Here is a 72,089-nt window from a genome sequence, read left to right as displayed (position 1 = left end):
GGGATTTGCACGCAAAAAAAGGTAAGCACTATCTGGGCACCCGTCCCGCTTCATCATGAATATTCATCATCTACATGTATCCGTAATACCGTGGAAATACATAATTTTTTCATTTCCCGGCAGCGTTTTTACATTTCTCGGCAAAACTGAACATTATTCCATCTCCCTGCGAGACTTTTTAACATTCCCCGTTGATGCAATTTTTCGAGATTTTCACATTTCCCGGCGATACGTTTTACACGTATCCAGCGTTCTGCCATTTACTAGCACAGTATCTTACTGCCTGATGAATATTCATGATGAAGCGGGACGGGTGCCCAAATAGTGCTTACCGCAAAAAAAGTTCCGCTAAGCAAAATGGCGGACGTCACGTGACAATGAGTCGAGCGACGGCGACAACGGGTGGCGAGTAATTCTTCTATGTGTAAGAGTTCTGTGAGGGTATTCCCCGTTCAAATATTTGGGTGTCTATGGAGTGCGATAAATCAGATTGGGATTGGTACAGTGGGAAATTTGGTAGGTAATATTAGGTCATATTTTAAGAAAAATTTGTATCTATTCTGCATTTGCTTACAAAATAAATATAAACTTTTATAGAATTATGACTGAATACTACAAAGCAAATTTCCCACAGTATTACTCCATATTGTGACTTATCGCGCTCCATAAGCACTGTTTTAGGCGGTAAGCACTATTTGGGCATGGGCACCCGTCCCGCTTCATCATGAATATTCATCAGGCAGTAAGATTCTAGTACATTGTACTGTATGGCAGAACGCTGGATACGTGCAAAACGTATCGCCGGGAAATGTAAAAATCTCGAAAAATCGCATCAATGGGGAATGTTAAAACGTCTCGCCGAGAGATGGAAAAATGTTCAGTTTTGCCGAGAAATGTAAAAACGCTGCCGGGAAATGATAAAAATATGTATTTCAACGGTATTACGGATACATGTAGATGATGAATATTCATGATGAAGCGGGACGGGTGCCCAGATAGTGCTTACCGTTTTAGGCGGTAAGCGGTAAGCACTATTTGGGCACCCGTCCCGCTTCCTCATGAATATTCATCGGGTAGAAAGATACTGTACTATAGTAAATGGCAGAATGTTGGATATGTGCCGTTGATATGAATGTAAAAACGTATCGCCGGGAAATGTAAAATTCTCGAAAATTATATCAACGGGGAATGTAAAAACATCTCGCCGGGAGATGGTAAAATGTTCAGTTTTGCCGTGAAACTTAAAAAACGCTGCCGGGAAATGTAAAAATTATGTATTTCCACGGGTATTACGGATACCCGTAGATGATGAATATTCATGATGAAGCGGGACGGGTGCTCAAATAGTGCTTACCGCGCTAAGCACGGTAAGCATGGTAAGCACTATTGGGCACCCGTCCCGCTTCATCATGAATATTCATCAGGCAGTAAGATACTGTACTAGTTGATGGCAGAAGGCTGATATGTGCCATATGAATGCAAAAACGTATCGCCGGGAAATGTAAGATTCTCGAACATTGCATCAAGGAGGAATGTAAGAATGTCTCGCCGGGAGATGGAAAAATGTTCAGTTTTGCCGAGAAACTTAAAAACGCTGCCGGGAAATGTAAGAATTATGTATTTCCACGGCTACCTGTAGATGATGAATATTCATGATGAAGCGGGACGGATGCCCAAATAGTGCTTACCCTTGTCTGGGCGCCCATCCCGTTTCATCATGAATATTCATCATCTACATGTATCCTCCTAGCTAGTCGCTGTACGGTCGGGCTAGTATCCTCCGTAACGTGGAAATACGTTTTTACATTTCCTAACAGCGTTTTTACATTTCCTAGCAAAACTTAACATTTTCCATCTCCCGGCGAGACGTTTTTACATTCCCCGTTGATGCAATTTTTCGAAATTTTTACATCACCAATCCAGCGTTTAGGGCACTTATTACATGTAGTACATTTCGTACTGCCTGATGAATATTCACGATGAAGGAGGACGGGTACCCAAATAGTGCTTACCTGTTTGGGCACCCGTCCCGCTTCATCATGAATGTTGTTGTTGTTTTAGGTTTAATGGCAATCAGTCATAATTTTGACTACTTTTGCCAGACTATATAACATCTATATTTCCCTATAATGTAATTATTAATATTTATTAACAATTTCAAATTCTATCATAATACACATATTTCTTTTATTTCCAACCTTATAATTTTTTTTAATTACACATATTTATTGCTATCTTCGCTTAGTCAAAATGGCCACGTTGCCACCCTCAAATCTGTCTTACCAACCCGGCGAAGTGCGTTTCGCAGGCTTCTCAGGCGTATTGTATTGCAATATATATTGCAATATATGTACAGTTTGACCTCGATTGTCCGGTCTCCTTTTATCCGGACGCGTTCACGCAGTGAAGGACTTTTTCCCCCCATCTAAATATTGAGAAAAAACAGTGACTGTAACATCTTTTCATGGATCTATTTCACTAATTTCATAAGAAATGCATGATAGGTTTCCCAATTCCTGATGAGGTAAAACATATTTTCACTTAAAGATATACTTTATTTTTGTGAAAATAGGGACTACAATCTACGGAAGCTAGCCCATTCGTGCCACGCAAGGACATAAAACTTTCAGTGGATCGATGGAGCTATCTGGCGGCCGCCACGGGTGCATGGTCCCCGTGTTTTAGTCAAATGCGTACGCGGGCGCACGGCGCAAGTTTCCTATAGAGACCTACGCTGTCGACTTCTCTTTGGCGCTTACGCTTTGGCCCACTTTCCCGAGTCCGAAGAAGTCCGATTCACTGTAGTCAGTGGTCCGATCACAGTTCGGCTCATGATTCGGCTGAGTGGGATGACAGCTTTAGCAAACTTCTTTTGTGATGTCATAATAATAAGCACATATGCACGCACCCTGGCATTACTACAGACTGCGCGATGCGCAGAGAAGACAACAAAGGCAACGTTACTTAGCAACACCTACGCACTTTCCTCTTGATGACAGTTCTACTTCGGTAATCTTCGTATCAATGCTAACGGTGATCGGCAGTATCATCAACAGCGCCATCTACACTACCGGGACTATGCCCCTTTAAATATCTGGCGGCCGCCACATAATTATCGATATCGATATCGCTAAACGATAATTCATGAGAAATGTCGATATCGATAATTATGTGGCGGCCGCCAGATAATTAAGTGGCGGCCGCCAGTTAGCTCCACTGAAAGTTTTATCCTACGTGGCACGAATGGCTTCCGTAACAATTTTGTGCAGGCTAGCATAGATATTACTTAAGTACACCACCATTGCGGGGTCCGCTACCTGCCTATATAGCTGCCAGTGCACTGGGACGGCAGCTTGGACAGCAGCTATAGCCTATATAACATTGTGTCTCCCATATCTGGCCAATTCGCTTATCCGGATAATCGAGGTCGAACTGTAGGAATTCTGCTGTAGTGCAGAATGTTGAAGGCCCGAACGCCATACTAAAAGGAAAAATTCCAGTGGGGCAAAACAGTAAAATTGACATAATAGCTTGACCTATGCAAATCATTACATGCAGGTATACATCCATGATGATAATAAGCAATTTCTTATGTAGCGCTATATGTACCATACAAATTAGCACCTCTATAGGCCTATCAGGCTTATGAGAGAAAATTCATAAATCCTGCTTCCCATTATCCAATTTATTATTTTGAAAGATTTAAATTAGATGTATATAATGTATATTTTCTAGATCATGAACACAATGGATGCTGTCTCGAATTAGTCATTAAAATCATATAATATAATACAGGGCTCGACACTAACGGTGGCCCGGTGGCCGGGGGCCACCAAAAACGCGCATCGGGCCACCAAAATTTCAGAAATGAAGATTTTGGTGGCCCAATTGGGCCGCCAAAAAGTCGGATAATTGCCTTTACTTTTGTAGATGGACTGCGGTAACAATCGGCTCCGTAAGATGCTAAAATAAATGTCAGATGTTTGCTTTTTATTTTGGAAATGAATAACGGTAATATTCGACTCCGTATGATACTAAAATAAGTGTCGGATGTTTGATTTTGCGTTCGGAAATGAATAAGGATAACATTCGGCTTCAGAAGATGATGAAATAAATGTGGAATGTTAGCTTTGACGTTCGGAAATGAATACTATACTAATAACATTCAACTCCGTACGATGAGAAAATAAATGCCGGATGTTTGCTTTTTATTTTGGAAATGAATAACGGTAATATTCGGCTCCGTATGATACTAAAAGAAATGTCGGATGTTTGGTTTTGCGTTCGGAAATGAATAAGGATAACATTCGGCTCCAGAAGATGATGAAATAAATGTGGAATGTTAGCTTTGACGTTCGGAAATGAATACTAATAATATTCAACTCCGTACGATGAGAAAATAAATGCCGGATGTTTGCTTTTACGTTGGAAAGTAAATAACAACAACTTTCAGCTCCAGAAGATGCTAAAGTAAGTGTCGAATGATCCCTTTGACGTTTGGAAATGAATAAACATGATATTCAACTCCATATAGATAGTAAAATAAATACCGGATGTTCACGTTCAGGTGAATGATAAGAATAATGTCTCATGTTTGCTTTTATGTTCGAATGTATATAGCAACAACATTCATCTCCGGAAGATGCTAAAATAGATGTCGGATATTAATTCTGCTCTGACGTTCGGAAATGAACAACAATAATATTCAACTCCATATAGATAGTAAAATAAATACCGGATGTTAACGTTCAGGTTTGAAGTAAATAGCAATAACAGATCAGCTGCGGAAGATGCTAAAATAAATGTCGAATGATCCCTTGCCCTTTGACGTTCGGAAATGAATAACAATGATATTGAACCCCGAATGATGATCAAATAAATGTCGGATGTTTGCTTTTACTTTCGAAAGTAAATAGCAATAACATTCGGCTAAGGAAGATGCTAAAATAAATGTCAGATGATTGCTTTTACGTTCGGAAGTGAATAGCAGTAATATTCTGCTCCATACGATGCTAAAATGAATGTCGGATATTTGCTATTACATTTCGAAATGAATAACAGTAACTTTCAGTTGCGTTTGATGGTAAAATATTTAATGTCTGATGTCTGCCTTGACGTTCAAAAATGAAAAACAGTAAAATTCGGCTCCGTACAATGCTAAATTGTCAGATAATTCATTTCACTTTCGGAAGTGGACAGCAGTAACATTCGGCTCCGTACGATAATAAAACAAATGTTGGATGTTTGCTTTTTAAATTTTAAAATGAATAACGGTAATATTCTGCTCCGTACGATGCTAAAATGAATAACAGATTATTGCTTTTACATTTGGAAATGATTAACGGTATCAATCGGCTCAGTTAGATGCTGAAATAAATTGGGGATGTTTGCTTTCAAATTCAGAAATGAATAAGGATAACATTCAGCTCCGTAAGATGCTAAAATGAATGTCAGTTCTTTGCTTTTACATTTGAAAAAAAAAATAATAGAAACATTCGGCTCCGTAATGTACGGTGTTAAAATACTAGTAAATGTTGGATAATTGCTTTTACAATCAGAAATGAATAACGGTAACTTCCAGCTCTTTATAATGCCAAAACAGATGTCGGATGTTCACAAATGTCTGCAAATGCTCCCTCTCTATCGTTTCAAACGTGAGTTTTGACCACCTAAATAGGCATCAACTTTTACAATAATCTATAAGCCTATTTGCTAAATCTTAGAACTCAGAATAACGGTAAGATGATTTAATTCTCTCTTCATTTATTTTAGACATGGGTACATGTATCACTTCAGTAATACTTAATATTTCATTTTCTATGTTCAGTAGGACCGACTTAGTATTTCTTATGTTTTTCTTGATTTTTTCGGGCCATCAGATTTTACTTTCGGGCCACCAAAAAATAGAAATTAATGATTTTGGTGGCCCGATCGGGCCACCAAAAATAAAAGTTAGTGTCGAGTCCTGTATAAAGTCATGTTTATGAATTTAGCCTTAGCATTTGAAGAAAAGATCACAAATAAAATGGGGATAAAGGAGATTGTGTTTACGGTTTACCATGTTGTAAGTCGTGAAAAGGACTGTTGGAAGAGAAGATAGTAGATGAGTGAAGAGGGAGAGATGAGAAAAGGAGAGGCAAGATGGAGACTAAGCGAGAGTAGAGGTATTCTTTCTTGAAAATAGTGCGAGTCCTGAAACGGACTGTGAACCAGAAGAGAGGGCAAAGAGAGAGATAAGGCATATAAAAATCATGACTTAAATTGGACGGAGGGTCTATTCATTATAAACATCGCAACTAAAAACAATAACAGAGATATTTCTGACAATTATACTTATATTTGTAATCTATATTTACTGATAGCATTCTTAAAGGTAGGCCTACTGTTTACCATTGGGAGCAGTGATTTAAAAAAATGCTTGAGATTTAATTGATACATACGTGCAGGTCAGTTGTATCACAAAACATCTCACCATGTACAAATTTTGCAATAAATCTTAAAATATATTGGAATCTCAATGATTTTCTCAATAAACCTTAACTTTTGACGGTTTAGTCTAGAAAAACTTTTATTATAACTATTGTTCACACATTGTATATCTAACTAGATGCCTTAAAGGGGATGGCTAGTAACCAATCAGTGGGAATCAGTGGGAATGCTGAGGGATGACTGTTCCAATCCTTGTGGGATTCATTTAAGAGCACATTATATATCTACTGTTGTGTGAAAATTATTTGCTTCAGAAAGGTCTCATATTCAAGTCATGTGCAGATTAATGCCCCGTCACTGACCAGGGACGCTTACCTGGAAACATTAAACTGCACATTACTTGAATATGAGACCATTCTGAAGCAAATAATTTTCACACAAGAATAGATATATAATGTACTCTTAAATGAATCCCACAAGGATTGGAACAATCATCCCTCAGCATTCCTACTGATTCCCACTGATCAGCTACTAGCCATCCCCTTTAAACTCTCTTTTTACTTTTACCATCCTGCTGTTCAAAAATTTGTATTCTTTGGTACTCGATATAATGTCGGTCTCTGCATTCATCAAGGTTTTGTGGCAACTCATTTTTTTTAATACCATATTGAACTTAGCAGTAGGCCTATAGTTCAGCATATTTATGAATTACCTCCAGTCCATGAAGCACATGGAGTGCAATTTTGTACAACATTTCATGTCTTTGGAAATCACCAATATTGAATTACTGTAATTAACGTTAACAATATAAAGTTTTAAAACCCTTCTTTGTAGGCCTAATTATGTTTTCTTGGCTGTTAGCATGATTTGTGGGTATATTTCTCTTTCTTTTCTTGCTGTTATTCTTTGTCATTCTTATCTGATTTTGACTCTGATTTCAGTTTGATGGGGCTAGTTGGTGAACTGAAGAATTTCTTTACAGAATTGTGAGTCATCAATGATACAACCATTTTTAGCAGAATTCTTCAAAATACCAGATAAATATTCCTCCATTTTATTGAGATTTTATTCTATTTTCATCTTGTAAAGCTGACAAGTGGGATACACAGAGATCCAGTTGTGCTATTGTTAATCTCTATCCTTTTAACCATGTCTGTCTCTCATTACTTTTCATTTTGATCTTGTCATATCTTCCCACTTTTCCTCCCCTTATGTTATTCCTTGTTTTCTTTCATCTCATCTTCCATCTTTCTTCCCCTTCTATCTTCTCTCTGTCACTCATTGTTTTTCTTTACCTAAATCTGTTAATTTCTTCCAATTCTGTTATGTTATGTTTTATCCTTTCATTTATTTCTCTTTGTGTACAGGCCATGAAATGTTTGGGGCAAACATATCCCCATAAGTGAGTAGCCAACGCATATCAGTGTGAACAAAAATGTCATTTTGGTAAGACTGGAAAAATACATTATGTAAACTTCCAATCTTGCCGAATGGCATTCTTGTTTATATCACTATCCAAAAGATTGTAACATATAGTTGCATCAGAGTCCCATTAGCACTGGCATTTCTATGTTTTCTTAACCACATGTATTGAGTGTGACTAGTGGTGATTAAATATTGTGTAGTTATATGCTTTTATTTTGGGATGCAGTGATTGTGTTATCTTTACATGACATTGGCTGCTATCTGAATCCACCATGAAAGGCTCTTTTTTCTCTTTTATTCACAGTCTGTGAAGTGACAAAACTTTACTTTCAATACATGTATAATATGAAAGCAAGGATCAGAGTAGAGTGAGGAAAATATGATAGTCCCAAGGACCTTGTTCTTACAGGAGTACCTTTGTATGCATATACCATATATTGTATTATATATGCATATGTACATATGTATATGTATATGTATATGTATATATATATATATATATATATATTCATATACTAGTATATGATTTTGTTCTTATTTCTAAATCACACCCTGCTTACTGTACAGGTAGGCCTTTTGACCAAATTATCTAATCTGTGCCAAAGGAAAGGAACAAAATAAAAACATGTTGGTCTTGCACATCGCAAAGAAAAAGAAGCAACATGCAAGAATATACACGTGTATTATCTCTTCTCTTGAAAGAAAAGAACTTGCACTGTATCTAAGTGCTATTGAAGTTATTGGTAATACAGTATATTTGTATCAATCCACTACGATTGAATGAAGCGCATAGTGAAGCTTTATTGGAATTGGTATCACATCTGATCTTGGTAGCATCTATTTTCACTTTTTGTTTCCAATCTTGAAAGATACAAAGTACACATCAAAGCTCTACATGTATCTGTGACAAAGAAAAATATGTGTTAAATCAAACAATATCTTAATTCTGGCATTATTAGCAAGATTTCTAAGTACAGTGATAGCTCATGACAGATGAGTAGGCGTCTCCTACACTGCACTGCAAACTAAAACTAGAAATGTCGCTATGGCGACTGATGCCTCCGCCATAATGCATGATTCTCCCAATAGGTGTATGGTACTATGTCTTCACAATGTGTGATGACTGACAAAATATTGAAATGACAGGTTTGTCAGAAATATCTTGAATGTTCACTTTCCTTGAACTAGGTTTGCTATAACTGTCTAAGAGTGCAGGTACACATATTTGGGGAAGTGAGGATTTTTACTTGACTTCTGACCGACCCTTTTATGAGATACATTGAACCATTTGCAAGAAAGTGAAATTGTAACATTCTCACCTAACCTTTGACCTTATGACATTAAACTCTCTCTGGAGAATCTATACTCAGTAGTATATGTCTACACTAAGTTTCAAGAAAATACCTTCGGACATTGCATGGATATGGGGGAATAGTAACAATTTTAGCATTTGACCTTGACCTTTTGACCTTTAACCTCTTGCCAATGTCACTACAATCTACTCAACTAATTATACATCATAAGCTCAAATTGGGTATCCTAGTACACTTGTACTGTAAAGGGTCAAACATGAAAATTTCAAACAATATACACGTACACAGTAAAATCTAAAAAATACATATCTATTCTTAATCTGAGGCAAAACGTGAATTTTTTAGCATTTCTACATTTTTGTGTCACATTTTGGTGATTTACGTCCACAAAAGGCTCAGTAGGATAGGTCTGCAAGGTACAATGCCTAGAGAATGTCCTTATTACACAGAGATATACATGTCTGGAATTACCATGGTGTCCGTTACTACCATGTCTGTATAATACAAAATAATTTTCTACTCAGTATAAAGGTAGTTTTGAGTATACATCTGTAAATACAATGTACATAATAAACTGTAAAAGTGGTAGTTATTATTACTATTATCATTACTTCTTTTTAGCACATTACACCTGTTTGCTTGGCATATCAAATGCTAATTGCATGTTTTGAGTCCATGGAAGTAAACACATATAAAGTTCATCTGAACTAGAAGCACATTGATGACAAATTTCATAATGTACCGTACTCGGATGTTGGAATGTTTCCTTCAGATTTTTTGGAGTAATTTGTGATATGTTCATCTGCATCACAGCTTTTGTACATACATCTGATACATTTTGCTGTCAAACCAGAAACAATTGCAAAGAAAACTCTTTTATAAACTTTTTCACATACCACAGCATTTCCATGCATCAAGTTATTCAAGACAATGGGTGATTTCAAGTTCGGTCCTAGTGCTAGTGCTAGTGCTAGCCCCCAAATAACAGCGTTAAATTGAGCTCCAACACCGACGGTCAGATTAACGAGGCGATACCGATCAAAATTATCGATCACCAGCACTAGGTGTTGGAATCACAGCACCGCGAGCTCCGCGGGAATTGCGTGACGAAAAAAGTGATGGCGTGTCATTACAGTCAAATACTAAAAAATGTAGCTAAAATTGCTTAGTTTTAGACATATAATGAGGAATATGGATTAAAATGCCACAAATTTCATCACTTCTTCAAAACACAATTACAGTGCACTCCCGTTACAACGAACACGGTTTTAACGAAATTTCGTTATAACGAAGTAAATCTTCTGGTCCCAAAATTATCACCATTAAAGTCTATGGTACAAAATTCGCTTACAACGAACACGGTTATAGCGAAATTTCCGTTATAACGAAGTCTTTTCCGAGCGCCACAGACAAAGAAAAACAAAAGAAATGTGCTCCGTTATAACGAAGTGCGAATCGCTTTCGAAAATACGTAGCGGAACAAACATTATAGCGTCTCTTCATGGGTGTTCGCTAATTGTGTCACGCACAGTTTCTGAGGGGAACTTGTGTTTATTATTGTAGTACAGTTATCCCATCACATTTCACGTAGCGTTCCAGTGTATGATGAGTATTCAGCAAACATTTTTATGATATATATATACAGTGCACTCCCGTTATAACGAAATGCTCGGGACCGGCAGTTTTTTTTCGTTATAACGAAATTTCGTTATAACCGAACAAATACAATATATAACGAAAACAAGGAACCACGTATATACATGTATATCATATCATGTTTGCTGAATACTCATCATACACTGGAAAGCTATGTGAAATGTGATGGGATAACTGTATTCCAATAATAAACGCAAGTTCCCTTCAGAAACTGTGCGTGACACAAGGAGCAAACACACAGTGGTGTGAAGCGTTCACCAATGCACAGACGCTATAAATGCTTGTTCCGTTACGTATTTTCGAAAGCATTTCACATTTCGTTATAACGGAGCTCATTTCTTTTGTTTTTCTTTGTCTGTGGCGCTCGGAAAAGACTTCGTTATAACGGAAATTTCGCTATAACCGTGTTCGTTATAAGCGAATTTTGTACCATAGACTTTAATGGTGATAATTTTGGGACCAGAAGATTTACTTCGTTATAACGAAATTTCGTTATAACCGTGTTCGTTGTAATGGGAGTGCACTGTACGTGGTTCCGTGTTTTCGTTATATATTGTTTTTGTTCGGTTATAACGAAATTTCGTTATAACGAAAGAAAACTGCCGCTCCCGAGCATTTCGTTATAACGGGAGTGCACTGTATCCTTATTTTGCTCCTAGGCTCAGATTTATAGAGCCATGTCGAGAGTGTTCGTGTACGTTACGTGGGCGACCACTGCATTAGCATAGACTTTGCACGTAAAACGTGCATCTATTACGGACGTGAATAAGAGTCTCGCACTGGCAACGCTAACACCAGCACCGAACTTGAAATGAAGAAAATGATAATCCCTAGGGGCTAGTGTTAGTCAATGGCGAAAAAGCACGTAAATTGCTAACACAAACGGCAGAGCTCGGTTCAGCAGACGACATTCAACACCGAGCCCAGCACCAGCAACCGGAAATACGTCATAATTTTGAGGTCAAATCCCAACACCAACGTGATTTCAAGTTCGGTTTTATCGCTGGTGCTAGTGCTGAGATAGCACTAGCACTAGCACCGAACTTGAAATCACCCAATGGGTGCATTATCAGTTTAGAGTGTGTTAATGGGATTTCACTATGAACATGGGGAGTGAAATCCCTGTGCAAAATGAAAGTATCAGTGACAAACATTTTCCATTGATTTAGCTGTTCATTTCCTTGATAAAACTGGACATTGGTCAATGGTAAAGAGTATTCATATAGTATAAGCATGCACATCACTAACATTTTAAATATCGTACCATGAAGCATTGCCTTTTACTGGTATCACAACCACTAAATCCACGACCTGGATACATGCTACGTGCGCTCATGTAATCACCAATATCATTAAGCTAATTTTTGTATTCTTCAGCTGACAACTGTTGCATCATAATATATTGTAATACATACTGGAAACCCTGCCTTTTGAATTGTTTCACTGGTCAGCATTCCCCTCCCAAATTAACCCTGCCATACAGTGCACTCCCGTTACAACGAACACGGTTATAACCAAATTTCGTTATAATGAAGTCTTTTCTGAGCACCACTGACAGAGAAAAACAAAAGAAATGTACTCCGTTATAACGAACTGAGGATCGCTTTCAAAAATACGTAGCGGAACAAGCATTTATAGCGTCTCTGCATGGGCGAACGCGTCACATCACTGTGTGTTCACTTGGAAAAGCACTGTACCATAAAACCAGAGGAGAACATTGACTATTACAAACATGTTTGAGAATCCTATTGAGTTCCAACAGATTTCTTATCAAAATGCTCCAATGAAATATTTAAAAAAGTTTATTTCAGTTTTTGATACAAATATAAAAGATAAATATAGAATTTCATGATAGAGTAGGTCATCAGGTGGACACAGTCATAAATATACACATTTAAAAACTTAAGATACAAAATGCATCTTCTTAACATACTACCAAAATATATTGAATTCTACAATGTACAAATTGTACTCTGGCAGTCAAAGCTCATTGCACAGAATTTGCATTTGATTTTGCGGCAAACACCAGTTTTAGGACAAATATCTCCAGACCTAGATCTTGCCAAAGATTTTCATGTTTCTTCAAAACCTATTTCATAAAACCGTACTTGGTTACAATTGGCCAATATTCTAGTACATAAAGTACATGTATTGCGCATACACCTCTGGCCTTTAAAAAGGCAAGACAGACCTTATTCTGTGAGCTCAACTTGAACGTGATTGGCCAGTTTCCTGCTAAGACACTTTTTGTGCATCTTTTCCCTCCAATCACAGCCCTCCTTGTATTGACAAAAGTTGCACTTCCATGCCTCCTCCACATCCACACCTACTGGCTCCCTTCGACCATCCCAGAATTCGCTGAAGTGGTCCAACCGATCTTTCAGCCACACAGGATCAAACTCGTACTCGCTGACGAAAAACGGCGCCTCGTCCTTTTGCGATGAGTACTCCACAGAGACGGAGTCAATTTTGGCCAGGAACGGGAATCGTTCCAAGACTGCGGTTACGATGTCACCGACGGTGGTTGCGTCAAGGTGCACAGTGAGCGAGTGAGCAATGATGTCGTCGTGGAGAGGTTTATCAGGGTCCAGTCTGAGTGCCTCCATAATGCTGTCTTTCATTAGCAAGCCGCATACTGCCTCGTCAAAGAGCTCCTTGTACACCATGACCTGGGAATTCGCAGGATTAGAAACTGGTGTCATTGTTGACGATGGAACATCAAACTGCAACATTATTTCATCCACATCAGTAATTTCAAATTATCATGATACGAAGAGTATCTGTCAATTCATTATTGATTGAATTATCTAAGAGCACCATCATTGGGCCGAGCAAAGTTCAGGTTTTGACTGAGAGGAAAAAAAAAAGAGAAAAGTTGAATAGCCTTGGAGGGACCTAAGAAACAGGATGGGTTTTATTTCATCTTTTCTCTCTCTATTTTCTCTCTCTCTACTTACTACTCTATCATTTTGTATATCCACTCTTGCAACTCTAACTCTTACTAAAGTCCCGTTTTAACAGAGCCTTTGAAACCAGAGATAATGCGACAATGTCCAGGCAATCTTTTTTTCTACCCTGCCTGTTAAGATGGTCTATGCAAAATTTTGCTCGGATGTTGTTGCAGTAACTTTTGCCAAATTCTACTCTAGCCAGCGAAGGTAATAATTAGCTCATGACCCTTGCATTACCCTTATTATCACCGCAACAACCCTTCTTTTAAGATGCTCTTGCAGTAACATTCTGATGATGCAATAGTCTCATACACACAAAATGACACAATCTGCGCCAATCACGTGCATAGATTGTCACGACACCCCCTTCATGCATTAACAGGTAGGTTGTTATGGAAACCTTCATGGCGAATGATTTTATTACATCTCTGTAAAGAAGGTACCCCTCACTCTCTCCTGTGGTTTTATTGCCCAAGGTGAGCAACTTTATTCTCTGGACGTTGTCCCAACATTGTTGGTGTAAGGTCTGTTGAAACAGGGTGCAAATTTAACAATCAATAACTTGGTGGTTATGATGTGGAAAGTAAGAAACAACTCACCTGTAGTTTGTCCTTGTTCCTCTGTGCTAACGAGGGAATACTCCTGGTATTTGCTCTTGTTTTGAACTCCACAATCTCCAGCTGGCCGTGGCTATTGTATCTCACCTCGTCTATCACACCCACCTTGGCATTTCATGAACATAAAGACGGGAATGGGGCAATGTTAAATGGAGGTTTAAAAACACTGGGCAGAAATGGATGGCGGGCAGTGGGCATCATTATGGCCTATGCTGGATTTAGAAATCATTAAAGATAAACCATCTAAATGAGTGTAATAACAACACATGGATACATTTCATCTCTTTCTATGGCAAGTACTGTAAAAGTTGAAAGTTTTGCACTCTTTGCGCAACCAGAAAAGTGCTGCAAAAATAAAAACACATGAATATTTCTGCTTCCCGTATGTTCCTGTGCGTGATGCATTGATTCCGCGGAATTGTAAGCACGCGAAACCCTCCTTACCTGGCCAATCGCGAAAAATTAGTTGCGCAAAAATATCCACTTTACAGTATTTATAAAGTTTCCAAGAGTTTCATCGTATAAGGAAACTATACTGTAAATGAAATGTTTTTGAAACAGAAGAAAACAAAATTGGATAGGGTATGTTTTTAGTATATACAGTGTATATGAATATATATATAAATGTAATACACACACATATACATGTATATATATATATATATATATATATATATATATATATTAATAATTGTTGCAAAATCTCACCACAAATGGTCCATTCTGGAAAGGTCTGCCACAGATGGGGATCTCCCTGACGATGCATCTGGATGCCACACCCCCTCCACCTCCTCCTCCTCCTCCTCGCAGCAACTGATTCACAGAGATGAAGAGATTGAGAAACTTGATGGCCCACTTGTCTTCCCTGGTCTTGGCCTTGACTTTCTTGATTGTGTGAACCTCCAGCTCTGTGTGTGAAATAATAAAATCAATGATAGAAACTCCTCCTTGTAATCTCAATTCATTGTGGCAATTTATTTTGCTAAGACAGCTTGCTGGTTTGTTTTCTATGCTGCTCAGCACAATTACATCCTTACACTATTAATTGTCAATATACAGCTGTGCACTGATCAAGAGGGCTTTGGATGGGAGTGACAGCTTAGCGCATGGCCAAATAAGGCTATCCCATAGACTGTCCACTTAAATGTCGTATGAATATCAATCACATTGACATTTGTGTGGTATATGTATGTGAATTGGAATATGTGCATTCACATCCCAATAGAATCCCATTTTCTTTGCTCATTTTCCACTAATACAAGAGACCCGCGGGTCTAGCGCTCACCTGAGTATCGCAAGTTCACCTTTCACGCAGTCACTAATCTAAATCATTCACAGCTCTACCAAAATTTGACCAGGCATTCTCAAGTAGAAGATGAAAATGTACAATAAGGGCCCAAGTTTTTTAAGATTCCTTAATTTGGGGAGATTGGGGCCCCCTGGGGCCCTCTGGGTGGGGCATCGTGCCCATTTTCATAAATTGAGATCCTGAGCCCCTAGGGATGCTACCTGCCAAGTCTGATGAAAATACATCATGAGGTTTTCAGGAAGAAGATGAAAATGTACAATTCAGGCCCCCATTTGGACCTTCCCAACCAACCCCCCCCCCCCCTGCCCCCAAGAGGGGCACCCCTGGATCTCCTATGAACAAACTTGAAACTACAGTCATTAATGTACTCACTCATAGTATTATCTTAGCTCTATAACTTCTGATTCTAGAGAAGATTTTTAAAGATTCCTTCATTTTGAAGGTTTGGGCCCCCCTTGGGGCCCCCTGGGTGGGGCATGGTGCCCATCTGAACAAATTGAGATCCTAACCCCCTAGGGATGCTACCTGCCAAGTTTGGTGAAAATGGGTCATGGGGTTCTCAAGAAGAAGATAAAAATGTACAATTTAGGCCCTATTAGGACCCCACCTCACCCCCTCCCCTGGGTCCCAAGGGAGGCACCCCTGATTCTGCCATGAACAAACTTGAAACTGCAGTCATCAATGTACAAACTCATAGTATTAACTTAGCTCTATCACTTCTGGTTCTAGAGAAGAAAATTTTGACAGATTCCTTAATTTTGGGGCGTTTGGGCCCCCTGGGGACCCCCTGGGTGGGGCATGGTGCCCATTTTAACAAATTGAGTTCCTAACCCCCTAGGGATGCTACCTGCCAAGTTTGGTGAAAATGGGTCATGGGATTCTCAAGAAGAAGATGAAAATGTACAATTTAGGCCCCTTTTAGAACCCCTCCCCTGGGTCCCAAGGGGGGCACCCCTGATTCTGCCATGAACAAACTTGAAACTACAATCATCAATGTACTAACCCATAGTACTAACTTAGCTCTATCACTTCTGGTTCTAGAGAAGAAGATTTTGACAGATTCCTTAATTTTGGGGGGTTTGGGCCCCCCTGGGGGCCCCCTGGGTGGGGCATGGTGCCCATTTTAACAAATTGAGTTCCTAACCCCCTAGGGATGCTACCTGCCAAGTTTGATGAAAATCAGTCTTGGGGTTTTCAAGAAGAAGATGAAAATGTAAAAAGTTTACGCACGACGCACGACGGACGACGGACGACGCACGACGCACGACGCACGACGGACGCCGGACGAAGGGTGATCGCAATAGCTCACTTGAGCCTTTGGCTCAGGTGAGCTAAAAATGTGTGAATTCTCAAATTGTGAACCTCTATGGCTCAGACCAAAATCTTTAAATTAATTATCACTGACAATAAATGCATTCACCTGTCTACTCTTGTATCTTTTTTAATGGATACAATATGTTGCTAAATTTCCAGTTGGTAACTACAAGACTGTAACAGTATTTCACACATTTTAATACTTGGAGCTGAAGTAATCTATAATGCATCACCTTACTCCTCTCATGATCTCATATTCACAGTATTCCACACCTGGGAGTGTTGGTATATTCAGTGCTACAGACATTTAGTTGTAACATCCACAGTATTCCACACCTACTGTAGCTGTATAGGTGGTGTTGGTTATTCAGTGCTACAGACATCTTGTTGTAATTAATACAGGTGAGGAAATGAAATTAGTTGATTACATGTAGGCTTCCTAAACAGAAAGGTGAAAAGTGATTTTTTTTTCTTCTTTTAAATCGTATGTTATGAAACAAAACAAACAACTCACTCTTTTTTTAAAAATAAAAAATATCAATTTGGCAATTGCACATGTAGTATAAAGTCAGTTGAGAAATAATTTGCACTGGACACTACCTCTCTTCAGATGAATATTTGATCCAACTTTCATGGTCTCAACTTTAATGGCTTCCATTTTCATTGCTTCTTGGCGATCTGCAGTCTCGAGAAGTGCCAGAACTAGTTGGCCTTCTGGAGAGCTATCGTAGACCATCTTTCTTTCACACCAAGCCTGAGAAGTTAGATCGGTTACAGACAGGTAAGTTCCCTTCAGCAACTGGAGCGGAGTCTTGTCCGGATCCCCCTTCCATAAGAACGAAAAGTCATCGACTACCCCCACATCAGCATCCGATTCTGGTGGATGCTGGTCTGTCCTGTTTCTTCCTGGCGCAAGAGATGACGATTCATTGGCCAGCTTTTCGCCATGCTCTGTATTTTCAAGATTGTCCATTAGCTGGTGGAGGTACGGTTCCTCGTCGTCGCAGTCATGCCAGTCATTGCCAAAACTTTCGTCTCCTTGGGCACTGGAGGTGTTCCCGGCTGCATGGCTATGGGCGTTTCTTTGAACAGAGTTAGCTTCAACAGCGGGGTTGAGAGCTGCACCGTTATCAGACGCCTGGCCGACCGCGGCCGCGGCAGCCTCCTCACTGGTCGAGTTTTCCGTGGCCGTGGTTTCCATTTGTGCACACCTTTCTTGTTCTGAATCTGATGTTGGCTCTATTCTTCTGCAGCTCACCCTCGCGATCTCGGTTGACAGGAGAATAACGGGAGTTTCCGTAGGTGGTTCACTTACCTGCGACATTTCCTCTTTTCTTCATAAACACTTTTTCTAGTGTACTACATAATATTTTACCGTAGAATATTAAAGTTCCACAGTCTGTCAACAACCACAACGACTGGACCGCACTATTATAGCTCGTTACTGGCGCAGCGTTTCGCAACCAGTGACAGGTGAGTAAAAAAGCTTGCGTAACTCCCGCGCTGGATCTCTGGTATAGTCTTTCTTCAGACCAAATTATATTTACCATTTGAAGTGGGCTCATGAATAACTTTCAAGAGTGCAATCACAAACGTAAAAAGAAAAAAAATCCACTAAATATGAAATTGAATATTTGTTTATTTATAGAGTAAGAATGATATTTTAAAATTATACAATTATGTTATCTTTGAAATTAGTAGTTGGTAGTGCATCAGCAGTATAGCCTGATAAAACGGCTACGGAGTGGTAAATAAAGCTGAGCATGTGCGCACATGTTTACGGTGATTTTTTTCCCCCTAGATGCACATGTAGTGCGTGTACAAGTACAATACCAGTGTACGTGTTGGGTGAATATGCACGCATTTTGAACATGCAGTGCTTGAAGGCTGAAGGCATAGCCACTGCACTGCATCTGTACCTGAGCTGTCGAGTCGAGCAGGGAACATTATGATTCAATTTCGAAGCACAACATCTCTGGTTATTTGGGCATTTTACTCCATTTAAGTTCTACCTTCTTCTTTTGTTGACTTCCTCCAGTCCTGGAGAACTGCGTAGAACATGGACGACGGGTTTCGTGTGGTTTCCAAGAAAAACAAGAGGCGAAATAGGTATCCCCGCGGCGCTGCCTATCCGAGAGTCGATCCGTTGCAAGCAGCAAGTGTCCGCCATGGTCAGCATGGAGACATTGACAACGTTGATGCAGGCACTCTGTCGTATAAAATCAAGAGTTGTGTGTGAGCATTTCCTGCAAGGCATTTTCATAGTCGTACTATTATTTCTTTTTCATAGCTATCATTTCAATGAAAATAATTGAAGAAAGCTTAAATTAAGAGCGTAACGTAAGAGAGCTTAGGACTGTACAGTAGTAGCCAAGTAGGGCCTACTCAATGTAAAAAGTACTCATCTACTGGTTGAGGTGGGGATTAAAAAGTGAGATATTTGCTTATGAGAAACCTCTTATGAAATATGAAAGAGCATGTAATTTCAATGAGGATTCAACGTTTATTTGATGAAAATTGGTTTTTAAATGGCTGAGATATCCAAAGAAGTGATAATAAAAAGCGACAGGCTACGCCTTTTTAGGATCTCTTTTTGTTTCACCTTGTTTTTGGATATCTCAGCCATTTCAAAACCGATTTTCATCAAATAAACTTTTGATACCCCTTAGAATTGCATGCTCTTTGACATCTCATAGAGTGGTTTCTGAATATCTCACAAAACGTTAAAAGCTAAATCCTCACCTCAACCAGAACTGTGTAGACTCTACCGTTGCGTTCTACACCTAGGCCCAAGCTGTTTCAGTCTGGGAAATCTGCTCATGATGGGGACTCCGTCTCACAAGGCGCTCTCCCCCTCATGAGCACCTTTGAGCTGGAATACTTATGAGGCTCCCTCCCCGCAGTGCTCATGAAGCCTCCTCTTCACTTCTCATCCATCTCACATCTGATATAAATGGTCATATTAAAGTTCTCACTGTGATTTTTTTTGGTACACACACATGTCCACTCTCCATGATGAGGAAAAAAAAATTCTTTCCATTTGTTTTGACAAAAATTGAGTTTGAATCAAAACAGATTTTTACTTTTTCTCACCATGGAGAGTGGACATGTGTATGTAACAAAAAAATCACTGTGCGAACTTGTGACCATGAAATATCAGGTGTTAGATGGATGAGAGGTGAAGAGGAGACCTCGTGAGCACTGCGGGGAGGGAGCCTCTTGAGTACCCAAGAGGTGCTCATGAGGGGGAGAGTGCCTTGTGAGGCGGAGCCCCCCTCATGAGTGGATTTCCCGGACTGATTTTAACACAAGATCTGCATTTGAATATGAATAAAGAATAAGAAGACTAATTCTTGGCTAATTTTGGTGGTTTTGTGTTTCATCGTTGACTTTCCAGGAGTGATCTCCAGATTAGCAGTTTCTTCAGGGACTTCCAAGGTGAGAAGTTTTTACGGTAGTTTGTATTCGCCCTCAGTGGAAATTATATTGATCACATGGTATTTCTGCAGATCAGCCAATGGAATCTATTCTAATGCATGTATTTTGATGAATCAAGCCTTCCACAAGATATGTAGTTATGTCATTTCATTTTTGTAGCTGAAGCCCTTATATATTCACATGGAATATTCTACACCTACAAGTTGTAATCCTGTTGAGTAGATAGATTTTAAGAAATATTTGTCAAGACAATGTATTTCAATCATCAAGGACATAATATAAACTTGCAGAAAGCCAAGTAGTGTAAGATCTTCCTTAACAGGCATCCAGGAGTGCATAGTTGGAAGTCTACAATCTTTCAAACAATCTAACAGTTCTTTGATGTACACTGTATGTGGTTGTACTTTTTTAAACGCATGAAAGTTCCATAACCTCCTTACTTTGTATTAGATCTATCTCTTGTTACTCCATATATTTCATAATGAACTTGGAGTAAATTACACTGGACAATGATTAGTTTAAAAAAGGAAAGATATATTTTGCAAATGACCTCTCTCAAACCAAATGAAAAAAGGTACGATCTGCCACTCAAGTTATGACTCTTATGACTTAGGAATATTGTATTTAAGTGGTTATGTAAAAGCACATTACAGCAATGCCCCAGTCACATATAAACACGGATGCTCAAGGACCTACACGGTGATCCGGGAAGATCCGGGGACGTCCGGGGAGATCCGGGATTTTGGTATGATTGTACACACGGTATCAACACGGCAGCTACACAGATAAGGCCGGAAGAGCGCGGCGTCTACACGGATCAACATGGCGGCTACATGGCAGCCACACAGACCACTCCGGATTGCTCTGCCAACACGGCAATCCCCGGATGACGCCGGATGTTTTTGACCGCCAAAAGTTGCCGTGTTGGCCTCCCGGCGTCAACACGGATCTTTCCCCGGATCAGATCCGGGGTGGTCCGGGGCGATCCGGGATGTCTATGTGACTGGGGCATAAGTATTATCAGTTACTTAGGCCAAGTAAAAAAAGAAACCAGTTTCTCGTCCTCGCGCGCATCGATTTTGGCCGCCGCATCGATTTTTTTACTATTTACTATTTTCAAAATGGCACTGAAAATACCAAGAAATTCATAATTTTCGTCCCAGCCCGCTCCCCGCCCGCATCGATTTTCAGTTGCCGCATCGACTTTTTTGATATTTACTATTTTTTCGGCCGCCGAAAAAAAAAATCAACAATTCACCTACCAATCGTGATGTCTTATTTCTAATTATGCCTTGCGTCCTCTACTTAGCTGTAGTACTGCTGTAGCTTCAGTAGTACGTATGTAATAACGCATGCATTTCACACTGCGAGCTCGGCAAGAAGGAATGACCCTCAAAGCAGTTGAACTGTAGTTGGATGGGGGCGGGCGGGCCTGGGCTGTTGTGATGTACAGCGCACTAGCCACTCGGTACGTCGTGATGTAGACAGGACGTTGAGCACCTTCTGTACATTTCTCTCGTGCTGTTGCCCGCTTCATGTGCTGCTAGATTGATTGCGCAATGTAACTACAAACCCCGTTATAACGAGATCCGTGGGACCGGCGATATTACCTCGTTATAACCGGTACCTCGTAATAACCATACTCATTAAAAACAAAGAAAAACATATACCCATCAATGAAACTTAAACATATCCTTTGCGTTGTTATTACACAATTATTGAGCGTTATTATTGAGAGAATAAAGGGAGATTATTTGTGAATTAGACGAAGAAATAGAGGCTGAAATGATAAGTTAATTCTTTATTGTAATTCTTGTTTGTTAAGCTTTTTCTAAACACCAGCGCAAATATGGGGGCAAATATATACTGTAGAGTAACATACAGGCCTTGTTTACCGTAACTTGCTAGGTATTTTTACGCTGTTGGTGCCCACCGGGAATGCGATGATTTCATGAATCATCTAGGCTGTAATCTTGTACACATGTACAATGTATGACCGTTGCGCCCAAATGGATTAAAAATGCGTTCTTTATTTTCTTCCGAAAATCTCTTCGCGTTTTGTACGACCGTTCTTGAAAATATGTGACAGGATTGAATGTGGGAGGTTGTTATCCTGTTTACGCAAATCTGTACCAGATCTATTCTAACTAATAAATGCGTTTGTTTCTTTTTCTGATTTAGGTTAACATGCGTCATTCAACTTTTTTTACGCTACTGTCACCTGGCGAGATCGCGATGATTTCAGAGTAACTACGTGCGTTGTTTACCGCTAACTTGCGAGGTATTTTACGCTGTTGGTACCCAGCGGGAATTCGATAATTTCATGAATCATTTGGCTGTAATTTTATACAATGTATGATCGTTGCGCTCGAAGGGATTAAAAATGCGTTCTTTATTTTCTTCCGAAAATCTCTTCGCGTTTTGTACATCCGTTCTTGAACTGTTGAATGCGTTTGTTTCTATTTCCGAGCACCGATTAAGTAGGTTAACATGCGTTATTCAACAATTTTTACGCTACTGTCACCCGGCGAGATCGCGATGATATCATTCATTATTTCGGCTTTAATCATACACACTCATATTTAAATTATCATTCGTTAAATGATAATGAACACATCCAGATCTATTCAAACTAATACATGCGTTTGTTTCTTTTTCCGAGCACCGATTAAGTAGGTTAACATGCGTTATTCAACTATGTTTACTCTACTGTCACCTGGCAGGATCGCGATGATTTCACTATTTCTGCTTTGATCATACACACTCATATTTAAATTATCATTTGTTAAATGATAATGAACAAATCCAGATCTGTTCAAACTAATAAATGCGTTTGCTTGTTTTTCTGAACACCGATTAAGTATAGGTTAACATGCGTTACTCAACTATTTTAACGCTACTGCCACTCGGCGGGATCGGGGCGATGATTTTATTATTTCGGCTTTAATCATCCAAACTCATATTTGCTCAAAACCAGCAAAAGAACTGGAAGTCGGAACTAAAATTGGAAAGGATATAATGATGAGTTGCACACGCATTCCAATTGTCCATTTTTGGTCAAATTTTATTGTCGCTACATGAAAAGTTTTTGAATGCGGTATCTATTTTTTTCTCGTTGCGCTGTGGTCTGACCTCATATCACGCACGCGTTTCTCGCGAAAAAGACAACCGAATGATTATGTTTAATAATTAGTAGGAACATCGGAAGGTGTTCCTGTGTCTTATCGCGTGATTAAGAAGAAAACATGGAAGGAACGGTTCTCTGCAAAACGGGAAAAGACGTGGATAGCGAGATTTCGGTTTCCAATGTTTCATTTGTCGCGTGTTTGAAAGCGGCAATTTGGTCAAGAAATGGAACCTCGTTATATCCAATCAAATTGCTTATGTTTTTCTTTATCATGATTTACCGAAATTGTCCTCGTTATAACCGGAATCTCGTTATAACCGATTCGTTCTGCCATTACACGCAAAGGAAAACGGGACCGACGCGATCACCTCATTATAAGCGGTTCCTCGTTATAACCGAACTCGTTATAACGGGGTTTCCCTGTAGGAGAGAAGACCAGCCAGCCAGCATAGCATGCGTTCTGGAGCTGGAAAAAAAAATCGTGGAGTGATGGAGAGAACCGATCTCAAGCGCACGTGTGCACAGCTAACGGCTTTAAATAGTGAATATAATAGTATTCAACTGGTTCGTATTCTGTCTTTCAGTAAAAAGGAAATCAGGTGGTTGTTTCACAGGGTTGACAATTGGTAGTACTGTCTGCGGCATTTTAAATTCTTGAGCGAATACAGCTGTAAGTTTTCATATGAGAAACGATCTCACTCAGTAAGTTTGTGTTGTGTTGAAAGGCAAAAATAATGCTATGCATTTCCAGAGATAATGGTTGGATTCGAATAGGTTCAACAAGTGATGCATAAATGTGTATATTTTATGTTTAAATTCCATACCATTGATATGACTGAATGAATACAGTCACAGTGTAGTTAAATTGGTATACTTGTCATGCATAAACAGCAATATACGCAGATTTGGTATTAAATTGTGCATCACTCAAATGATAAGTGGTTTATATCACACATATAAACACATATTACTTTCATTTTGACAATCCTCGAAAAAATAGTGAGATATCAAATAGTAAGGACCTCCCTCATCGCCTTGCTCAAAAAACCCGGACGAGAAACTACTTTCTTTTTTTACTTGGCCTTATTTGTTGTTGTTGTTTTTTTCTGTTGATAGAGTGCTGGAAAAGTTTTGTGCACCTGCAGACTTTTGACCAATCAGAAGAAGGTGCTGCTGCCTCCTGTCACCAAAACATTCACACAGCTTTGGAAACACCAGACTGTCAGTCAAAGCAGACCCCAGATGTCACTGCAGAGTCGAACGCCGTGGAAAGGAGCGGCAGTGAATCAGGATCAGTTGCGGGGGAGAGCAGGTCCTCGAGAAGAATCGAGGGCATCATTTGCTATGGACTGGGCAACTTTTCGTCCTGTGTCACGGCTAGATATCAGCTGTCCCTCCTCATACTGATGGAGTCTATGGTAAGATGATCCAATGCATTGTAGTGAAAAGCATGTATTTCAAAATTTTCTCCCCCCACCTCTAAAAAGTACATGTGTTAACTAGCAGTGTACTACCATTATAACTGAACAGTAAGATGCTTACTTTCCGTACAGCCGAACAGTAAACTGTATGTAAAGATACATACATTTAGGGACCTGAAATTTTACTTTGTTGTTACAAGAATTTCGTTATAACCGTGAGTACTCTGTATGTACAGGTTTAATTATAGATCAATTTGACAAAGTGTGCTCACCTACAAAGTCAAAACATCCAATTTGTGACCATGATGTTAATGTGGTTTTCCTCTTTCAGTTAGCACTCTGAAACATAGAAGTGCTGTCATCTAACATACCAGTCATTCCTTGTTCAGCTCAAGTGAATTTTAGTCTTAATCATCTCATCTGATGTTCATATGTGGTTGCAACTAATACAGTGCACTCCGATTATTTAACGAACACGGTTAAACGATATTCTGGTTACAACGAAGTAAAAATTCAGTCTGCAACATTATCCACTTTATTTATTTTTATAACAAATATTTGATACAGTGAAAGAAAATTTCTGATCCCGAGGACTTCGTTATAACACGAGTCCACTGTATTGCTGTTTTCATGAGGAAGCTGTAAAATCACATGGAAACTTTATTTGTTCATTTCCAACTTTAACCATTATGTTTGTGTGGTAAATGGAAATATGCGGTATGTTATTGTTGCGTCAATGCGTTGAGGCGCGTTGTGTCCATGCCAATGGCGCAGTGTGCGTGTGGTTGGCATGGGCACAACGCAACTTTTATTTTTCATGTGAATATAATGACGCAGATTTGATTGATTCTGGATTCTTCACTTTCACTTGAGAGAGAATGGACATACAAATGTATTCTCTACGAGCTCTGCTATGTTGAATAGTTAATAGGCCTGTATCTGTTATTCACTCTGTATTCGACATGTAGCTGAGGATAGTGCGGAGTTTAGACTGTCTATTTGATTTGCTCAATAAATCATTGCAATTTCAACTCATGGAGACTGTCATCGTCAGCGTCATCATTAACCCGGCTTACAACAAATGGTGTCAGGAGTGGGATGATGACAGCCTGACGGAGTGATCCACTTCATCCAGTTGAAGAACCCTGATCGACGAATAACAGCCTCGAGTATGACGGAATAATGGTCCACGTTTCGCTCCGAGGAGACCTGCTGTTTTGACTACACTTTGGTAGCGGACAGGAGTATGGAGGAGCGCTGGGTAATCTTGATCTTGATCTTGATGGTGTACGTTGATCAGCCATGGTAGAGCAGCACTACTCTGTGAGGCAGCTTCAAGATGATCAGGCTCGTCGATGGCGGGCTGGAGACTGGAGCTGATGGTGCGTCGGGAGTTTTGCTGTGGACGTCGGAGTGCGCTGTTAATGGCGTGCGTCGGGGGCGGCTGAACATTAATCGGGATGCGAAATCGACGGTTACAGAGCTGCGATATGGCATCTCACGCACTGAGCAAGTATTTGGTAACTGAAATAATGGATGATGCTGAACTTTCGTTTAACCGATTGGACTTCATGCAGATTTTGGACCTATGATGCCATTTGGGCATTACGTTTCATGTTTGAAAATGACGTGTCTTAATTATTGGTCAGTTTAACTGCGTAATTAGTCATGTGTGAACAGTTTGTTATTAAGGATGTGCAAAGTGATATTAATTGCTCTTCGTCATCATATCGACAGGCAATAGGGTTGTGTGTAAATCTCGCTCTAGGCCATGCTCAGATTGAAAAGTTTAGTGGGTATTGTGAAGATGGCACTGAAACACCTTTTTCTAACTGGATGGAAGGATTCAATTTTATTATTGAACCTTTCCATTTCAGTGATGAGGAGAAGGCTTGGGTTTTGGTGAGCAACCTTACGGGGCCAGCAAGAGAGGAGATTCTTTATTGTCTGTCTGACGAGAAGCGGAGGAGTTTCACAGAGATTGTAAAAGCTCTCCGTCTGTGTTTTAGTCGAGAGAATTCTCACTATTTACGATGCTTGCTCTATAATCGTGTTCAACATGATAATGAAGACTTGGCAGACTTCAGTAGGGATCTCATTCGTCTTTATGCCAAATTGGTAGATGCTGCAGACGATGAGAAGGAAGCTGCGGCTCTGAGGCAGCTTAGGGATGAAGCTCTGTCAAATCAGTTTGTCAGTGGAACACGGGATGAGAGAGAACGAATTTTGTTAAGGCGTTTGCACATGAAAAATAGGGGAGGCCGATTTGAAGTGCTTAGGAGAGAAGCACTGTTAGTTCTCCGTGAAGACTGTATGCTAGAGGGGGATGGGTTGAAAACTGGGAGTGCTGATGCTGGAACACAAGGAGTGTTCACTGACCCGGTTGCTCAGCAGCTAGATCTTTCCTTAGATACAGCTGGACAGGAGAAGGAGGATGTCATATCTCTTTTGGATGGGGGATCGCAGATTCTTCTGGGTTGCGTTGATGTAGATGAGGGTGGTGCAGAAATTGATGCTGGGGGACATGGACGTGAGTCATGTGATGAACAGGTTGATGCAAAGGATTTAGATGCTGGGGTGCTTCTAATTGCAAAACCTGTGGGAGAGGGTACCGAGAGGGGTCCCGAATTATCACATGAAGGTCAGGATGTCCAGAAGCATGCAAAAGTGCAGCCACTAAGCACTCACATAGCGCCAAAGGAGCGATCAATTCCAAAAGGGGAGAATATCAAATTTTCTCATGGTGACATTGTTGTCAATGATTTAACAACAAGGGAGGCATGCATACCTAACTGTAACATGTGGAAGCATGGATGTCATGTTCAGGGAACGGTATGGGGGCCCTGGGAGTCAAATTGGAGACCGGATTTAGGGTTAGTCGCTGCAGGTTAGAAATCCGCTGTCCGTTCATGGAATTTGTTGTGAGTTGATTCGCTTACAGTGTATACGTTCATGACTGCAGCTGAAACTTGTGTACCATCTCAAGTAGCAATGGAATTAGGAACTATGCGCATTTAGAGATGCAATATCAATGCGAGAAATGATTATCAATATAATATGGTTGTTTTAATTGATATGTGATTGATAAGAAGTTTTTAATGAGATATTGGAATAGTGATACGAAAGTATTTGAAATCACTACTACGTGGAAAAATGAAGGAACTAAACTATTGTTTTCATTGTTTTGTTGGAAGCTGAACAACATGGCATTCTGACAATATTTAGTGGTTGTTCAGTGATTCAGGAACGTTTGATAATGAGATATAGTTGGTCGAGAATTCATGCTTTGAATGATCCCTTAATTTGTGTGAAGTTTTGTAAATGAGCAAATCGCTGACTGTGACGATATGACACATAAAGCGGGGAAGTTACCGTATATCATAGCGGAGAAGCTTATTTTTGTTAGTTGTGAATTCTAACATTCTGTGACTTCACTTTGTTTCAACTGTGAATTTCGTGATATGTGTTATATTGATTCATTGAGAAGTACATTACTTTTAGAAAATCGATTATTATCATACGGGTTGTATGATATAATCGCGGGGAAGTTGTGTTGTTGTATGCATTTGGCATGTGTATTAAGAGACTTGTCTATATATTGCGTCTCGATAAATTTGAACTATACACATTGATGTATGGTTTTACATACAATGTATAGAACATGTTCTGTTACGGCATGTTTGACGGGTTTTCATGCATTGTTTTCTCGGATATTCTGTACATAACTGACAATGTGGGACGGCTGAGTTCTACATCGAAACGGAACTGAAGAAAATTGTAACATATTGATGTGTTATTCTCTCGGCGCAGAACATTTGTGCCATGTATCAAATATGAGTTTGTATGATTTACTGTAAATTTGGAAGATTCAAGAGTTTCAGCTCTTGGCAGATTTCATGTGTAAAGTTCAATTTTGTAGTATTTCGACGTTTGTATATTTGACTGGAAAAGCGGGGAACACACGCTTTCGTGAAGTATATTTTTGTATAGCATTATGTGCTGTTAATCCGCTCTTATATGAAATTGCTGTCAAAGTGTAATGATTTGACATGAAGAGCGGGGAATTTTTTGTTATGTATCATTATGTATAATGTTATGAAAATGATATGATGTAATTGGGATTATATAACCCATGGTTGTGTTATATAATCGCGGGGAAGTTTGTGGTAAATGGAAATATGCGGTATGTTATTGTTGCGTCAATGCGTTGAGGCGCGTTGTGTCCATGCCAATGGCGCAGTGTGCGTGTGGTTGGCATGGGCACAACGCAACTTTTATTTTTCATGTGAATATAATGACGCAGATTTGATTGATTCTGGATTCTTCACTTTCACTTGAGAGAGAATGGACATACAAATGTATTCTCTACGAGCTCTGCTATGTTGAATAGTTAATAGGCCTGTATCTGTTATTCACTCTGTATTCGACATGTAGCTGAGGATAGTGCGGAGTTTAGACTGTCTATTTGATTTGCTCAATAAATCATTGCAATTTCAACTCATGGAGACTGTCATCGTCAGCGTCATCATTAACCCGGCTTACAACATTTGTTCAATTTTAATCTATTAGTGATTGAAGTTAGCTCAGCACAGATGATGATTTAAATAAAGGGAAGTTCAGGAGCTTGAGATGAATGTAATTCTCAAATTAAACAATGTGTCTCCTAAAGTCAGCATTTCTTGTACCATCATTTTGCAGATACCTGGCGCAAAATGCAGCTTGTATGACCCCAACTTTACAGAGGTGGAAAAGGAGGTTATTCGAGATCTTGGCTTTACATGTATTGACCGTAATGAGGTATTTAAAGACTTTATTTTATTCATAGATTGATGTCGTTGTTGTTTCATTGTGGTAGATATGTAAATCCAGTATTCAGTTCATGGGAAATGCCAAATTAGAAACAAACAAACTCATTCATCAATTGTTGTTGTCTATACCGTGTTGATGCTGTTTACTGACCAATTAAGGGCCTAGCCTAGTCACTTTTTTTTTCTTCAACCTGCTCGTTGAAGTGAAAGGTGAAGCCAGTGAAGATAGGAACTTAAATGTGCATGAATCCAGACCATCCCCCTCACTGGACCTCTACTGTATATCCTGCATGTGGGACAGAGTGTCTTGTCTTAAACTATAGAGCATGTCATCTTGACATGCAAGATTATTTATCTTGACTGAAATTTAAACTGTTTGGCTGCAAGGCAGGGCAGACATGTTGCTGAAGAAGCCAACCTGCCACTCTACATGAAGAAATACATGATGCTGAAATGATGTTGTAAGATGTATCCAATAAAAGGGTATATATATAAAAAAAGGTCAAAATACCATGGGTTTGGGGTAGAATCAGTTTGATGAGGTATTGCAAATGGGAGAGGATAAGGTGACACTGTTATTTTGTTTGTGTGTTTGATACATACACATATTTGTGGGGTGAAGTCTTAAAAATGTTTCGAATTTTCCAAGGGATGGAGTTGGGGAAATAAGCCCTTTAGTTGAGAAACTTTTGTTCTCCTTTGGTTTCAGGAGGGAAAACGCCAAGTGGTGGTACCGACTCTCTTTTACATGCCACATTGTGGTAAGCCGCTCTACAACAACCTCTTGTGGGCCAACTGGGGTTTGAGGTTAGCGTCACTCATCATACTCGGCAACAGCTTCAACAATTTTGCAGACAGGTGAGTAACCTTTTGTATTTACTGCCTTTGAAAGAGACTAATGGGTATTCAAAACGTTCAAATGAGACAAACATATTTTCTTTTAATGTTAGTATGCTTTGCAGTATTTACAGAGCAGGAAAAATTCACGACAAAATATCCATATGGCATTAATTATGATACAGTGATAAAGGTCTTGAGATATACCGGTAGATATTTCCAAACACAAAGATTTTTGTAATCATCTCCATGTGAAACCCAAGACATGCAGTGTGGTAACTGCACAATTATATGCTGAATATATATCATCATGCACACATGTTGCAGAGCGCCATCTTGAGTTGAAGGCTTCTTGTAAAACATGGCGACTCGGTCATAACATTGTTATCTACATCTCCAAGTGTCAAGTATGATTTTGTTGTGTGAATCAAGATAGAACCACTTGGGTACCACATGCAGTGTTGGGGGAAACTCCAGACTTTGTGCCACACTCATTTTGATTTTGAAAGTTTCTGCAGAGGACATTATGTACCACTTGAATGTTCAAACATTGGAGTTTGTCATTAATTCTTCACAGACTCCTTTCACTGGGACAATATCAAAGAGTTCCTGAATGTATTGGGACAGGATTGCATTTCCTTAATTGATAGTGATATGAAGCATTTGGCAGCAAATATTAGATCACAAAAGACTTAACTACATGTTGAGTGTTTAATTTTTATGCCTCCGCCAACGAAGTGGCCGGAGGCATTATGTTTTCGGGTCGTCCGTCTGTCCGTCCGTCCGTACGTCCGTCCCGTTTTGTTTTTGTCGATATCTCAAGAACCGTGTGGTGGTTTTACATCAAACTTGGTATGAGGGTATATCCTGGGGGGATAATACTTTGTTTGGATTTTAGGGTCATGGGGTTGAAGGTCAAAGGTCACAGGTCATTTTGTGAAAAAAAGGTTGAAAATTCATGTTTTTCTCCATATCTCGCAAATGGTTCAAGGTATCTTCATGGAACATAGTATATATGCTTGTTCCAATGGGCAGTGATTATCTAAGGAAGTTGGGGTCATGGTTCAAAGGTCAGGGTCAAAGGTCAAGGTCAACTCCTCAAAATATCACTACTTTCCTTATATTTATGCAATGCCGGAAGGTTTTTTTTTTTTTAACTTGATGTATACATGTATTACCCAATATATATTCTGTGGGAAATTTCTTGCCAGAAGGTCAAAGGTCAAAAGGTCAAAGGTCAAGTGAAAGTGCTGAATATCACTTTTTCCTCCATATCTCAAAAGTAACTCAAGGTATCATCATGAAGCTTACATATTTATGCATGTTCAACCTAACAGTGATTCTCTTTGGAACTGTGAGGTCAAAGGTCAAAGGTCAAAGGCCAGGTTTAGATAATGCTATTTTCCCATTTGATACTGAAATTATACTTTTTCTCAATACCTTGAAAATTACTCAATGCATAAACTTATAAAAGGGTCAAAAGTCAAGTAAAAATCATCACTTCCCCAAATACCTGCACTCTGACATTTTAATCATTCATCCAATTGAACCTAGTCATAGGAAAGTGAACATTCAGCACATTTGTGTCAAACCTGTCATTTTAATATTTTGCCAATTGTGTGAAACTGTCATCACACATTGTCAGACATTGTACTATAGACCTATTAGGAGAACCATGCATTATGGCGGAGGCATATCAGTCGCCGTAGCGATATATCTAGTTTATTTTTATTTTTATTTTTTTTGCTGAATGCTGTTGTATCACAAATTTCCAAGCGATTTTATTTATACCCACTAATTTACCTCTTTTTCTGCAGATTTACCTCAAAACAACTTCATGAAGAAGTGCCTTACATACAAAAGGTAACTCATGATTTTATTTTTTGTTTTTATTTTCTCATTGTTATTATGATTGTACGTATTGTCACTATCGTCATTATAGTTATTGTTAGCACTAACAGTAGTAGTGTCATATCAGTGTTGGTAATGGTAATGTTGTTGCTATCATGTGTTGTTATTATTATGATATCAGATGGTACTGTAATGAACATATAGAGATTTTTTTTCTTTTGCAATTTCACTAGCAGCAATCTTGGCCACCAGGTTATACACAAACAGTTTGTTAACTAGAAAAGCACTTGGAGAGCTCAGACCTCTGCCAAGCAGCTTATTTCCACCCATAGAGTGATTTCCACCCTATATTTTAGTCCTTCATATCAAGTGCATTATAAAGGTAAATTAGATTCCTTGACTTCCAAAACATACCCTTACTCATCAGCTGTAGCTGCCGTGGCCGTACTTTCTGGCCAACAGTGCAATGGCTGTGAGACTTGCAAAAGCAAACCCGCCATCTAGTATTCGTGATGGAGCGTCTAGGGCAATTACCCCCTGGGTAATTACCCGGAACCCTTCCCCTGGCCCTAATCCTAATCCTAAATCTGAACCTAATCCTAACCCTAACCCTTACCCAAACTCTAACCCTAAACCCTAAAATGGTGGGGGGGGGGGGGGGGGGGGGGGGGGGGGGGAGGGGAATCCTGGAGCCAGATGGTGATGCGGATCACTACCAAAATTTAATCATCTATTCCTTGTGTCACTATCAAAATCTCTGTAGGAAGAATGCACAGATGTGATGTCTCACATGGAAACCTAAACCATCTCTTCTCCTCCTCCTCCTCTTTCTCCTCTTCCTCCTCCTCCTTCTCCTCCTCCCTTCCCCTCTCCCTCCTCCTCCTCTTCTGCTTCCTCCTCCTCCTCATCTTCCTCCTCCAACTCCTCCTTCTCCTTATCTTCCTCTTCCTCCTCCTCCTCCTCCTCCTCCTCTTCCTCCTCCTCCTCCCTACTCTCTTCCCGCCTCAGATTCTTCCTTACCACCAGGAGGTCTCAGTCAAAAACTCCTTCCAGTACACAGACATCTTCAATGACCTGGCCATCCATGCCTTTCCCCCTGATGCGCTGGCCCCAGCTCCAGCCAACCTTTGGACGGACTGCCGTGAGCCATGCTACGACCACATGGACAGTGTGGAAATCATTCTGGACTCAAGTCGGAGATGACACAAGCCGTAAAACGTTGCGGTGGTCTCACTTCCCTTGGACTCTGCGTACGAGTGATTGTTGAAAAGTGCTGCAGAAAGGGGATGTGTTCCCCATTGCCTCTTAAAAATTGTGATGGATGTACTAAAAGAGATTTTTTTTAAAGAATAGTTTTTGTTGTATTCTGTTTTCAAAATAAGATATGTTGTGACGACTTGATTATGCAGGACATGGGCTTTTTGGGCTGCATTTGAAGCAGAACCTTTTCATCTGGGTGGCTTAAAATCATGGTGAAAATGTAAGTAAATATAAATGTAAGGGGGGGGGTGGTCACATTTTGTAGCGACAGGGTTGTGCACGTAACACACTACCACATACAGGATATAGATGTCCCAATTAAAGAAAATGAACTCTATGATGTAATGTAGTGTGTGTTACATTCATTTTTATGACGTCATCATCTTGATACGGTATGCTTTTGTACCACTTTGCTTTTGAGTGCTCTTTGTTACAGTACAATACGATGCGGCACTGTACGCTTTTTTAGTTCATCAAGGAGTGGTCCACTTTTAGCATTGTAGGATATAGTACTGTGCACTTTATGAGTGTTCAAGCACTCCTCTGGCATAGGTATGGCATGCTTCAGGAGAGTGGTTGAACACACCCATGGTTTAGATATTCCCTGAATTGAAATGTAATGATAGCATGCATTTTGAAAGCTGAGGGTAGAGTATCAAGATTGGCTATCTTCTTGAAGGAAGTCTGATTTGTTTCACAACCAGTGCAATATATTTCAAGAAACTCCTGGCAAACTGCAGAAGGATTCTTTCGTTAGACCAATTCTTTAATTTTGTAATCAGCAAAGCAAGTATGGAAAATAAAGACAATTTTGTAGTTAAATATATATACCTGCCAAATTTCATTTTATGTGAACTGAAATGTCTCCAGACTGCAGATTATTTCTCATACATATATATCACAATTTGCAATTGATGAAAAATTGTGAAAGTTCATGTACACGTGTCACATGTTTTCATACAGAAATTTGAGGTTATCTCAAATATCATTTGTCCTCATATATTATGCATTTCAATTATTGAATATAAGTACCGGTGTGCTGTATTCATCTGGAAAGCCATTTGGCGTGAAATTTAGTGAAAACTGGGAGGAACGGAGAGATAGAACTTATTCTCATTGTAACTACGCTCATACGCATACCCAACACTCCACTTAAAATGGACACACACGCACGCACGCACACACACACACACACACACACACATCTCAATAGGCATACATGTGGCATGGTTTTAATGTACAGCACCTTACACAAAGACAAGAAGTTTCACTGAGATTTAGAACATGTGAATATTTTCATTTCTGTATCTCTAAAATTTGTACAGATTTATAGGAATAGCGTGTAGTATGTGTGTGTGTGTCTATCTGTCCGTCTGTTAGAGCATACAGTGTATCTGTATTTTGGTATTTTGAGCATGGGCGAAAGTACCGGTATTGGTGTTTTGTATGTGTCATGTGTGGTACTACAGTCAACCTCACCCAAGTCGACCTCGCACAAGTAAAAAAAGAAAAAAAAAATGGCTATGTCAAGGAAAAATTTTACCCTGGATGAATATAAAAACCAAAAAGGTGTTAGTTCTATTGTGTACGTCAAATTTCATGTTAGTGAAAGGTGTTTTTTTTTTACCAGGTCCTTTGGAATCAACATGGGTTAGGTTGACTGTATGTGTTGACGTGTGCAGAAGACATACACATTGTACATCTCGGATCCTTTGCGGAACGAGATCACAGTTGGGGAAATAAAGCACTTGTCACGCACATTCCTTTTCGTGTTCTGGCAATATGATATATATTTACATATAAATACATAGTGTTAAATAAAAATCACACATTGCTCATCAGTCTTGTCTTTCATGCTCATCCCATAGTACATGTACTCCCATCTGATCAACTTACTCCACATTGCCATGAATGCCCACAGTGTTTTACATCCATTACACTAGAGCATTTAACACCAATTGAAAGCAAGGATAAAAAGCAGCATCTATTCCGTCACGGCTCGACACTACAGACTGACACCAGTAATCCAAAGCTTCCGAGCCAACCTGAAGACTTTTTTAAACTTTCATGACTTATTCTTGGGGTTAATGATGCTTGTGTTTGAGGCAATACATTGTATTACATCTGCAATCATGTAGAATCGGTGTCAGGCTGTGGCACAGAAATTCAGTGAAATTTCCAATTTTCCCACTAAATTACAACTATAAAACAGTAATGTCAGCTTCACTTGCATTGCTAGACAACAGGAAATTACTTCCATGCTGGCATATCTTGAGCAGGATGGTTGCATTTTTCTATTAATACCTAGAATGATATAATTCTGATATTCACTTCTTACAACTCAGCTCGGATAACATAAAGAAGTGTGTTGAAATGAGCAAATATACACAAAAATGATAACTACCACCCTGCATAGCTGATGTATTCTTTTAAAATAATTCTGACCATGAATTCACCAACATCTCCAGTGAGGTATACGGTACAAGTAAACACACACAAACTGCGAGGTCAAGAAACTTTTTCTTTACAGCCCACTGCACACTGCACAACTTTGATACAGGGTACCAATCACAATTCATCACATCACTATGAATTGTGACAATTTCTATCATGATTTTCTGGAAGGAAAAGCAAAGGTGAACAGTGCCTTGCAAATGCATCAGTTCGGAGATTACTTTGTGTACTAAAATTTGGGGCATGACCCCTGTGCACACATCATCAGTGATGACCAGCCCAATGGTTGGCTGAATCTTGGTTGATGCTTGCTCGTCCTTTCACCAACTTACATGGGCAAGTTGTGTGGGCAAAAGGGAATTGAAAGGAGTACCTTGTATGTGGAATGGAAAACTCGTCACCAAGGGAACAGGTCAGAAATGTTCACAATGATAACGGCTCAAAGCGAGTGTCTACTCTGGGGGCGGGGGGAGCAATATGTATCTCTCATATCTCTCAATATGTATCTCTCATAGAGCCTAAAGAGAGATTGGGCTAGTCCAGTTGGGCAGTGTGGAATGAGCTGTGGTAAAACAGGAGTTAACTAATCACTACTGCTGGAAAAAAAAAAGGCACTGTGCTGGAATCTTATGAATTGTACACACTGGTATTCAGACAAAGCTCTCGGCAGTTGTGCTGTAGCATTAACCCACAGGCTACCGAATATTCTGTTTTTCAGGGTATCAGTACACCATAGGTTACCACATACTGTAATAAGAAACATGATGCACACACCAAAGTTAGCATAGCACCATTTGGCTTGGGTAAAAACTTCAAAACACAGCCTACACAACCACAAGAGAATATCGAGTATCTGAATGTCGAAATACAATGAATTGTAATATGTACTGACTGTACCTTGGCTTAGAGCAGTTCGCATTTGCAGAGCTGCAGACTGCTAGGTATAGCAGCTGTTTCTCATGCTGTTTACAAATCAGAACTTTACTCCAAACAAATGCTGTGGTGTCAGTTTGAACATAGTACAGACACACATTAAGTTCTTCATTTGGCATACACAATGGCACATCCAGCACACCAAGCTGTGCACCAACACATACAATGTATATTGCCATTGAGTACAAAGAGATGGATTCAGAATACTGCATTTACATGTATACCTATCGCGGTCAAAAGGCTCAGAACCAGATGAGTTTTAACATGTGAACAGGGCACGGCTTTGAACCCTTACCATTTCACATAACTCCACAGATAAACCAGCCAATCCGAGACCTGAGCATTTTGAGTAAACATAATTGGGATGCTGATTATATGATATTGGGCAAGATAATCACATTCAACTGCAATGTGCCCAGGCTCAGTTTCTTAAACTGCTTCTATCTACTCACTCTGATCTCTGTTGACACACGTAACTTTTTCCAACTTGGTGTATAGCTGTTAACTTGTCATATGAAAGAGACATCCAGAGTGGCAGGCCAGAAGTTTGTAAGTTTTTAGAGTCTGATACAACTAAAATCATCATTTGACAGCAAGAGGGGCACAAACCCAGTTCTACTCATATGGACTTAATGCCCTTTGCTTGTGTCAGCTGGCTGGAAACTCAGTGGCATTTAAAATACTGTGCAATGACAGCTTTCCCACCTGGTCTGGTAGATAAAATGCATACTATGCAGTGGTTTGTGAAAGACAAAAATTATCTCGGTACACTGGGGTGTGTGCATCATTAGGGGCATGTGTAGGCTTGCATACAAAATGACACACAGTCTTGAGAATATGCTTGATACGGTTAAACATTTCAGCTGCATACAATCCTAACACAGGAACAAGAATGTCACAAATAGTAGGAGGGCATGTCAGGCACACTGCAATACACGCTGCTTAATTGTTTCAGTCAAGTTCTTGAGCTCACTTCTCTACCTTCCCTTTCACACTAGAAAGTGTGAATCCAGTGCAGCATCTATTGCTTGCAATTAATGAGAAATCAGGGAGGTGCACCTCCCTGGTAAAATTCAGCCTTCCAGGAGAAAAAGAATATTCAAAATGGACTCATCTTTGCAAAGCCTCAATTTAGACAAAAAGTTGGTTTTTTTCTCTCTCTCTCTTTATATGTTGGCATGTTGGAAGCCCTCTGCCTTTCTCAACAATGACTGTTTACTAGACAGAATGTCCTCAGACTCACAACCATATTCAGTGATGATGCTCATTAAAAATGGCTGAGGAATCCCCAATCAGGGGCGGATCCAGGAATTCTGTAAAGGGGGCGGGGGGGGGGGGGGGGGGGGGGGGCACAAAAACAATTGTTGGTGCCACTTCCGGGTTTAATCAGCTGACAAGCAAAATAAAAGGTTGAAGCGCAATTTTCTGGTGTCACTACAATAAAAAACAAAACAAAGGGGACGCACATGCCCCCTTTCATTTTATTTGTAGTTGTATTTTTTTTTATTTTTTAGAAAAATTAAAGGGGGTGCGCGCCAGGTGTGCTCCCACCTGGATCCACCATTGCCAATATTTTACTCCTTGGAAAAGACAGTCTCGGTGTAGTATCAAAAAAGAGCGATATTGGATGGACTGTCCAGTCAAAACAGGAAACACGAGTTACAGACATGTCCTGTTTGGACGAGAATGGACGAGCAATGATCACAATGCAGCAGGTGAAATTCTTGGGCTCGCAGTCTGACAAAAAGGGAAGAAAACTAGTGCCTAGGATAAGCTTTGCTCAGATGAATCAATTTGGTGTGCAGTAACAATGTCATCCTACTTGGATTCACCTGTAAAGACAAGTAGTTGTAGTACAATGCAATTATCATTTTTTTTAAAACAGAGAAAGTGAAATATATAACAAATAAGTATCTCACAAATAAACAGAAAAATCAAGATAAGTACTGTGATACTGATAATTTCCTAGAAATTGATATTGAGACACAAAGTTGTACTCTTATTTTGTATTATATGATATACATGATATGTAAAACTTTAACATAGTTATATCAAAGCCCCAGTACACTTTTGGAAATTGACTAAAAAACACAAGTCATGATATGAGAGTTAATTAATCATAGTAAAGAATATATAACTGAGTGGCCAAATATCTAATTGATGAAATCAGTTTTATGACATTAAATTTTTTGGGGGACAAAAATGAACCACACATACACTGGGCCCATATACCCAAATTCCTCTTCATTGCATTGTTTACAGAACAGCTTTTAGTAAAACAGAATCAATCCCGCCGGTAGTAATGCTTAAAGGAACTACACAGATTGCTTAAAACTGGACATAATACAGGGTTTTCCTTCCCCAAATAGTATCTTCAACTCTTCAGTATACTAGGGCTTCGACTGGCAAGATAAACTTTACTTTAATGCTTGAATATTCTTGGCGTTCGGACATGAGTTGATGTCTTCGGCAGGTTAGTAGTAAAATATTGCTCTTACTCAGTTCTACTTGACTATACATCTTTTTGGCAAACACTTGTTAATTCAAATTCATGACATTTGTTAAGCTTTGAACTGATTGTGCAGTAAGCTTCAGTTACTCATATAGAATTACTGCCCTTCCTCAGTCATCTGAGGCATATACATAAATTATATGAAATCAACAATCCAACTTTGCTTCTTCCATACTTCTTCTTTTATTACTATGATGTGCGAGGTGCAACACCCCCCCCCCCCCCCTTCAATTTGGGCAATTAGTCCTTTGATCAGGGGGGCGTTTCATCAACAAGTTCGTCGGAGGTTTTTACCGACAAATTTGCTATCAGCCAATCAGACGCAAGGATTTCAGTAGCTCTTAACAGTTGTCAGTGTAAATCACTGACAAAAAGTTTCATGAAACGGTCCCCAGATGTCCCACTGACAACCTATGCCATTATTTTATAATGTAACGAAAGATGCTGATATCACAAGGAACACTGTCTTCTAAAAATCTTATCTACTTTGAGAAAACAACTGCGAATTTTTGTTTTGTGCTTGCGTGTTAATCAAACAGCTGCTCTGAGGGCTACATCAACCTAGCATTACTCTTGAATACCTGAGTCCAAGCGAAATTTATTAACTTTCTGTAGACAGCAGAATAAAAGATATGAGCATGGATCTAAGATTTTAGATTCAAAATACAGCTTATGTGACTAAGATTCACTCAGTCTTGTAAAAAGACTACTGTAAAGCAAGATAGTTTTGCCGCATGAAATTTTCCGAATTGGAGCCAACAGCCTTTTTTGCGGCATGAAATTTTTGCGAACTGTCACTGGCATTCAATGCATACAGTGTAGACAAGAAATTTTGCGTGCATTTTAATTTCGCGAATCTTGACTCTTGTAAAATTAAAATGCACGCTAGCATTTCTAGTTTTGATTATCTGGCCATGATTAGTCATGACAGAAGTGTTCTACAGCCAGTTTGCAGACAAAACCACACCAGAGAGAAATGTAAAAGAGAGGGCTCCCTTGTATGCAGGTTATCTAAGAGCCTGGTTGTATGCCCCCATCATGTCTTTCCTATTCACTGGGGGGAACAATGTGCATGAATTATGGTGCCTGGTGAAGGGAGGGAACATACACAGTATTCGCTCTGCAGCACTTACGAATCAGAGGCTCAAATCTTTCCAAATACTGTACAGCATTTCAATCTTGTGAGTATGAAGCATTTTGTTGAATACTCAGTACTGGCAATGTAAGTCACTATCTGTTATATGATATGGGCTATTCAAAACACTATGAAATCAATATACTTTTAACTTGTAGTAAACATTGTCTCCAGGCATCAATAAGTCTTGAGCTATTATTATGCAGTTCCTTAGAATATATTTCTGTAAATCATTAGTTGTTTGTCCTTTTGTTGCTTATCTTTTTATGGGTTGCATAGAATATGAGAACTAATTTTGTTGATTGCACTAGAAATGTCAATACTCTTAACTTTTTGCACTCTTTGCCATCTTGTCTACCCCCTCCCCAAACATGTTCTCCCATCGGAAAACAGTAGAGAACATTTTGCCTAAGGGTAAACACAACAAACTATTCTACTGTTGCATGACGTTTAGCCCACCACAGACAGGTGGTTTCTAACCCATATTTTATATGTAAGTGAGAGTTGAAGTTAGACCTCACAAATGAGTTACAAAGCTGCAAAAATGTTAATCAAGACTCCTCTACCCGGAGAACTCACACAGGCAGACATTTTTCAAAGAGCAAACTTGATAAGTCAATTACCTAGACTGAATATCACGGGAGTTTCGTTAACGTAAGCATGTGAACGCAGACTCACAGAGGGCTTGAAAGCATAAAAAGTACTACTTAAATTATGAGAAAAATTAGCATGCTTGCAGAAAATCAACCAGTTGATAAATACCATACATAGAAATACCCTTCAAATTCTAATTAAAGTGTTGTTGAATCATAAACAAACCATGCCTGCACTGTATATTAAATTCAAATATGTTTTCATGAATCTCCTACTGAGAACACAACAGAATAAAGGGAATTTTACATTTCATGAAATGAAAGAAAAAATAATCAGCAAAATGTACCTTCCATTTAATTATTGCACTGCAAAATAACCAACTCTGAATTATACCAACATATATAAAGTGCATAATTCACATCTAAGGTATACAATTCAAATATGTTTATGTGATTCTTGTTTTCCATTTTGTATTAAGCCTGCCTGCCTAACTTCCCAAGAATAGAGACCTGAAACTTATTGTTAAAGATCCATACATTCCTTAAAATGCAGTACCAATCAATGTACTGAAATGCCCCCCCCCCCAAAAAAAAAAATAATAATAATAAAAAAATAGATATACCTATAGAGAATACATGTAGATATGTCAGAATTCAAATGCTCCCATGGGGCACAATGTCTGTCTGCATAAAATCAAACTTAATTGGATTAAAAGAAGATTATGAGCCAGCTTTACCTTTTGGATTTAAGGCAATGTGAAATAACAACCAAATAATATGAAACAAAATCTCCAAATCTCCATAATATTCCAAAATTGTAAAGTGGTCTGGCATATGAGGGGAAAGTAGTACCTGAATAAAAGTGACATCCTAAAACAAATATTTACCTGGTATTTACTGAAACACCCAATAAATGAAATGGAAAATGCTTGACATGTGGGCAAATTCGCTAGCACCATGAGGTTCAATTTCACTAACTCTGCACATTGAGCTTTATATCTATATTCTCACACACATGCAGTTCCTCTTTTCCTCTCATGTTACCTTTTTAAAAAAAAGTCTTACGTAAGAATCTGGTTCAAGTGAAATTCCTGTAAGCTGAGCGAATGCACATTCCTATCATAAATATTTGATACTGCACACAAGTTTGATAAACAATCTTTCTTTCATTCTTTTTTCTTTTTTGCCACAGCATTACCCAAACTTGATAAAGGTCACATCAGTGATAATAGCATAATTACTCCCTGTGTAACAATTTGAATACATCACAACAAACTGACCAAGTGATGTGGTATACACTGCGGATGTCCTGAACTACAACCCGTAACACAGCGTGAGCTGGAAATTCTGACCTTTTCTCCTAATGTACGTTACTGCTACGCAACAGCAAGGGGGAGCGGATGCCTGTGCTCCATTAACGCTGGCCTCACAAGGCCTATACGTCCTATCTAAACACCAGCACCACTGACGGAGAGCTACACAGTGCAGGACAGTGGACCGTGTTCGCAAAGCTGCAATGCTAATGGACTAAATATGAAAGAGATTCAGGACGGCGATCCCGTCGTCATGTGACGTTGGGGTTCCAGGACGACGACGGGCTCATGGTGGGGGTCTCCTGCCGGCTGGACGGGCTCGAGCTGTTGCCGAGGGTGTTCTTGATGTCCATCTTGGGGCTGGTGGCGAAGAGGGCTGCCCGGTCCTGCCCCTGCCCCTTCTTGACCCAATGCCGGTAGATGTCGAAGGCACAGCCGTCCAGCGCCTTGCGGATGGCCTTGATGGCGTATGGGTTCTCCTGGATTGTCCTGGGCGAGACTGGACGATGACCGCTGTGGCGTCGCATCCGGCAAACCCCGTAAACTACCAAGCCTGCAGCCTGCGTACAACACCATATGAAACAGACTTCTGGTTCAGAATGTTGGTAAAAGTTACAGGCAAGTTATCCACACTTGACAGAGACTGGTAATAAGAAAAGGAGTAAATTCACAAATGAAGTGATGTAAATAAACCTGGTAATAAGACTGACATGCATCGCAATCACATCTCTCTTATAGTTTGGAGTAAAAAAAAACATGCAAACATCGTAAACTTCAGCTTTTTTAGAGAGATCCATAGTGTCAGTTAAACCCCTGAATCATTCAGTATTACAAATTATGTTTGCAGCACTCGTCATGGCTAATATTTCAGCAAGCTGTAGGAGTAGTAAACACTCCATCAAAAAGCATATGTGGGACTACATGAATCAGGAAGATTCAAAAAAGCAATACAGGGAGCTACTTGTGTGTTGTATGTATCTAAATGGGCAGCTCTGCTGCACATGACTGCACATAGCTTATGGCTGCACATAGCTTATTTACATTTGAGAAGCATAATCTTTTCTCTGGGATGACAAAAAACAACAAAACTACAGTGCACTGTAAAACGAACACGATTATAACGAAATGCCGGTTACAAAGCAGGAAAAAATTCAGGTCACAACATTATCCCTTCTATGTATTTTCATTGTTTATTTGTTCGGTTATAACAAAATTTCGATATAACGAAAGAAATTTGGTCGCTCTGAATATGAAATTACTTGGTACATATGCACACATACCTACAAAATTGGTGGTTTTAGATGGAACTCTATTTTTGATGAAACGAGTGCAGATTACAAACAAACCTTAAATTTTCTCCTGGCATTGAATGTTGAAGCTGCAGGCACCTCAGACTGCTGAAAGAAGGGATGCTCCAAGGCCTCTTTGGCTGTCAGCCTCAACTTTGGGTCTACTACCAGTAACTTTGATATCTACACAGAATGAGATAAAGCGAGTGATGTTAACTTTATATACTTGTGACATAACAATAGTGCGGTGTGCCTGTGTGTCTGTGTGCGTGAAAAGGTTTGGACCATGTGTCATTATACCAAAACAATCCTGTGACAGAGTCTGAGTCAAGATAACATTTCAGCAATACAATCCCCTGAAGAAAATCTGAGTCAAGCTAGCATTACAGCAAGAGAAAACCATCCCAACGGGACAAAATCTGCAAAAAGATGATATTACTGCAAACTAATCCCTGGCATAATCTAAGTTCAGACTACATTACAACAAAAGAATCCTATGACAAATCTGACATTTCAAGTCAATTACACTGCCTGCTGAATGGTTGTTGATTGCCATTTGCATTCTGAAAAAAACAACAAAAACACATTTTTTGGGTGCATTAAACTTTTGTGAATTTTGTGAGCCAAGATTCGCAAAAGTAAAATGCACACAAAAGTTTTTGTCTACACAGTGCATTGAATGCCAGTGGCAATCCGGGAAAGTTTTGGGCACAAAGACGGCCATAGGCTGTGATTTGCTAAAGTTTCATGGTGTGAATGTTCCTGGTTTTAAAGTAAATGGGCAGAAATACAAGAACCCCCTTTTACGCTACACAGATGCCCATAGTAAATTATATTCTATGTCGCTTTCATGAGTACAGGTTTGAATGACTGCATATCACTGATTTCCATGAGGCACGCAAAAATCATCAAAATTCTCAAATTGAAAATAACAAATTGATCGGAAGAAAAAATGGTGGTTTAATCTATGGAGCTTTTAATGTCCTCTTTCTTCAGAAAAGTGTTCTTTTGATATATCATAAGCATGTCACTTTTTGTGACACAATAGTATGCCAATTTCATTTCCATTACATGACTGCACCCTACTATTTTGGTATCCATGCCAGTTATAACCATTGAAAGCAAAGCAGGGTCTAACTAGATTAAAGGACAAGTTAACCTTCATAGACACGTGGGTTGAGTGAATGCAGCAATATTAGTAGAACACATCAGTGAGAGTTTGAGCAAAATCGGACAATCCGTTCAAAAGTTATGAACTTTTGAAGTTTCTGCTCAGTCACGGCTGGATGAAAAGACTACTATAGCTTGTGATGTCACATGAGTACAACAATATAAAGAAAAAAATAAAGAAAATTCAACATATTTCTATTTTTCTCGCATAACAAAAGAACACTTGACTTCTCTCTTTCAGAAGGCAGGGCGAATAATATTACCCTTAACATACGTCAGTAGCAAGTCGAAGAAATGTGCACTTTATTCAAAAAGTAAAGTTTTGTGAAATTCTCTTTTTATTTTCCTTATATAGTTGTACGCATGTGACATCATACACTGTAGTAGTCTTCTCATCCAGCAGTGACTGAGCAGATACCGTAAAGTTCCGTGTATAAGACGCACTATTTTTTCGTCGGAAAACGTTGAAAATCGGGGGTGCGTCGTATACAAGGGTACAGTCGAATCACGGAAAAAAATCCGTCATGTACACCCAATTTTATAAGGCCAACTTGGGGCCATGTATGCCCATCGACGTTTGGAAGGTAAGCAATCACTAAAACTTACGGATAAAAGAGCGATCTTTCAATCTGGACACACAAAAGCTGCAAATACGAGATAAACTTACATCGGCCTTGTGCAGTAACGATGTATCAATCTGGCCATAGACAACGGCTGTAACAGCACTGCTGTGTGCTACCGATGTCAGTCTACCAAGCTACCAACAGCCAACCTAGTAGCTGGAATACGCGATGTACAGGTATCATTACTAAATTACCGATACCGTAAAACTTATCAATGTACTAGTATCAAAATGGCCATAGACAAAAGCTGCAAAATACGGAGTAGGATCGACACTATGTCACCGTAAATATGAACGATGTGTGAAGCATGCATGCATATCCATGTTTGCTCTTCATTTCACGAGTGCGAGGCCAGCAGCTGCTAGGATAGCACAACTACACTGTAGCTAGCTAGAGCTAGCTAGCAAGCCTTTGGCAAAGGCAGTAGCTGCAGAGAGGCTTTTGCAATGGACTCGCGTGCACACAGCGATCGGATCGAAGCGCGCTTGCCCGTTGCGCGCTGTGTGTGCAAGTCCATTGTTCTCTGTGTGCGTGTGCTGAAATTATAGCGAGCTGCCTTTTGCAAAAGGCTAGCACTGTGCATACAAGCGTGGTACAAGAGACACACATGTTACTGGTAACAGTGCATGAGTATAATTACCGTACGCACCGTACGTCTTGCCGTATGATCCCTCTGCTACACTTGTTGATGTTTTTCTTATTTTTCGTAATGAACCTTCCAGTCTGACATGCGTCAATATGCGAGACACCCTCTGCTGTGTATGACAGCAAAGATCGTACTGTACACTCCTGAGTACGATATGCATGACACAATCGTCATGTACCACGATTGAAAGGCGAAACAATAGCAAGTGAGTACCGAGACAAGTCTCGCATTTTGCGTCTTCCATATTTTGTTGATGTCCGATGAATACCGTTAAAAGAAAATATAAAAGGAAACTAAAAATAGAGCAAATACATGCTGCATTCTAGGGAAATTTTGAGCTGAAATAATATGTATGACACACGCAATATTTGCGTGGACATTTTCGTGGTTTTTTTTTTTTTAATTTTAGGTCCGAAATTTGGGGTGCGTCTTATACACGGGTGCGTCTTATACACGGAACTTTACGGTACTTTAAAATTTCATAACTTTTGAACGGATTGTCCAATTTTCCTCAAACTTTCACTGATGAGTTGTACGAATATTGCTGCATTCTCTCAATCATTGTGTATATGAAGGTGAACTTGTCCTTTAAGCATAACAGATGAAAACAAAGGGGAATAAGGTAGGGTTAACTGATGCATATCAAAAGGCACACTCACAAGATCCTTGGGCGTGTCAGTGATGTCGTCCCACTCAGGACTGCCGAAGCGGTATCGTCCCTCCATAATGGCCCTCAGCATCAGCATTTTCTTCCGGTGCCAGAAAGGAGGCCTGCCGACGAGTCTGTGGCATAGGAATCCATAAGAAAAGTATTTCGATTCATTCAATTTCATATTCACATTTAAAGCCAAATTCATGTTTATATTGGATTTCAAATTCACTTCTAAATCTCAATATGAAGTCAAATTCATTTCTTAATCTGAATCTGAATTCAAATTCACAATCACACACATATCTAAACTCAAAATTCAAAAGGCACTGTTAGCACTAAAAGTCAAAAAAGTCAAAATACACATAACAGAATGACAACGGGATACCATTTCATCAGGACCTTCTATTACAAATGTCGAGGCTTTCATAAAGGAATACAATGTGTATGTTCCCTGAACAAAATCTCATTCTGGCAACAACAGAGCACAGACAAGCGTGAAAAGAAGAGTAAACACATATACAAGAGTTTCAGACAAATCCAGTTCAGAGATTGAAAAATACACCAAGAGTCAGAGAACTCCTTTTGACATCCTTCGAGAATCTTTTTGTTCTGGGCGGTTCAGTCATGACCGATCAAGTATGAAGTCATTATTTTAATTGCCATGAAGCATTGTAAAGACTTCACATCCCGTGAGGACCACGTGCAAAACTGCAACAGAACAGGAATTAGAAGTCACCTCCATGCAGTGTGCATAATACCACCCATCACAATGACGTCTTGCCGGACAGGTCTCAGTGACTGAACATCCAAGATAATTGAATGAACACAGTGCTTTCTACAGTCTAGTTGTTTTAGTTTTTATAAAGGGTCAGTGTACTTTTACTTAGAAGAATCTTCTCATCCATTAAAGTGGACACTAATGGACTGAATATTGCATATGGACTATTTCACGTATCAATTGAATTGCATGCTAGTGACCTGAGGCAAATTCATCTAAAACGTATTCACATATGGTTCACGCATGCTAATCTTCCAACACTGACTTGAGCCAGAAATGTCCTCTCATGCACTTCCCACTGGGCATCAATGGTACAAAGTACACATTCAAATGAAGACCAACAATCATCAAGTCAATGAGGTCAGTGAATTCCACACTTAAATAGACACACACACACACACAAACACACCTACTAAGGAATAAATCTCTGCAGAAAAGAAGACGTACACACTATACTGAACTGATGAAAGCAATCTTCAAGGGGCATTGGTCCCAAAGTTCACTCATGATCTTTCAGCCTTCCTGCAGCACTCCATACCATAAAACTAAACAATTTCCTCTTCTCTCTCCTCCATATATGCCATAGCACATAACTCTGGTACCGTGTATTCATTTCATCTATACAAGAACAGATTGCCGGTATGTGCAACAAAGTATCAAAAAACTGCCAGGATAGTTGCCAAATTACAATGCACTAGCATAGAAAATTATCCAATATCAACCAATAGAATACCTTTCCGGTTCATCTTTATTCCAAGATAAAAATCCAAGGCACAGATGATCACAATTTATGTTTGAAATGAGATGCTATCCTGGCCTGCTTAAGTTTGTTCCTTCAAAGTGTGACGAGTTCCACAACATTCACATAAAGCACGTCCGTAGGACAGAAGTGTTGAATCTTATCTGGCTGCCTAGTGAATGATGACCTAATGTGATAAACTGGATTTTTCCTCCTTGTTTATATTAAGCTGGTTGGCACAGGACAGAGGAACACGAAAGCCAAAATTTTGCTTCCAAGTCACGCATCGCAATCAGGAAACCAGTCATGGTGTCCAACTTCCCTTCCCAGCGTGAGACATTTGTGACTTTTGTGACGTGTCGGGAGTGAATGATCACTGGCAGTTCATCCCCAATGTCACATTCTCAATTATATCTACACTCCGAAAGACCCATAATTTTCTTCATGAATTGTTCACTGTAGTTGAAATATATCTTACCTAGGAATTCTATGGTGAATGGGCATTGACAAGATGTGCAACCACAGTGCTTTGACCCTTTCTGTGGCGGGGATTTTTAGACAGTGTGTACAACCCTATGGGGCTTTCTGGTCAAATTAGCACTCGTAGCGTTAACCATAATGTTTGTAACATTTATCTTGCCTCATGTGAAACATGCAGAGATGTTTCAATGTCAGTTTCTCTCAATCCCTAGCATCATGCAGTAATTTCTCCTAAATAAAAGAGACTGTTTATTAATAACTTTCAATGAACTTTCTGCACATTCATAATATTTCTTCTGTTTCTTCTTTCTTTCTGTTTCTCACTTTGTCCAGACAAAAGTTCATAACTACACAGTTGTACTGTAGACAACTGCAACTCTACCAACATTCTACAATACTTCCACGACTTCTTCTTAATAGTCATGAATAAAACACACGTCATCAGTGCACATGGCACAATTAATTCTTGTGGACATAGATCATCAATGGAATTATCTCATCCCTGAACATGATTTGACAAAAAGTGTTGGAGTCATTACCACAAATATCTTGTGCTGACACACGCTGTGCAAGAATTACTAATAGCAAGAGATAAATCATTATTGGGAATTTCATGAAGTGAACCCTGAGTAAGATAGCTACAGTGTTCCTGTATTGTGGTTTTCTGGCTCGTGCGACCAAAATAGTAAGTGTGCGGGACAAAGCTCATCAGAGAGACATGGTTTACGACATATCCTTCCTTCAGTTGGATGTGATGTTATCAGACTGTTTCCATTGGTTGCTAGGCAGCACTGTTATCAGAAGCAATACCTGTGCCACATGCCTAATACCTGATCTGCCTTGGCACTGCACATATTTGACACAATCCACTGAAGCTAGACACGATTTTAACACAACCTGCTAGACTTCAGTCATGAGATTCTATTTGCACATGTACTGTAGTATCTGTACTATTCTATGTCTAATGACAATCATACAGAGTTGCCAAGACACACACACACACACACACACACACAAAACACACACACACATTTCTCACAAACAAGGGGAATCCCCAAATCAAGGTGACAGCATGGAATTTACAATCCTAGCACTACTGTGTCTATCCATTAGTAAGTCAGTCATTTATTTAGCCCAACACTCAGTTAGTCAATTGAATGAAAGGGTTTGTAGAGTAGTCAATTTACTTTTGGATAGTGATGTGTTAGTCATTGAGAAAGTCACTCATAATTAGGCAGAAAGTTTAGATGGCAATTTAATCATTGGTTACAGGGTGTCTTCAGTCAAGGAGTTGGTCTGAAGGCATGCTCGTCATTCAGTCTATAGATAAGAATCAGTGTGAAGTCAATCATGAGTCTTTTCGTCAGTAAATTGGCAGAAAGTATGTTGGTCAGTCCTTGAGTTAGTCAAGTCAGTTAAAGAGTCAGTATCATAGTACTGGTGGAGATGAGGATTAGGCTTTTCACTTTTTGAGAGATGTCAAGAAACCACTTGTGAAATAGTACCGAGCATACCATTCTCAGAAGTATTCAAAGTTTATTTGACAAATATCGGTTTTAGAATGGCCGAGACATCCACAAACAAAGTAAAACAAAGTGATCATAATAAAATGTGAGACCCACCTTTTTAATATTAAGATTGCTCTGTTTTGGGTATCTCAGCCATTTTAAAACCAATTTTCTTCAAATAACTATTGAATTCCTGTTGGAATTTAATATACTCTTTCATATTGCATTTGGTTTCTCATTACCTCACCAAAAAAACGCTTGAAACCTGAAGTTAGGTCCCAACCGAAACTATGAGATCCCTTTAAATATTGAAAAGCTTCTGGACAGACAATACATCCATTTATCAGTCTGTCTACAGGTCTGTCTGTCTAGCATTCCATCAAATATAACACAACAGGGAAACACAATGACAAACTAGGAAATATGCCACACTCTTGAATTTGACAGTTTCAAGCAAGTTGTGCAAACTCACAGTGTGAACATAATGACTCCACAGGCCCAGAGGTCAATCTTCTGACCGTAGCTGGTGATGTTCTCCAGTCCCATGCTGCACTTCAACATCTCGGGTGCCATGTATCCTGGTGTTCCACAAAGCTCTGAAGGTTTTAAGTAAAAAAATAAATAAATAAATACCAATAAATTAATTAAAATAAATCCAGATCCTTTCAAAAGACAATTTCAATTTCATGAAAGTCTTAGGGATGACTTGGTTGAATATTGGGCCAATGTTGCACACCAAAGAAGTGATCACAGAAATGGGGTGTCTTGACATTTGTTGCTTGCAATTGTGAAGCTTGGCCTTTGACTTTCCCTCTGAGAATTTTGATTTCATGATCTTTAGTTTGATTGGTATATTTTTGCACCATTATATGCATACATTAACAGATGAATAAATTTGCAAAAATCATACCAAACGGAACTAACGACTTAATAGCTGCACAGCCAAGAAAAAGACACCCCAGAGAGAACAATATTCCTGACAAAACAAATTTCCCTTCAGTAGTGTATGGTTGGATCATAAAAAGATTAATTAATGAAGGGAAATTACTAATGATATCAATCAATGAAAGGCAATTTGCCAGTCAGTTGAAATTATCTGAATCAATCACCTCGTAGAAGCACGCCCCCGGAGAGTTCAGCTGCCATGCCAAAGTCTGAGATCTTGACTCGCATGTCGCTGTCTAGGAGAATGTTTTCAGGCTGCAGAGATTAAGAAAAATAGAAAAAAAATATGCATTTATAAATTTTCGATACAACAAAGGCTCATACTGTATCAAATGTGTCTGCCATTCAAGATGTTGGTTGCCGTTATCTACAATGTCAATTTAAAGTATTCTTTTGAACTCTCTTGGCCAATTATTTGAGCAAGTATCTATGATGGTAGAAATTCATGCCATAATTCATGCCATGATGTGAATGATGTGTGACACATTGTGGGAGCCCGGCCGCCTTTAAATGTTTCTCCAGGTAAATGGTCCTATATAAATGCTGTTTTATCATCATCATCATCATCATCACAAACGGGATGCTTGAGCCATGTTTCAAATCCAGACCATCAATGAGGCAAAATGTTATGAAAATCAAGCTGAAAATTCTCCTGCCTCAAACTTGGCATTTAATGACGTGTGATATGGATATACTAAGGTAAAGTGGAAACAAGCACAACTCATTTACAGAACAGTGTACTGTCATTTTAGAAGATTAGAGAAGAAGAATCAGAGTTCAGTGGGTAGGTCAGCAGAGTAAAAATTGAGGTGGACCTAACTTTGAATCATATCTATATTTTTATTCATACATTGTATATTATATTGAATTATATATTCTATGATAAAGATACAGAATGAAACATAGTCGTCAACAAGATTAACCTATAGAGGATGAGTCCCGAGTATGCCCGGGCAATATGGGAAATGCCTGTTGTAGCAAAATCAGGCAGTTCTCAATGGGTTAAAAAGTGTATCTGTACCCTAAAATTTAGATTCAAGAGGTGTTAAAAACATGTCATTAGTACCTTAGCGAAAGCTGCTGCTCGTCACAAAAAGCTTCCATAACTGAGAAATATTATCTTTGTATAGCCGCGCAAGACCATGCGTGCTGCAGTAGTAGGCATTTCACAAAATAGTATCTGTACTTTAAATAGTCCTTTGGTGTGTGTATGTTTCCTTTGCTTGCCCAGTGTGTGCAAACATTCTAAAACTGAATACTTTCTATCGCTATTGCCTCACTTCTTGATACACCTACATGTACAGCATATACGTGAGACATTCCGATGCTGGGATGCAACTGCAGCAAGTCATATCCTTGTGTGTGTCTACAATACATGTATGTTATACATTATATGAATGCACGTAAAGCAAGCATGGTGAAACACGCATACACGCACATAGCTTTTATACACAGTTACCTGTACACACCCATAAATTTGGCGAAGTTTCGACCAAAAACTCAAGGAAAAGATAGACAACAACCATCATAAGGATGCCTATCAGGGGCATTAATATTGTACCGTATTGTACCAATACAACCCCCCAATTTTTGACATTTACTCTTCCTGAGAAAAATTGATTTAAAAACTTCAGTCAATGGCCTTCCACTCTGCTCCGCTGGTTTGGCAGTTTCAATGTAGATCTACACTTGTACTTGCAAAGAGTATAGAACCTCACGCAATGCACACAGTGCGGTTCTAGCTATGGTTACAAGTACGTGGGCAGGATCGGCTCGCAAGTCTAACTACAAGCAGAATGGTGACTTATGCTCGAAATTATAGAAATCGTTGCGTCTTTTACAAGGAGAAAATGAATGACTGTTGATTGCTAAATTCTCAAAGCATACAAAGTAGTATTCAGGGGAACTTCACAGTTCAGAGTTGAAAAAGTTCCGACAAATTTGAACATATAAGCAAGCAGTTCTGCTGAGCATGACAAAGCAAAAAGTTTAGGTCTAAATGGTTGTGATCTAACAAATCACTGATTAATATAAAGATACACACAACAACATGAAAAAACTACTTTACTTTGAAATTTAAAGGGAAAGGATAGAGTGACATTAAAAGGGAGAGGTTGCACCTAAAGAGGTATGAAAAATGACTTTTTAAAAGTGAAATGGAAAGTAAGCAAAGCTTTCTCCACCCAGGCGCAGTATCGTGCCTTGCAATTTTGAGGGTGGCCAAACCAGGGATAGTACAGGAATCTGATTGCATGTATGGATGCCCGGCCAGCCGCGCCTGGCACGCTAGCTCTCTCGAGTCGCTGCTGCTACGCTGCATCCGCATGACAACGCAAGCTGCCACGCCGCTGATAGGACTGTGCTGTTGCCTGTCTGCATCCAGCTGCGTACGTTGTACGTACATATGTGCGTCTGCGAGTTGGAAGAGCGACACTGAACATCAAAGTTTGTACAGAAAGTTATTGGACTATGCAATTGAATGCAAACAATAACCCTACACAACTAGTCTAAGATCAAGGCACCTGTATTTTTTTGGCATTTGGGGACTGATCTTTGCAATTTGGTATCTCTGTTCAGGAGCTACCTCACACTGTCAGATCTCTCAGAGATATTACCACTACAATAAACTACAATATGGAACAAAAAAAAATATTAACTTTCTGAGTACAGATACACTTTCAATATGAGTCTCATGGTTTGATATTGAGATTCCCCTATCCTTCCTCGGATAGACTGCCTCGCTTCAGTCTCGGGATTTTACACTATATAGATTCTGGCTCTGGCCCGAGATGTAAGCTTCAAACTCCTACCATACTTTGTGACTACTCTATACCTAGTGATGCTGATAAAGACAACCAAGATATTACACATACTTTGTCTTGAGCGAGTGTCTTGTTAAAACTATGGGCGGAGGTGACTCCAAAATAGCGCTATTCACTGAGGGGGCACACAGCCCAGAAGGTGAATAGTACCTTTGGAGGCACCGAGGCCTATAGTTTTACCCAGGAACTTGGAATCAGGCGAAGTAAATTTGCTTTATAGTTTGGATCAAAAATTTAAACAAAAGAACGGAAAAATGTGAGGCGAGAAGTTGTGTCATGAATGTGATGTTGTCGAGGGATCCTATACTGACCATACAAAGCACAGCACAATGTCAGAATTGCATTGTGATGTCACAATTGTTTTGTGAGAAATTGTTACATTCACAGGGAGACGGTTTGAAAAAGTACTCAATGTCAGAATTACTTTGTGATGTCACAATTGTTTTGTTAGAAATAGTTACATTTCACAGAGTGATGGTATGAAACAGCGCAAAACGTCAGAATTGCTTTGTGACATCATTTTGCAAATAGTGTTTGCAAAATGTTATCATAAAAGTGACTGTCACTTTGCAAATAGTATGCCATGGAAAGTCAAACATGTCAACATTCTGACATAGCTGAAAATACTTACAACCACGTGCTCTTTCACCCAATCTCAAGAGGATAATTTTTTTATAAAATATAATAAGACACTATTATTGTTGTTACTTGCTATATTACAAATGTAAGACTATTCTGAGACACAAAGCAGCATACATCTACACATGGTAAGTGAGGAAAGAAACGTATACAACTTTCATGTGTACGAAAGACAGCATAAAAAAGCAGATGTTTACCTTTAAGTCTCTATGTACAATGTTATTGCTGTGAATGTATGCAACTGCGCTGATCACACTCCGCATTATTGCCCTGAAAGAGAAAAACAAGAAAACAAATATGGAAGCATGTGCAGATTAGCCATTCATCAACTTCACGATTCTAAGACTTTGCTGGAAAAAAGTAGTGTGGTCAACCAACACACTCTCTGCCTCAAGAAATCCGAGTTTGTCTTTAGAAGGTAAATATCTGGTAACATAGAAAAGAAATCTAAATATTTGAAAAATGATGCTTATAATAAATCCACTGAACATCTGAGATATATGCATCAATGCCTACAAATATATAAGCTGTATTGTCAAGGAATTGTGACATGATGAAGCTTTATTTCACTAACATGATCAATAAGTATCTTTTTCTTCCTTTTTTTTCCCCCATGAGAAACAGTGAGCAGTCTATGTTCAAGTCACTTGCTCAAAGTTGCAAATTCTGTGTGCTGTTTTTGTAATGATATGCAGCTGATATAATGTGTCTGTGGGGGGGGGGGGGGGGGGGGGAGAAGGCTTTAATGAGAAAATCTGATTGGCCATAAGAAATCATTATTGTCAGCAGCAAAATCGTCATAAATATCATAATTACAATGATGATGATTAAAATGATACTACTACTGCTACTACTACTACTACTACTACTACTACTACTACTACTACTACTAACTACTACTATTACTACTACTACTGAAGAATGAAAACAAGAGAAAGTAATTAGAAAAAGAAAGGAAAAAGAAGAGGAAATGACAAAGATGAAAATGAAGACCTGCCTCACCTTGTTTTCTTCTCTGATAATGTGACTACATCAGTGAGGTAGTCAAAAAGTTCCCCTGAGGGACATCTGGGGGAGGAGAAAAATGAATGGTCTCTGTGAAGCAAAATACTACACGCAATAAAACAAGTAAACAAACGATGACATGGACACCAGAAAACAAATGAGCGCAGGAAACAGCCTGAAGTCAAAATGAGTTGTGTACACCCTATATACATCTACTGCAACAATATTGGAACCTTTTGATTTCACATTCTCACAAATTCAGTGTGATATGGAATGCAGACCTACATGTAATACGTAGCTGGTAGACGCCATGCAGGTTTTTCTAAAGTTATGTACTACCAGATAAAATATAAAGAATTAAAGTCAGAAGGAAAGATCTAGAGCTAATACCTTTCTGCACAAATATCTTGTGGAAGCACAAAATTAAAGGACAAGTTCACCTTCATAAACATAAGGATTGAGAGAATGCAACAATATTAGTAGAGCACATCAGTGAAAGTTTGAGGAAAATTGGACAATCGATGCAAAAGTTATGAATTTTTAAAATTTTTGTGTTGGAACCGCTGGATGAGGAGACTACTACAGCTTGTGAGTCATATGCGTACAACAGTATAAAGAAAATGTAAAGAAAATTCAACATATTTTCACTTTTTTCGCATAATAAAAGAGCACTTGACTTGACTCTTTCTAAAGGCAGGGGGAATAATATTACCCATAACATTTGTCGGTAACGAGTCGGGGGAATGTGTACTTTTTTCAAAAGATGAAATTTTGTGAAATTCTCTTTATATTTTCCTTATATTGTTGTACGCATGTGACATCTAAGTTATTCACACACTGCAGTAGTCTTCTCATCCAGCGGTTACTGCACAAAAACTTCAAAAATTCATAACTTTTGAACGGACTGTCCAATTTTCCTCAAACTTTCAATGATGTGTTCTACTAATATTGCTACATTCTCTCAATCCTTATGTTTATGAAGGTGAACTTGTCCTTTAACATGCTGATTTCAGAATGCCCGACTTGGAAATTACATAACCCACTATAATAAAATAGTGATGAGTGTGTCAATTATACTTACAATTCAAAGACGAGGAAGAAGTAGGTGGGAGATTCGATGAAATCGATCAGCTTGACTGTCAGGGAAAGAGAACAAAAAGGAAATCATACAGCATGAGTATTGAATAAAATGTACCTGGTACACACATCCACAAATTTACACTGCATCAAAGAACATAATGCCAGTGTGTCAGGAGTACCTTTAACACACTGTATAGCATATGATAACAACATCAACTTCCTTAAAAATAAAATGTTCAGCACTTTTATCACTTCTGAAAAACTCCATATTCCCAAATGTCTAGGTGAGGAAGTGACTCAAATCGTCTCCTGTCATATTTATTTCTATCTCTCTAACCACATGCACCTACAAACACATATCGGTACACACACACACATATTGTACATATACACACCCATTCCTATCTCCCGTCTTGGCTCTATTGGGTATACTATTGCAATGCTTCTATTGAACGTCCAGAAACAATGCTCACTGAACAAAAGCTCAATTCCGTACCCAATGTCTCCCTCCCTGCTCTTCCCCTATGGCACAGATGAGATGTCTTTGGCTTTGGCACTTGCTCCCACTGGATGAAATCGCCATGGCAACAGTGAGTCTCTGGCATATTGGCACACTGAAACTAGATCCTCGATCACAAAGAAATGGGACCAATCCTTTTATAATCAGGGATCTTCAGATTCCAATTCTTGATGAGATCATGGCTCACGTCTTGCCCAGAAGTACAGAGAAATCGGGGAATCCGGCGACATTCTGCCCTATTTGGTCGCAGTTTTTCCCTGATGATGGAGTTAAAGAATGAAGCTCCTATACCAAGGGAACAACTTCCTCCAACATCAGTCTTAGTCCAAACTAACTGGGATATTACCCTTCACCACTATTAAAGAGTTCACACTGACATCTAGACTTCCCTAGCCCCATTGCTTTTAATGTCTAGACTGTGGGTATACATACCAATGATAACGGAAATAGAGAGGGGGGGCAAGGCTAATGATGTGGACAAGGGAGCTAACCACCTAGAAACCATGTTGGCAGCCACGTGAATTTCAAGCCAGAGTTCCGTCCTTTACATAACTTGGGACTACTGCAGTACCTGTTATGCAAGCCCTCTTTGACTCTTCAAACAGTGCTGACCTCCTCATGACCCATAAACAAGAGGGCCCCGCCCTCCACACGCCCACTTCTGAGATTATTGACCAATGAACAAATACAAATGGGATTATTCCCAGGGATGGGAAAATGCAAACAATGCAACCCTACACAAGCACTGACCTCGTTTTTGAAAGGGGGCAGAAAATAAGCTTGTATGACATAATAACATGCCAGCACCTTTTACTCCAAGGAAAAGACATCAAACGTTAGCACTTCATTGATCGCTGCATTATAATAACTTCCTAATAAAAAAAGAATGTGGCACCTCATTTTCTTATAAATTCATCCATTTAATTTTGGGGCATATAGGCAGATTCTCATTAATTCTTTCAGTAAAATCATGCCCTGTGACAATTAATTTACTTGATCTTGCACACAATTGTATGACTTTAATTTTGGCTGGGGACTATCTTACTCCTGAGAACATGTTATTTTCTCTTGCTATCCACCCACAAGGAAAACTCACTCACACATCTTTCTGTTACCAATATCAGGATTAACACAAGACTTAATTAAACCATGAGTCGGTTCATGTTGCAATGCTGAATGTACTGTAAATCACTGTAAATCTGGAGTACAATTTTCCGTTCTCTTCCCTGTTTTTCCTGCAGTTCTACCTTTATCTTCCCTGTGTTTTGCTTTTCCTCTTCCTTCCACTTGAGACTGGTTTTGAAACACTGTACTTTCTGGTTTTAAAAGCAGGGCTTAAATATCATATTTCACTATGGATACTGTGTATGAATTTGGCTGAGAAAAAAAAAACACAACAAAACATCTCTTTTACACACTCACTGCTTGTACTTGTATGCTGAAAGTATAAAGCCACATATATTCAAATTTAATTTGTTTTTCAAAACATCAACAAGACTAAAGAATATTCCTTGTCACAGAATGCTCCAATATGCTGTTTCTCTTTCCCACCATATCATGATCACTACACATATGATATAATGTCACTATTTTTGAAGATAAAAACCTGGCAACATTTACGATGGTACTCTTTACGCTCAATGTACCAGACACTACTATTTGCTTTAATAACTCAGGGCCCTGCAGTATCATACAACATTAATGGAGATACATTGTACTTGACTTACAGGTGAGTTACGTATGTAAAGCATTATCATCTCATCACATTAGGGCCTACTGCTGTAAGTGCTCCAAGTAAATGATGAACAGTGAGAAAAGTCAGGAAATGATCATTGCCTATATTTCATGAAAGATCAATGGGTCAGAGGGCATTCTGCATTGCAGGGATCCTACAAATCACCTAGGGCGGTGATACGGCTCAGTTGGTAGCGCATCAAATAGGCCTATGCCTTCAGATCCAAGGATACTGGGTTCGATTCCCAGGTCTCACTGAGCAATGTTGTGTGTAAGCATTGTGTCCCCTCTAGTATAAAGAGGCAAAACACTCTATCCCTCGGATATTACTGTAAAATGAGGAATTTTCGCGTGCATTTTAATTTTGCGAATTTCGCGAGCGCCAAAATTCGCGTAATTAAAATGCACGCGAAAGCTTTTGTCTACACTACATGCATTGAACGCCAGTAGCAATTCGCGAAAATTTCATGCCATGAAAAAGGCTGTCGGCTCCAATTCGTGAAAATTTCATGCCGCGAATATATCATGTTTTACAGTAAATGGAGGTCCCGTGTGTATGTGTTAGCCACAACTCAAGCATGTAAAAGATCCCACTTCATTCACTCATCGCAGAGCAGGGTGCCAACCCGGTGAAGTGGTCCCCTACTCATCCATGTAAGAAAATGGGCAAATGATGCTGACCGCTCATGCTGTGCCCCAGGTGACTACTAATAGTCAGCAAAGAGTATCAACCAGGCATATTGTGCCATACGCTAGAAGAAGATAACCTAGGGAAGATGGACATTTCTCTCAAAACCTTAACTAGGATTCAGTACTCTACAAGTACCACTGCAGAAAGAGAGATGGCGAAAAAATATGTATTTCTTTTTGTATATCTTGCATAATCGATGTCACGTAACAGACAGCAACCCCTTATTGTTGTACATTTCAAGGAAGGAATATACTCAAATAGAAAGAAGCCTGTTATCTCAAGTGTTTATTCATGTGATGTACACTGTATACACAGGGGATAGAGGTGAGACATGTAGTTGTATGAAAACATGCTCAATACTCCACAAGGATTCATTGTATTCCACTTGTAGAGATTTAAAACTCAACCTACTACAGTGGCAACTCAGAGAGTGATTCTACTTCATGAGCATTGATTCATTCTACTGGGTGTCCAATCAAGCACCTTCAGCTACATGTATCATGTATCAGGAACACAAATTACATGTAGTTGCCCTATTAAAGGTACAGTTGTAATAACACATCAAGAGTGTTTTCTTCTTCCTCAATGCGTATTGTACTGGCTAGCACTTACAACAGCGAACTACACTGACTCCAGTGAAAGGTGTAACTCGATCCATTTTGCTCACCCCCTCCCCTCACTCCTGGTCATTTTGTTTCCTTGTTATGCCTCCCTCTATATACACAGGCCTATAGCTCTTAGATCCAAAATTGGCAGCTCTGGCATTGTCAACATGAATACAGCAGGGAGGTGTTCCGACCTCCCTAAATACAGTAACCAGTGAGCAGGCAACATACAGCTGATGTGTACTATGTGTATCTCAGGGTCACATACATTGTAACATGATTTGGAGCCTACCGTTGGTCCTATGGTCAGTGTGCAGATATTTGTGTGCAGCGATGAATGTCGCAATATAAAAGTAAAGCGCAATATACAATGTAATACAGCACCCAGCTTGTGTATCTAAATGGGCCTATCCCTGGGCGTTGCGATGTGTGTGTGACATGCAGTGTTACAAAAATGCTTTCCTCTTTCCAATGTCAAGCAAGAAAATTCTCTTTTTGCAGAGAATTTCAGTTTCAAATACTACACGATCAGACTACGACAAATTTTGAGCCTACAATGTGTGTAGCCCAGATCATCAGGTTGATAAAAGAACAAGTAACCCTGGGCCATGGCAGAGTAAGATAAGGTGCAGTATTTTAACATTACTTCACATGAATGTTATTTCTACAACCAACATCTAAACTATACAAGCCATACATCTGCCATCTTCCAGCCCTTGTTTGCTGTCATATATCTCTTCCCTCTCCAGCCATAATTGCCTTCATTATATTCACTTTTATGACTGCATTATCTCTTCCTCTCTTTCCCTTCATTCTCTTTCCTTCTTTTCCAGCACTCTCTTTGCTGATCTTTCTCTTTTCTCCACCTAGCTACTGGTAATATCCACTTTGAAACAATGAAAGCAACAGAGAAACTTTTCTGTTTGCATTCTTGCTATTCACCCATGAAAATCAATTTTCTGAGCTCTGCTGTCAATGACATCACGAGATTCTCAGAAACTCACTAATTAAATATCTCAGCCTTGGGTAAGTAACATAAAATTGCCACGTGTGACAATTACGCAACTGTCAAGAGTCCTGAAATGATGCTGAAAGCAACATCGCTTCATTAAAAAAAAAAAAAGTAAAACAAAATGAGGAATTTAGGATGTGTGCTCTCAATTGCAAAATGACACAAGACAGCAAACATGGTGATTTTGGCTTTCCTGTGTCATCTTTGAAGATATTGCCAAGTCTTGCAAGTTATACAATAATTGCTTTTGCATTGGCAGCAACCAATTGTAACAACCCATCAGTTGGGACTATCAAAATTCATGCTGAAGTGACTACAATAACTGCAACTTAAACTCCCAAACATGATGATCCTATTTCCAGAGTAAGTAATCAGCATTTTCTAAACTTAGTGGTAATCTCTGAATATTCAATGCTATAATGTACAAGGGGTAGAGACACTGTTGTGTAAAATGTAGGTCTCAATTTGGTTTATACGAAACCCTGGCAGAGAAATCTGACACATAAAATTGTGAGGGTAGACGCTCAACCACAACTATCAGTATCACTGGCTTACAAAGGATTCATATCATAATATACCACACACATCACAAACACAGCACTTGCTACATACACACAAACACCACACATACACACACACACACACACACACACACTTTTTTCCAATAATCTTTATTTATTGACATTCAAATCAATGCAAATATAATATCAGTGGATGCCGCTGTACAAACAGAAAAATCACACCTTTTTTTTTAAATGCAATTGACAAATTGTTCTACCAGGAGGTACTATTACCTTTCTTGCAGAAATAATGCTTTCTGAAAGACACACACACACACACACACACACACACACACACACACACACACACACACACACACACACAACAGAAAAGGACTTCGGTGAATTATATGTGAAACAATACACAAGAACAACTTTCAATTTCATTTTTCTTCAAAATCTGAGAATCTCTACAGGCTGCTTTATGTGATCTCCTATCCAAAAATGTTGAATTTAAAATGAAAAAAGAAAAAATGTCTCACTGATGTTTGGATGTCCGTCACCCTCTGAGAGCGTGTTGATGATCATCACCTCATTGTGGTATTCCTCCTTGATCGCTTCCGCTCGATTATCGTCGCCATGGTACTGGTTGGTGATGTCAATGATTTTGACAGCGTACTCTTCATGCGTCTGGCGATCAGCGCACAAGCGCACCGTGCTGCTGACTCCCCTACAAAACAAATATGATTATCCAGATAAACTTTGTTACCAAATATCTTTTAGTGAACACACTACAATATTTGCATTGACATATTTGGTTTACTGCAGTTGAATGACATGTTCAATATCATTCTAGGCTGTCTACACAGTATGCTTTTGATAATAAACCAGCACGCTTTACAAAATACAGGTACAGATTACGAAAAGGAATCAGAAAGTTTGGATATTGGATACAGAGCAAAATCTGCTGTGACCATCGGTCTGCACTACAGGCATTACTTTTCTTGAAGGCAGATACCTGGACTGATGGCAGCCAATACCAAGCAGGAAAGAGAAATAAATAGAACTAGGAAACAAAGGAGTGAAGTCTAACACAGAAAGAATGGGATTTTGGAATTGATGAATACAGACAGACAAAAGAAAGAGAGTTAGGGAGAAGGTAAAGATGGTTTAAACAGGGAGAGGAAAAAATAGTGTACAGGTCAACTCTCATCATAACAAAGTCCTCAGGACTGGCAGTTTTCCTGTCTCATGCCGTATATCAAAATGTTGATAGAGCCAAACAGTTAAGATACTGCTTCAGTGTAGATAATAATTTTGGGACATTAATTTTACATCGTTGTAACCATGCTTATTCTAATGGGAGTGCACTTCATATTCAAGACCGGAAAAAAGTGTTGAACAATCAGACAGATAACTCTTTCAGAGATATACTCAGAAATTAGGATGTAAGATTGATTTTTTTTTCTTCTTACCTTCCCAGGACATGCTTGGCTATGTACTTGCTTGAGAACGCATCATCGTACTCGATGCCAAAGTCTGTTTCATCCTGCGGATCAGCACTTCCTTCCACTGTCATTGTTCCGTCAGCAAACCCTGATGGGAGCGGTGTCGACCCTGTGGTCGCTTGCAGTCACTAACGTTAGAACTTGACAACTAATTCTCCACTGATAATTGACGTTTTGCCGATATCACGATCTTCACAGCACACATCAGCAAACTGTAGTTCCGTTGATGATTATGGACGTCAATTTCAATCCCTCAGGATAATTTCAGACACAAAGGACCAATGATTGGATGGCTATGATTTTCATCAACTATGTCAAGAGCAAACTACTGTGACTCAACACAGAGAGACTAGATATCTTGTCTGCAAAAGTTTGCGCGTGAAAAATCCTAAAGCTAACCAGGTATTTCCATAGTTAACAGCAGATTGGAATCCGTAACTACTCCGAGGCAATGACAGCAGCTTATCAGAGCTGACATTGTACTTGAGCTCTTCCACACGCCTTTAAAATGTTCCCAGAGGTTCTCTGTGAATATATGCAATCAATCCCCAATCCTATGTGTCACCTTCTCCGACTTCCTGCGACTCCAGTCATGCGCTGAATCAAACAATGCACTGGTCAATGGGCAGAGATGAGGTTGAAAGGATGCTTTGTTCTTGTTGTTGCAACCTTGATCATCCTTTACAGTTATGAGTAAAACATCATCATATCAACTTGAAACAACAGATCTTTGTCAGATCAATGAACTCGCACTCAGTTGACATATGTCACGCTTCCTCAGGAATAGAGCAATTTTGCATGTCAAGCAAAAGTCACCTGATTTCCACCGTACATATCTTCAAATATCTATCATTTTGCAACTGGACAGCACGGACACCTATTCTGTATTTGGCTTCCAATCCGAAATTGATGGATGATGGTACTTCCGGTACAGCTTTTGCTCAATCTATGAATGATGTTTCTATGACAAATTTCCAAACTTGATTTCCAAACTTGAGTTGACAGCACACCACAGCAATCAGAAATCCTTTGAGCTCAGCACTTTTTTTCCCCCAGTCAGTGTCACACCATCAACCTGTAAAAAAAAAAAAGAAAACACAAAGAAATAACGTAATGTAAGTCCCATAATTGTGCAAATGCACCATCAAAACAAACCTTTGTACATTTCAATGGTTGTGAATGATAAGGGCGTTAAGTTGCCACTAAACCCATTGTGTTCAAGACAACTTAACACCCTTCTCATTCTCAACAGACGATTTGATCCACAAAATAACCCTTTTTAGAGTTCACAATAAATCTCAAGTCACGATACCTGACCTTATCAATGCAGAGAATGAGGCTGCACTGCTAACTTGAACATGTTCACAATATGCACATTTATACGATGACACTGATTGCAATGAACACTTTTTTCTCATATTCATGCCTCCTTCTTACGCTGTCTGTCATGAACAAACACACACGCTTCATGCATACTCTGCACAAACAGGGAGAGTATGTGCTGCACGTGGGAAAGGTGACCCTCCACATTGCACTGAAGGGGTGGTAAGGTGTGTAAGTACAGGAGTAGACGCTGACGATGCTCCTCGATGTGACTGCATGCACTACATCCTACTGCATAATAGCAAATATCTAGACTGTGCAACTGGCATAATCTTGTCCAGAATTGGTTAAAACAATTCCTTCTGATAAGGAAATGAAATCCTTTAATTTCCAAGGATTTACTTATTGTGTTTAGACACTAAATGACAGGCAATGGACGTGTTTCAGTCAGAATTTGTCCCGATAAAGCAGTTTTTGGTTCTGATTATGAGGTAGAAATAATAGATGACAAATTTGTTACATCAAGTTTTGGGTTCCCATTAAAGCAATTCCCGATTAACGAGTGAGCAATGTCCTTTAACAAATACTACTATTCTCATGAAAAACAACATATTGTGATGTAGATTGCATGATAATCTGGTTGTTAAAAAGTGCAGGATACACCAAGTTTCCTCAAATCCAAAACCCTGAAAATAAACAAACAAATTTCAACAGCATGACTGATGTGACATACACTGTATGGGGAAATAGTTTGATAACAACTGTGTGATTACCACTACTCTAAAGATAACACATACATTATCTATTCATTCCATAATGCAACACAGTAAAAATGGCCTACTTACTGTAGCTCCACTACATCACTCCACTGCCAGATCCCCAGAGCAAAAGTGTCTGCAGTGACAAGACTAGCAACCAAGGCAGGGTCAGTGGTGATGCAAGGTTACATAACACACCTGACAGTCTTTTGTGAAGGGCAAAAGGAAGGTTGGGTGGGGGTGTGTCTCTCACACAATGGACTTGACCCACACTGTACAAACAGGGAGGTGGGAAGACACCTCCCTGGTACAAACCAGCCCATGCTCAGCCACAATACCTATAGAGGCATTGTAGAGTGTAATACACTATACACTCAGACTCTTAGAAATTGGCTTCTACAACCCATGGTGCTGATTGTTGTATTCACTGTGAATTTCCCAGTCCAGTGATTCTACCACACATTATGCTGTTATTCATCTTGAGAAATAAAGTACACCTGAATAATACACTGTACATGGGTCGTTTCTTCACTTGCTTTTAGAATAGGCCTATATTGTAAAGAGAAGGAAAATATTCATGAGTCTGTCCGACATCTTGTCCACCATATCCATTGATCTCCAAGTCTTGAGTTTAAGATCCAGCATTTTAATGAGAATGTACCTCCAAAGTAAAAGACAGTGTTGCAACTTGCATATTTCACAGTGTTGATCAAGTTTTATACACCAGCCATGTATATAAACTATTGGAATTGTATTTGGCTGTGTGTATTTTCCTTCTGATTAAAAGATAAAAGAGCAGCAATGTCTCCGGACTGTTTAGGGGAAAGTGCGGAATACTGGCACGGTGGCACCAATCAACTTCTCCTAGCAATATTTGAAATACAAAATACAATGTATGTACCCTATGCCACCAGAACTACAGTTGTATTCCTTTGTATTAAAATGTATGCTTTAAAGTCACTTACTTTGTACTTTTGCACATAAGGGACAACACACTTTCACTTAGACTATATGAAAGTTCAATCACATGATCAGTAAAATTTAGCTTGAGTGCATATTCACAAACAAAAAAGTCCCTTTAATTTGCATAGAGATCTACAAATCTGTTAACGCAATAGTATACTGTATACGCCAAATATTACATGAGGTTTTTATTTTCGCGTATTTCGCGAGTCAGGTGCTATTCACGAAATTAAAGACACGCGAAAATATTGACACTGATCCCCGACGTGAATGTGACGTACGCATGTACTCTTCTCTGTTCAGTACAGGACTACACGATCGCGAATTTAACCACTCACAAAATCGTCAGGAATTCTCGACTCGCGAAAATTTAGACTGGCGAAATATATGGCGTATACAGTACCCTATTGGGAACCCTTGTCAACTGAGCAGGGAAAATGGCATGTTCTCTTTTTTTTTGTGGGTGTGTGCCAAGATTAATTTTCTAAACCTATGCTCTGGCATCAAGAAGACACCATGAAACACATATGTACAGGTAAAAGTGTAAAGTTCAATTTGACCAAAAATTCAACATGACATCACGAGAGCCTGTATGTGGTGTACAGTTTACTATAAATACCAGATATGAATCCTTTTGTGCCTCTGAAGAGTTCACTAGAATGACACATAACTTTTAAAAACATTATTATCATTCAGAGAATCAGAGATGAAACATTAATATCACTCAGTACAAGTGTAAAACCCAAATCAGTAGCTTTTCTGATACACATATGGTCTTTGAAAGTTTTGACAGCTGCATTGCAAGTTTACACCCACCTCCATATGGCTTGATCTTCCTTACAAATCATATTCTATTTGGGGATATTACATTAATGCACTACACAATGAACCATCAAACAGAAATCTGACACCCTCCCCCCCCCCCCCCCCCCCACACACACACATACAAAAATTTCTGCAAAGTTCGGAAGAACTTTCAGTAAATATTCAAATGTTAAGAAATACTGCACGTGACTCAATGTCACACACGGACAAGTTGACTGAAACTTGACAATCTTCCCACTCAAATAACCTCTGAAAAGCTATGGTTACATCATTGGGGGTAGGGATTGAAACCAATTACATCGCAGTTGCAAGAAAACCGCTACATTAACGATGGACTTCCTAAATCCTACGTCTACTCTATCTCCAGACACCCGGGCAAATCTGACAGGGTAATATAACTGTAACTGTGTAAGCAAGCCATTCATTATGGAAACAGGAAGAGAACCATCAAATCAATTTTCAGGTCAAGAAGCACTCACTGTCTAGACTACAATGAAGCTATTCTTTGACAGGGAACCATGATATATTGTAGTTAAAAAACAAACAAACAAACAAACAAAATAGGTTACACACAACAAACAAAAAATAAAAGATTAACAAGCAACAGAACGGTTAGCCAACAAGTAAATATTTTTATGTTTCACATACAAAAACATCTCTCCAATATGAAAGCAATGTACACCATTTGTACCACACTATTAGTTACAACATTGCATTATGTTGGTCAAATCATACAAATTTTGCTGATTATGATTTAGCTGATTATGAAACAAATGCAATATATTGCAACAATCTCTCCTGAAAATCACACACTTGAAATAGACAATCAGAAATTGATGATATTCATCATTCACAGAATTGATTCAGTTCTCTTCTCTCAGCTGGTTGGAAATCAACAAAGATTTAAATAGGCCTACATCCTAATAAATTATATGGGGATTGATTTTTGAGGAAGTACCTTTCCTTGATCGTGCAGGAAGATAGAAGTAAAGAAACAGGGAAGTCAATTTGTAAACATGAAATACCGGTAGATGAATACCCATACCAGTATAGAGTAATCAGGAAATTGACTGGAGCCTTTTAAATACTGACTCATCCAAATATGAAGATGACACTGAACTGCATGTGTGAAGATCTTACAAATTAAAGACAAGAAAATACTAGCATCACAGTCTATGAACAAAAGGTGGAGCAATCTAAACAAGGAAATGATCACTTTTGTAATACCAGTCCTGCTATAGCAAAAAAAAAAAAAAGAAAAAGAAAAAAAAAAAGAGGAAATTATTGCTGGTATTTTTGAACACATATTTTGCTGCAAAGTGTCTGAACTCTTGACAAAAATTATATCAATCTTACAATACTAAATGTTGTATGTCCAAATATGTACAAAACTGTTTCCATTGTTTAATAACCAAAGGTAGGGGAAAATCTCATTCTATTAAAATTCTGTTAATTTGTTTGTTTTCGAAACCTTGGTAGAGATCACAACTAGCATGACATACAGCTGTAGTTACTACAAGACAGTATGTGTAGTTCACTATTTTCTGAAGATTTGAAAAGTAATTGCACAGTCTAATACATACAGTATGCGAGACCACCACTGTATCCCCCCCCCCCCCCCACAGGCATGCATCCACAAACAGAAAAGAAACTAAAACAAAATCAAATACAGCAACAACAAAAAATGGAGGAAAAAAAAATCAAATTGCTAAGGTACTTAGAGGTAGAAATGACAAATTGAACTAACACTCACTGTTAGCTACCTTTGTTTTTGTTTTCTGTTTTGGTAATTTTAAACATTTTGTTTTCTGTTTTGGTAATTTCAGAATAAAATTTTGTTATTTGTTTTTGTTTTGGTAATTCATTTCACTGATGCAAACAGAAGTCAATGGGAGGAGACAGTAGAGTCACAGAGTACATTCCAGTCTAAGGTCAAATGCTATCCAGCTAGTCTCATCCACAGACTTACTTTCTTTTTTCCATATTCATTGACACAAACAATGACGGTGCTCTTTACATAGACGGCAGTCGAACAATGTACTGCGGTAGATAAAGGTAGATGTGGTAGATGCAGATTTAACTTACTTCAATTCAAGAGGCATGTTTTATGAATGGGATAGACACCAGTTTTTATTCTTTTGATTATACACTGACAAAAAAAAACTAACAATCTACATAATGATATGTACATGAACAACAGTGGACTGCGTATAATTCAGCCAGGGTGCGATATAAACATCACCAATCTGTATAGTGATTGACAGAATTAATCAAAAATATTGGCAGACAGGAAAATGTGCTGGTACATGTCAAGATTGATAGTAAACCATTGTCGGCTATTCCTTTGACACACACACACACATTTCATGCTATCAAGGCCACAAACATACTGTAACACTGCTAAAATTATGTAAATTTGAGCAGTATCTTTTGCTTTACAACCTTTTAACCTGTTCCATACGGGAACCCGGTGGCCTGCATATTAAAGTCTATGGGCATTTCAGAATTTAGTATGAAATGGGTTACATAAAATTGGGAATCTTGAAGCTCTGCAAATCATGCACACCAGTTCCCATGTATTCACAGCATATCAATCACACAAATAGCCTGTCATTGAAAAGCTATCATGGGCTATGATAATGAAGCAAAGGTCATTATAATGTATATGAATTGATAAGAATAGTGCCATACAAACTTTCTGTTCACTATTAAAGGGCTTTCCCTCCTCGCATATAATGGTTCTGCTCAACCTATCAAAGCAAACAGAACTGCTCTCGACTGGAATATCACGCCAATCTTCAGGAAACTATAAATGGCAACATTTGTTGAATGGATTCCACATGCTCCAATCCTAACTCTACCCAGTGTAAAATATTGAGAAGGCATACAGTAGGTCTACTGAACACCAGACATAAGTATTCTAAATTAATGTACGATTCATCTGGCATTTTTCCTCATACTAAAACATATTCATTAACACAAACATAGGACTCTGTTGTTGTGTTTGTTTTTTTTTATATATAATTTGCAGAAGCTCAATAAAGCCTGTGCAAATCCTGAGCAGCCTTCCATGGAAAAGGCTATTAAAATGTCACCGCCTACTCCCTGTGCTCAAGTGTGCAGCTGCACGTAATGGATCTGAATCATATCTCAACACCATCCCAGTAGAGCATAGATAAAAAAAAAAGGATTTGCTGGCCGTGTGGGAGGCAAACTTCTCCTCTTACGCCTTCCTTCCATTGCACGGTTGAACTCATGCACCTCACAATGGAACTGAATATCACTACACCAAACCGGTGCATCAACAAGACCATTGTGTGTGCACACGTCCTTTACATTACAGTTATCACATGTACCCCACGCACGTGATGAAACTGAATCATATCAAAACACCACGCCAGTGTGGGACAGACTCTGGGTCTGCAGACAAAGGCTAATCAATAGTGCTACACACCAGAGTAACATGGCACGTGATGAACATGGTAGTGCCACATTAAAATAGTTCAATAGTTCAACCAAAGAGGAAAGGCTCTGTTTGTGAAGCCAAGCTCCTGTCATCAGTATCTGTACAGTATGCAGCCCTGCTGCACGTGATACTACTCATCTCATTAGACTGCACAACAACGTATGTAGCGCTGGACATCGGACAATCTTGATTATTAATTTATGAAATCATACAATGTATACGTGCACTGTGTGTCTATCTATACTCATGCATGAAATACTGGACAGTCATTCCTGTATCTAACAACAGGTCTGGTACTTCAGACTACTTTTCTCACACACCCCCCACGGGAGGTAAACAAACTTTTCAGTTGATCCTTCCTAAATGCTAAGCTGTCACGTGATGGGGTAGTGAAGGGGGTCTTGACAGTGAAATATGGAGTCACGGGGCTCCTTTTTTGTTGACCAGCAACTCAGCCATAGCATCATTAGACAAATGATCTAGCAGACACAGAGAATCACAAGCCCTGATTCTCTTTACCATAATTGTCCCTCTAATTAAGACTCAGGGATCACACCAGTAGGTACCACTGTACAATGTACACTGTACTTCAGTTGTAACCAGGGCCCTGGTGCATGAAAGGCTCTAGATCAAATGTCAGTCTGAAAATAAAAAATAAGTCTTTGAATACTCAATCCTGATACCTGAATTATGTTTGATTTCCTTTGCATACTTACAGTGTATGTTTGATGGCATCTTTTTTTAAGCAATAGGGCCCAGATCACCTAATGGCACCTCATTAGTAAAGTTTAAAAGCAATCCCCACAAAACTCTACAATGGACAAGGAACATGCCCATGCTCCTTTAACCGAATGAGGACGGACTGATTTTGCTACAATACGCATTTTCCATAGACACCAGCCTGAGTATACACAGGACTTGTCCTCAATGGGTTAATAAACAAAACCCTGTGACCAATCCTCACACTGTACAGTATCACCACAAAAACCCTCATCCAGTTTACTGAACAGGCTTTGATGAGAAGCACCTTAGAAGTATGTGCTAGAGACTGACATACTTTGGAAATCATTCATTGTCACTAGTGTACATGTATATTAAACATCACAAAAACT

General features: G+C 39.1%; 3 protein-coding genes across 3 annotated transcripts; 1 reads left to right on the top strand and 2 right to left on the bottom strand.

The window, feature by feature from the left end:
• Positions 1-13,015: 13,015 nt before the first annotated feature.
• LOC139735948 (exonuclease V-like) lies at positions 13,016-18,338 on the bottom strand. The gene is made up of 4 exons (XM_071646702.1): positions 17,615-18,338; positions 15,100-15,299; positions 14,374-14,496; positions 13,016-13,492 (listed from the first exon to the last, which is right to left on the bottom strand). Exons 1-4 carry the CDS (start codon positions 18,336-18,338, stop codon positions 13,016-13,018), a joined length of 1,524 nt encoding a protein of 507 aa, XP_071502803.1.
• A 735-nt stretch (positions 18,339-19,073) lies between these two features.
• LOC139735947 (SRR1-like protein) lies at positions 19,074-33,699 on the top strand. The gene is made up of 7 exons (XM_071646701.1): positions 19,074-19,228; positions 20,412-20,452; positions 24,696-24,997; positions 29,699-29,797; positions 30,518-30,666; positions 32,463-32,508; positions 33,505-33,699. Exons 1-7 carry the CDS (start codon positions 19,074-19,076, stop codon positions 33,697-33,699), a joined length of 987 nt encoding a protein of 328 aa, XP_071502802.1.
• A 9,248-nt stretch (positions 33,700-42,947) lies between these two features.
• Positions 42,948-63,760, bottom strand: LOC139735946 (phosphorylase b kinase gamma catalytic chain, skeletal muscle/heart isoform-like). Its single transcript, XM_071646700.1, has 10 exons — positions 63,610-63,760; positions 62,677-62,864; positions 57,074-57,128; positions 55,990-56,055; positions 55,185-55,257; positions 51,691-51,781; positions 51,054-51,177; positions 47,084-47,207; positions 44,043-44,168; positions 42,948-43,256 (listed from the first exon to the last, which is right to left on the bottom strand). The coding sequence occupies exons 1-10, from the start codon at positions 63,711-63,713 to the stop codon at positions 42,948-42,950; spliced, it is 1,260 nt and encodes a 419-aa protein (XP_071502801.1). The 5' UTR covers positions 63,714-63,760.
• Between the last annotated feature and the right edge of the window lie 8,329 nt (positions 63,761-72,089).

The sequence above is a fragment of the Diadema antillarum genome, unplaced genomic scaffold, assembly GCF_040938485.1.
Source record: "Diadema antillarum isolate AM-2024a unplaced genomic scaffold, OU_Dant_1.0 seq00000612_RagTag, whole genome shotgun sequence".
In the NCBI taxonomy this organism is placed as follows: Eukaryota; Metazoa; Echinodermata; class Echinoidea; order Diadematoida; family Diadematidae; genus Diadema; species Diadema antillarum.
This window is presented reverse-complemented; position numbering and strand designations above follow the sequence as displayed.

Excerpts from the sequence above, each read along its gene's own strand:
- LOC139735948 (XM_071646702.1), bottom strand. The coding sequence starts at position 18,338 with ATGTCGCAGGTAAGTGAACCACCTACGGAAACTCCCGTTATTCTCCTG. Across the intron at positions 15,300-17,614 it reads AAATATTCATCTGAAGAGAG|AGCTGGAGGTTCACACAATC; the intron begins GTAGTGTCCAGT and ends TTTCACACACAG. Across the intron at positions 13,493-14,373 it reads GGAACAAGGACAAACTACAG|GTCATGGTGTACAAGGAGCT; the intron begins GTGAGTTGTTTC and ends GCGAATTCCCAG.
- LOC139735947 (XM_071646701.1), top strand. The coding sequence starts at position 19,074 with ATGGACGACGGGTTTCGTGTGGTTTCCAAGAAAAACAAGAGGCGAAAT. Across the intron at positions 24,998-29,698 it reads TCATACTGATGGAGTCTATG|ATACCTGGCGCAAAATGCAG; the intron begins GTAAGATGATCC and ends ATCATTTTGCAG. Across the intron at positions 29,798-30,517 it reads CATGTATTGACCGTAATGAG|GAGGGAAAACGCCAAGTGGT; the intron begins GTATTTAAAGAC and ends CTTTGGTTTCAG.
- LOC139735946 (XM_071646700.1), bottom strand. The coding sequence starts at position 63,713 with ATGACAGTGGAAGGAAGTGCTGATCCGCAGGATGAAACAGACTTTGGC. Across the intron at positions 55,258-55,989 it reads TTATCAGAGAAGAAAACAAG|GGCAATAATGCGGAGTGTGA; the intron begins GTGAGGCAGGTC and ends TTTCTCTTTCAG. Across the intron at positions 51,782-55,184 it reads TTGTACATAGAGACTTAAAG|CCTGAAAACATTCTCCTAGA; the intron begins GTAAACATCTGC and ends TAATCTCTGCAG.